General features: G+C 53.2%; 3 protein-coding genes across 10 annotated transcripts in view; all 3 read left to right on the top strand.

The window, feature by feature from the left end:
* HSPBP1 (HSPA (Hsp70) binding protein 1) overlaps positions 1-18,013 on the top strand; it is a 21,699-nt gene extending 3,686 nt beyond the window's left edge. For 6 of the 7 annotated variants that reach the window (XM_032263131.1, XM_032263133.1, XM_032263134.1 and 3 more), the window contains 6 exons: positions 858-1,062; positions 3,927-4,151; positions 13,641-13,796; positions 13,927-14,023; positions 14,502-14,613; positions 17,557-17,886. In XM_032263131.1, coding sequence (XP_032119022.1) covers positions 858-1,062; positions 3,927-4,151; positions 13,641-13,796; positions 13,927-14,023; positions 14,502-14,613; positions 17,557-17,631 — 870 coding nt within the window. In that variant the 3' untranslated portion in view covers positions 17,632-17,886. Of the gene's footprint in view, positions 1-857; positions 1,063-3,926; positions 4,152-13,640; positions 13,797-13,926; positions 14,024-14,501; positions 14,614-17,556 lie in introns of all 7 variants that reach the window. The other variant, XM_032263130.1, reaches the window with a different exon arrangement.
* Positions 18,014-22,582: 4,569 nt separating this feature from the next.
* Positions 22,583-53,192, top strand: PPP6R1 (protein phosphatase 6 regulatory subunit 1). Of its 2 annotated transcripts, XM_032263095.1 has the most exons (24): positions 22,583-23,153; positions 34,635-34,867; positions 37,309-37,495; positions 37,584-37,721; positions 37,801-37,866; positions 40,226-40,338; positions 40,447-40,560; positions 41,087-41,249; positions 41,332-41,484; positions 41,591-41,725; positions 42,253-42,317; positions 42,443-42,558; positions 42,645-42,730; positions 42,869-42,958; positions 43,048-43,145; positions 46,391-46,448; positions 46,540-46,718; positions 50,785-50,918; positions 51,010-51,190; positions 51,324-51,394; positions 51,502-51,583; positions 52,093-52,203; positions 52,288-52,359; positions 52,441-53,192. In XM_032263095.1, exons 2-24 carry the CDS (start codon positions 34,641-34,643, stop codon positions 52,442-52,444), a joined length of 2,643 nt encoding a protein of 880 aa, XP_032118986.1. In that variant the 5' UTR covers positions 22,583-23,153; positions 34,635-34,640; the 3' UTR covers positions 52,445-53,192. The 2 variants fall into 2 exon arrangements, with proteins under 2 accessions (XP_032118986.1, XP_032118988.1); XM_032263097.1 differs by lacking the exon at positions 52,288-52,359 and having other exon boundaries at positions 23,018-23,153.
* Positions 53,193-53,564: 372 nt separating this feature from the next.
* TMEM86B (transmembrane protein 86B) lies at positions 53,565-57,895 on the top strand. Its single transcript, XM_032263183.1, has 3 exons — positions 53,565-54,288; positions 54,471-54,717; positions 55,316-57,895. The coding sequence occupies exons 1-3, from the start codon at positions 54,238-54,240 to the stop codon at positions 55,696-55,698; spliced, it is 681 nt and encodes a 226-aa protein (XP_032119074.1). The 5' UTR covers positions 53,565-54,237; the 3' UTR covers positions 55,699-57,895.
* Positions 57,896-68,506: the final 10,611 nt, after the last annotated feature.

A 68,506-nucleotide genomic window follows, 5' to 3' on the forward strand; every position in this document is an offset into this window, starting at 1 on the left:
GCCTCCCTGGGACCCTCAGTGACCAACCCATTTTTTTTTTTTCTTTCAGAGACAAGGTCTTACTCACTGCAGCCTTAAACTCCTGGGCTCCAGCCTTCTCCGCACTCAGCTTTCTGAGTAACTGGGCCATCCTCCCCGCTCAGCTTTCTGGGACCACAGGCATGCACCACCACGCCCAGCTAATTTAAAACATTTTTTTGTGGAGATGGGATCTCTCTATGTTACCCAGGCTGCTCTTGAATTCTTGGGCTCAAGGGATCCCCCTGCCTCAGCCACCCAAAGGGCTGGGATTATAGGTGTGAGCTTATTTCCTTTATTGACTGCTCTTCAACCTGAATGTGAGCCCCACCCCCACCCCCAGAGCAGGAGTTTCTTTCTGGCCCGGGGCTGCCTCTAGTACCTAGAAAAGTGTCTGTGAATAAAATAGGTGTTCAGTAGATTATGTCTTTTTCTTTTTTAGACAGAGTCTTGCTCTGTTGTCCAGGCTGGAGTGCAGTGTTGTGATCTCGGCTCACTGCAACCTCCACCTCCCAGATTCAAGCAACTCTTATGCCTCAGCCTCCCAAGTAGCTGGGACTACAGGCTCAGACCACCATGCCTGGCTAAGTTTTTGTATTTTAGTAGAGTTGGGGTTTCACCATGTTGCCCAGGCTGGTCTCAAACTCCTGAGCTCAGGCACTCCGCCCACCTCTCCCTCCCAAAGTGCTAGGATTAAAGACATGAGCTACCATGCCTAGCTAATATTTATTGACCAAAGGAACATCAGCACTCAGTTGTTGGCTGTCTTTATGAATGGCTGTTACTTTTTAATTAATGACTGATAGATATCTCCTTTCCTCCTTCCCTTGGTCCCCCAGAGGCGTCAATGGCTTCAGGAGGCCATGTCGGCTGCCTTCCGAGGCCAGCGGGAGGAGGTAGAGCAGATGAAGAGCTGCCTCCGTGTACTGTCACAGCCCATGCCCCCTGCTGCTGGTGAGGCGGAGCAGGTGGCAGACCAGCAGGAGCGAGAGGGGGCCCTGGAGTTGCTGGCCGACCTGTGTGAGAACATGGACAATGCTGCAGGTATCCTGCTTCCCCTGCCAGGACGTCCTGCCCCTCTGCGCCTGTCCTGCTGCCACTCAGCTCTTGTCTCTACTCTTGGGGATCACACCATCAGCCTCCTTGCTGGCCTTCTGCCACCAGCCTCCTCACCTCCATTGCCATAGGGAGCAAGGCTCTTCCTCCCCACCATGGCAGGTCAGGTCCCCAACTTCCCTGATAAGCTCTGAGATGGCCATTTCTCTCCTAGTCCTCTGGGTGTCCACTGCCACTCCCCAAAGTGCAAGAGAGAAAGTGGCATGGGGTGATCTGAGCAGAGAAGGCCTCCCCAGGGCCAAGATTTGATCAGACCTGAAGTGAGGTGAGAGTTGTGGGATGGTCTCTGGGAAAAGTATTCTAGGCAGTGGGAACAGCCAGTGAGGCCAGAATGTGTCTGGTGTGTTCAGAAACAGCAGCCAGGCCCTTGAGGCAGAGCAGAGTGAGTGAGGGGCCAGGCACAGGAAACAACACTGGGGTGGGCAGGGCCTTGCAGTCCCAGGTAGAGGCTGTTTTTCTCCCAGCAGCAGAGCTGACAGAAGGTTTGAGAGCCCACTTCCATTTGCAGGGGTGGTGTGGTATAGCCATTGAGGGCGTGGATTTGTGGTGTCATTTCCTTGGTTCTTGGTTCAGGCTGTGCGGCTACATGGCAGTCTGGTTTGGGCAGTTCCTTGTTACTTCCTCTTGTACACAGGCTGGTGAGGATGGGCTGAGAGAAACCCCCAGGCCCGCATAGGTATAGAGTAAATGTAACGTGTCAGGCATGGGAGTCCAGGTGTCTTCATTTTGGACAGGGGCTGGATGGAGATTGGGAAACCCTCCTTTGTGAGTGCATTCAGCGCCCTGAGAAGACCCGCAGTGCAGCTGCCCCCTGACCCCCAGCTTACTTTTCCCCAGTGTTTCCCAGTCTTATCTGGACAGAGAACCCCGCTCCAATCCGCAGGATGGCTTTTAACGACTTTGCTCTTTCATTCAGTTTTCGCTTGTTCAGGAAATATCTGTTGAGCAGCTGCTGTGTGCTAAGCATGGTGCTGAGTGTCCAATCACAGCAGCAGCAATTTTATACCTTATTAGTAATCAAATGAGAAGGAAAGCCAAAGATACCATTTCCTCCCTGGCCTTGTGTGCTCTCTCTATATAAATATAAATATATATGTGGATCTTTTCTTTCTTAGTAAAGATGCCCAGTGATGGTGAAGATGGGCTGAGGGTAGCATCCTCCCACATGGCTGTTTATACCACTTACTGTCAATTCACAATGTTGTGCAACACCACCTCTATTTCCAGAACTTCTCCATCGCCCCCAAAGGACACCCAGCACCCATTAAGCAGGCCCTCCCCCGGCCCTCTGGCAACCACTCATCAATGTTTTGTCTCTGAATTCGCCTATTCTGGACATTTCATATAGACGCTTATAACATGTGACCTTTTGTGTCTGGCTGATTTCACTCAGCACAGTGTGTTAAAGGCTTGCCCAGATGGTGGCATGGCATGTGTCAGTGTTAGAGCTTTATATTCCCCCAACTCTTTTTTTTTTTTTTTTTTTGAGTCAGAATCTTGCTGTGTTGCCCAGGCTGCAGTGAAGTGGTGCAATCTCAGCTCACTGCAACCTCCACCTGCTGGACTTAAGCGATTGTCATACCTCAGCCCACAAACAGCACAGGTGCATACCACCAAGCCTGGCTAATTTTTTTTTTTTTAAGACAGGGTTTCACCATGTTGGTCAGGCTGGTCTTGAACTCCTGACCTTAGGTGATCCGCCTGTCTTGGCCTCCAAAGTGCTTGGATTACAGGCATGAGCCACCACACCCGGCCACTAAGCCTGGCTAATTTTTGTATTTTTAGTAGCAATGGGGTTTTGCTATGTTGCCCTGGCTGGTATCAAACTCCTGGCCTCAAGTGATTTACCCACCTCAGCCTCCCAAAGTGCTGGGATTATAGGCATGAGCCACCATGCTGGGCCACTTCATTCCTTTTTATGGCTAATACTTCATTGTATTAACCATAAACCAGACCAGTTCTTTTTATCCCTTTATCCTTTGAGGACATTTGGGTCATTTGTGAATGAGGCGGCCGTGAACTTGAGTGTGTAAGTATCTGAGTCCCTACTTTCGGTTCTGTTGGGTTTGTGCCTTGGTGTGGAATTGCTGGGTCACGGGGACTCTGTTTCAGTTTTTGAGGAACTGCCACGCTCTCCAATACCACTGTATTTACAAAAACAGGAGGTGGGCTGTGGTTTGCTGACCCTGGAGACATTCAGATTATCACAAAGACCAGGATCAGTCCTGGAATTTAGTAGTCTGGAGCCTGGGGCCCTAATGCCCCAAATGCCAACAGAATAGGGTTGCACTGGGCTTGGAGGGGCCTCTGGTTGGGTGTTTGGAGAGAGCCAGGTCCTTCTGGGAGCCAGCCTGCCTCTTCCAGCCTCAGCAGGTGTAGTGGCCAGCTTGGGGCCACCCTAGCCAGGCACCACAGACTACTGGCTTTAACAACAGAAGTTTATTTTCTCACAGTTCTGGAGGCTGGGAGTCTGAGAGCAAGGTGTGGGCAGGGCTACTTTCTCCTGAGCCCCTCTCCTTGGCTTGTGGAAGGCGCCTTCTGTGTCTTCCCTCCATGGCCGTCCCTCTGTGGGCGTCTGTGTCCTCATCTCCTCTTATCAGGATACCACTCAGATTGCATGAGGCCCCACCCTGAGGGCTTCATTTTACCTTAATTGTCTCTTTAAAGATCCCATCTCCAAAAACAGTCACATTCCAAAGTACTGGGGGTCAGAACATCCACCCATGCATTTTGGGGGGCCTGGTTCAGTTCCTAACATCTGGCCTCTTTCTGCTCCCCTCTCTGTGGCACAGACTTCTGCCAGCTGTCGGGCATGCACCTGCTGGTGGGCCGGTATCTGGAGGCAGGGGCTGCAGGGCTGCGGTGGCGGGCGGCACAGCTCATCGGCACGTGCAGCCAGAACGTGGCCGCCATCCAGGAGCAGGTGCTGGGCCTGGGTGCCCTGCGCAAGCTGCTGCGGCTGCTGGACCGTGACGCCTGTGACACGGTGCGCGTCAAGGCCCTCTTCGCCATCTCCTGTGAGTGTACGGGGGGGACTAGGGGCAGGGGTGCTGGGGGGTGCCAGGTGGGCCCCCTGGATCTACTGGGTCAGAGGGACAGGCATCTCCTTCACTTGTTTATTCCTGTGCTTGTTGGGCCTCTGTGCAGCTGAGTGCTGTGGGCAGAGTAAGTGGTGCACTCAGCCAAACCCCCTGCTAGCCAGGTAGCAAACAGGACCATCTCAAAGTCCTCGGTGTGAGCACTTGGCACACAGCAGTGTTTCAGCCAGGCACTGTTCACACTGGGGTTGGTCCACTCTCTTGGGGGCCATTCTGTGTACTACAGGATGTTGAGGCCGGGCACAGTGGCTCACGCCTGTAATCTCAGCACTTTGGGAGGATGAGGTGGGCGGATCACCTGAGGTCAGGCGTTCAAGACCAGCCTGGCCAATTTCATGAAACCCAATCTCTACTAAAAATATAAAAATCAGCTGGGTTTAGTGGTGGGTGCCTGTAATCCTAGCTACTCTGGAGGCTGAGGCATGAGAATTGCTTGAACCCAGGAGGCGGAGGTTCCAGTGAGCTAAGATTGCACCACTGTACTCCAGCCTGGGTGATAAGAGCGAAACTCCATCTCAAAACAAAAAGTAAAGGACATTGAGCAGCATCTAGTGGGTTGCCTCCATGCAATGGAGAGACACTGTCACCCCACCTACCACAGCACAAGTGCCCGCAGACGTCACAGAAAGCCCTTTGGTCAAGAACCCCTGCTGTATGTGAATTGTATTTTTGTTGCCCAGGCTAGTCTTGAACTCTTGGTCCCAAGGGATCCTCCTGCCTTGGCCCCTGAAAGTGTTGAGATTACAGCTGTGCTCCAACATGTCCAGCCACAAATTCTTTTTATCCTGATGGCCTGTGAAGTAGGGACCATTTGCATCCTCATTTGACAGGCGAAGAAACTGAGGCATGGGCAGAGGGACGTGGCCAGGGTTGTGCAGCTCCAATGGGGCAGAGCTGGCCAGGACTCCCTAGACACTGCCTCCTGGGACACAAGGGCTAGGTCGGGGTGGGGGATGGGACAAAACCGACATCTGTGGGACAGCTTCTCCATGCCAAGTGTTGACTTGCTGAATCCTTCTGCGCACCTGCCGAAGTTGGGCTGACTTTGTCTCCTCCACATAGGAGGGGGCAGGCCAGGGGGCCGGAGAGGACACACAGAGCCAGGGTCCGAGCCCAGCGGGTCTCCTCGTGTGTGCTGGATGCCTACCTGCTTGCCTGTGCTACACTGGCACCTCCATTGGACTGTTTCCTTTTTTTTTCCCTAACAGCTTTATTGAGATGTAATTCATAGGCCATACAATTCATCCTTTAAAAGTGTATAACTTAGTACTTTTGGTCAGGCATGGTGGCTCACCCTTGGAATCCTAACACTTTGGGAGGCCAAGGCAGGAGAACTTCTAGAGCCCAGGAGTAAGTTTGAGACCAGTCTGGGCAACACAGGGAGACCCCCGTCTCTAGAAAAATTAAAAAATTAGCTGGGTATGGTGGTGTGTGATTGTAGCTCCAGCTACCCAGGAGACTGAGGTGGGAGGATTGCTTGAGCCTGGGAAGTTGAGGCTGCAGTGAGCCGTGATCGAATCTCTAGCCTGGGTGACAGAGCAAGACCTGTCTGAAAACAAACAAAAAAACCACTTAGTATTTCTTAGTACCTTCACAATGTTGCGCAGCCATTATCCCGATCTAATTTTAGTTGAGATCAGGTGTGTTCGGGGTGGTATGGCCGTCGACAGTCACTGTCTAATTTCAGAACATTTTCTTTTTTTTTTTTTTTGAGACAGAGTCTCGCTCTTGTCACCCAGGCTGGAGTGCAGTGGCGCAATCTCGGCTCACTGCAACCTCCGCCTCCCAGGTTCAAGCAGTTCTCCTGCCTCAGCTTCCCAAGTAGCTGGGATTACACGTGCCTGCCACCACGTACGGTTAATTTTTGTATTTTTAGTAGAGATGGGGTTTTACCATGTTGGCCAGGCGGGTCTCAAACTCCTGACATCAGGTGATCCACCCTCCTCAGCCTCCCAAAATGCTGGGATTACAGGCGTGAGCCACCGCACCTGGCCAATTTCAGAACATTTTCTCCTCCTCTACAAGTAGAAACCCTGTACCTATCAAGTAGTCAGTCTGCAACTGCCTTGTCCCCAAGCCTCTGTAACGTGAAACTGCTTACCGTCTAAGGATTTCCCTCTGCAGGACATTTGTACAAATGGAACCCCACACTGTGTGGCCTTTTGTGCCTCACCCCTTTCGTGCCGTGTAAGGTCCCCGCGTAGTGGTGGGTGTCGGTGCTTCGCTCCTGTTTGCAGCTGAATGCGTCTGTTGTGTGGATCCACCATGCCCTGCCTGTCCCTGCACCTGTCTGCTGACAGACACCGCTTTCCTTCTACCTCTGGGCTCTCTCTCTTCTATCTCTATAAACATGGCTGCACAGGTCTTTTTGTGGACATTTCTTTTCCGTTCTCTTGGGTGTATACCTAGCGGTGGAGTTGCTGGGTCATATGGTAACTCTGCGTTCAATCTGTTCGAGGTTGCCTATTTTTTTTTTTTTTTGAGACAGAGTTTCACTCTTGTTGCCGAGGCTAGAGTACAATGGCATGATCTCCGCTCATCATAACCTCTGCCTCCCGGGTTCGAGCGATTCTCCTACCTCAGCTTCCCGAGTAGCTAGGATTACTGGCATGCACCACCATGCCTGGCTAATTTTTTATATTTTTAGTAGAGACAGGGTTTCTCTGTGTTGGTCAGGCTGGTCTCTAACTCCTGACTTCAGGTGATCTGCCGGCCTCGGCCTTCCAAAGTGCTGGGATTACAGGCATGAGCCACCGCACCCGGCCTTGAGGTTGGCAATTTTTAAACTCCAGCAGTCTGTGGTCGTTGAAATGGGGACTGCAAGTGGGTCCGGCACCTCCTTTCTCTCCCTTACTCCATGTATCCTGAGCCCTGGAATTGGAGTGTTATGTTCCCGGCAGATGGTGGCCCCAGCCATGCAGAGGCTGGGAGGAGAACAGGGAGGGTTTGGGTAGGAGGAGATTCCGGAAGAAGGAAGCATTCTGATGAGGCGAGGAAAGGAGCCTTGGAGAGGGTGGCACTTGGAAAGTCACAGCCAAAACGAGGGAGACAGAGGGACAGACAGACATAGGGTAGCTTGGCCACAAAGCGCAGAGAGAAGGCATGGTGTCCCTAAGGGCCAGAACAGGGTGTGGAGGGGCTGGCAGAGTTTTCTTCTAATAGCTTACATTAATAAAGAAGTTTTGCCTGGTGCGGTGGCTCATGCCTATAATCCCAGCACTTTTCGAGGCCAAGGTGGGCAGATCGTGAGGTCAGGAGTTCAAGACCAGCCTGAATAGGTGAAACCCCACCTCTACTAAAAATACAAAAATCAGCCGGGCATGGTGGCACATGCCTGTAGTTGAGCTACTTGGGAGGCTGAGACAGGAAAATCACTTGAATCCGGGAGCCGGAGGTTGCAGTGAGCTGAGATTGCACCACTGTGCTCCAGCCTGAGCGACAGAGCTAGACTTTGTCTCAAAAAAATAAATAAATAAAAATTAAATAAATTTAAAAATAAATAAAAAAGAAGTCTTTAGGCCATCTTGGTGGCTCATTCCTGGTCCCAGCTACCCAGGAGGCTGAGGAGGGAGGATTATCTGAGCCCGGGAGGTGGAAGCTGCAGTCAGCTGAGATCGTGCCACTGTACTCTCAGCCTAGGTGACAGAGCGAGACTGTCTCAAAAAAAATGTCTTTACATATTTTTAAAAATCTGTGAGACAATCACATCGTTTAATAGGTACAAAAGAGTATGTAGCAAAAGGTCCTTGTCCCCAAACCTGGTCCCCATTCCAGGGAAAACCACCGTTATACCAGTTTCTGCTTCCGGAGATTTTAATCTATAAGGACAAATGTGAGTGTGTGTGGTGTTGCAAGTGTGTGTGTGGTGTGGGTATGTGGTGCATGTGTAGGGTGTGTATGTGGGGTGTATGGTGTGTCGTATATGTGGAGTGTGTACCTGGGGTGTGTGGTACATAGGTGGAGGTGTGTGTGGTATGGGGATTGTGTTGTATATGTGTGGTGTGTGTGTTGCATGTGTATGTGTGTGGGATGTGTGTGCTGGGAGGTGTACGTATGTGTGTGTGGGGTGTGCAGTGTGTGTATGTGTGGTGCATATGTGTAGTGTGTGGATGTGCGTGGGGTGTGTGGGATGTGTGTTCGTGGTGTGCGTATGTGGGGTGTGCGGGTGTGGGGTATATGGTGTGTGGTATGTGTACACATAGACACACACAGATGCTTCTCTTTTCCTCGTATGTGCATGGCTGGGGCAGCCCATCCTGACTGTTGCGCACCTTGACCTGCCTGTGTCCTGTTAGGCAGCGGTAGCCATCATCTTTCCCCTTGTTGTGGGTCAGCAATGCAGGAGGCCCCCCCCACCCCCGCCAGGAGGGCCACTTTTGGCTTTGTGTCTTTGTGTGGCTGTGGTCAGCTGTCAGCCGGCCACTTTCCCTGAAGGTGTGATTGCACTGAGCCCTGTGCACTGCACCTTGTTAATGCCTCACAATCCCCCTCTGAGGGAGGGGTGCTAGAGATGGGCTTCTACTGTGGCTCCTGTGGGGCTGGCTGTTGGCCAGAAGCTCGGGCTGCTTGAGCGGCCTCACAACATGGTGGTCGGCTTCCCCAGCAAAAGCTGTCCACGATGCAGGGCAAGAGCTCTGGGAGCTTGGATGCCTGTTTTTTTGCTTGGGAGTAAAATTCACATGAAAATGTTAAAGTATACCATTCAATGGCATCTTCCTTTTTCTTGGTGGCTGTAGGGTATGCCATTGTGTGGCTGTCCAATGCAATTAGGTGAGTTCCGTGCTGGCAGCCATTTGCAGGGTATGCTCCTGCTGCCGGAGGCAGTGATGTCCCTGCATTCCCTGCCCTTCCCAGGAGCGGATGGATTCGCTCACCCTCTGTTGAGCCACTCCAGAGTGGTTCCTTGTTACTGCATCCCCCACTGTCCACCAGAGTGGCATGTTTATTACAATCGATGAACCTGCATGGGCACGTCATTGTCACCCAGAGTCCATAGGTGATACTGGGGCTCACTCTTGGTGCTGTGCATGCTGTGGGCTTGGATAGCTGCATGGTGACATGGATCCACCACTGTGGTATTACAGAGTCATTTCACTGCCCTACAAATCCTCTGTGCTCCAGCTAGTCATCCCACCCTGATCTTTTTACTGTCTCCATAGTTTTGCCTTTTCCAGAATTTCATATACTTGGAACCATGCAATCTGCAGCCTTTTCAGACTGGCTTCTTTGGCTTAGTAATATGCTTTTAGTGTTCCTCCATGTCTTTTCTTGGCTTGACAGCTCATTTCTTTTTAGCGCTGAATAAGCGTAACTTTTTTAAGGGAGATGTGTGGGCTGCAGTGATGACTTTGGCTTTCGCTCCAAAAATGACGGCAGCCATGCTGTGATCCCTGCCCCCAACTGCTACACTGAGAAGAGGGTGAATGCAGCGAGGGTGGGTGGAAGGTGGGCGGTGAGCTGGGGTTTTATGGTGATAACCTAGGCAAGAGATCAAGGTTGTGGTAGGGAGCAGTGGTTCTCAAACAGGGGCACTCGTGTTCTCCACAAGACATTTAGACACGTGTCTGGAGACATTTTTAGTTGTCACAGCTGGGAGGGAGGGACTATTGGCATCCACTGGGTAGAGTCCAGGCATGCTGTTCCACATCCTGCAACACACAGGATGGGCCTCCCAACCCAGAGTGATCTGGCCCCAGATACCAACCAGGTGGAGAAACCTTGGCCTAAAGGGGACAGGTCTCTCCGGGTACGTTTTGAAGGTAGAACTGACAAGCTGTACTGACAGATTGAATGAGGCGACTCTTCGTGTTTCTACTACTGGCATGCCTGTTCTTTTTTCTTTAATTAAATAACATTTGGCCGGACGCAGCGACTCACACCTGTAATCTCAGCATTTTGGGAGGCCAAGATGGGCAGATCCCTTGAGGCCAGGAGTTCAAGACCAGCCTGGCCAAATGGGAAACCCCGTCTCTATTAAAAATATTTTAGGCCGGGCACGGTGGCTGAAGCCTGTAATCCCAGTACTTTGGGAGGCCCAGGCGGGTGGATCACGAGGTCAAGAGATCGAGACCATCCTGGTCAACATGGTGAAACCCCGTCTCTACTAAAAATACAAAACATTAGCTGGGCCTGGTGGCGCGTGCCTGTAATCCCAACTACTCAGGAGGCTGGGGCAGGAGAATTGCCTGAACCTGGGAGGCGGAGGTTGCGATGAGCCGAGATTGCGCCATTGCACTCCAGCCTGGGTAACAAGAGCGAAACTCCGTCTCAAAAAAAGAAAAAAAAAAATTTTAAAAATTAGCCAGGTATGGTGGGGCACACCTGTCATCCCAGCTGCTTAGGAGACTGAGGCACAAAAATTGCTTGAACCTGGGAGGCAGACATTGCAGTGAGCCAACTGCTGCTGCACTCCAGCCTGGGCGACAGAGCGACACTCTGCCTCAAAAAATAAATAAATAACATTTGATTTAACCCAACATGTCCAAACTATTGTAATTTCAACATGTAATTAATATGAAATATTAATGAGATACTTTATATTTTTGTCATGCTAAGTCTTCAAAACCTAGTGTGTGCATTTTACAAATGAAGCACATCACAGCTCAGATGCTGAGTTTTCAGTGGGTGTGGAGTATACCAGAACAACAACGCTGTGCTTTTTTTTTAAGATGGAGTTTTGCTCCTTTTGCTCAGGCTGGAGTGCAATGGCATGATCTCGGCTCACTGCAACCTCTGCGTCCTGGGTTCAAGTGATTTTCCTGCCTCTGCCTCCCGAGTAGCTGGTATATGGGTACCCACCACCATGCTCGCCTAATTTTTTATTTTTAGTAGGGATGATAATTAATTTTTAATTTCAAAAATTAAAAATTTTTAAATTTTTTATTTTTCAGTTAGACAGCCTGACTGTTGGCCAGGCTGGTCTTGAACTCCTGACCTCAAGTGATCCACCCACTTTGGCCTCCCAAAGTGCTGGGAATATAGGCATGAGCCACCAGCCCAGGCAATGTTGTGTTTAATGGAAGATAGTTTACACTGCTTCAGTTTTTCACATTAAGTTTAAATGAATTGAACTTAAATGAAATGAATAACTCTTTTCCTCAGTCTCACTGGCCACATATCAGGTGTTCAGTGGCCAAAAGCTGCTAGTGGCTTCTGTTCTTGAGTAGCGCAGGCCTAGAGCCTACCCAGGAGTGGGCACATTACTGGAGGTGCACCCCAAAGGTCAGCTCTCATCCTGCTGGGAGGCCTTCCAGAGTTCTCATTGCCCTCTGGGTGAAGGTGACGCATGCATGGCTCTCTGGGCCTCCTCATCTGTAAAATGGAATTCTGAAAGCACATACCTCCAGGATAATTGTGAGGACTGAAAAGAGATGATGCCGGCCGGGCGTGGTGGCTCATGCCTGTAATCCCAGCACTTTGGGTGGCCAAGGTGGGTGGATCACGAGGTCTGGAGTTCAAGATCATCCTGGCCAAAATGGTGAAACCTCATCTCTACTCAAAATATGAAAATTAGCTGGATGTAGTGGTGCATGCCTGTAATCCCAGCTACTTAGGAGGCTGAGGCAGGAGAATGGCTTGAACCTGGGAAGCAGAGGTTGCAGTGAGCCAAGATGACGCCATTGCACTCCAGCCTGGGCAACAGAGTGAGACTCCGTCTGGTGGAGGGAAGTGTCCAGGCGTGGTGGCTCATTCTTGTAATCCCAGCACTTTGGGAGGTTGAGGTGGGTGGATCACGAGGTTAGGAGTTCGAGATCAGCCTGGCCAGCATGGTGAAACCCTGTTTTAGAAATACAAAAATTAGCCAGGCATGGTAGCATGTGTCTATAATCCCAGCTACTCAGGAGGCTGAGGCAGGAGAATCACTTGACCCCCAGGAGGTGGAGGTTGCAGTGAATTGAGATCACACCACTGCACTCCAGCCTGGGTGACAAAGCAAGTCCATCTCAAAAAAAAAAAAAAAAAGATGATGCAGCCAGGCACAGTGGCTTACATGTGTAATTGCATCACTTTGGGAGGCCCAGGCAGGTGGATCACTTTAGGCCAGGAGCTTGAGACCAACCTTGCCAACGTGGTGAAACCCCATCTCTACCATAAATACAAAATTTGGCTGAGTGTGGTGGCAGGTTACTGTAATGCAAGCTACTTGGGAGGCTGAGGCTGGAGAATAGCTTGAACCCGGGAGTGTAGGTTGCAGTGAGCCAAGACTGCTCCACTGAATACTCCAGCCTGGGCAACAGAACGAAACTCCATCTCAAAAAGAATGAATAAATAATAAGTAAATAAATAAAATAAAATAAGAGATGATGCCTCCATCACTGGAGGAATGGATAAAATGTATATGCATGCAATGGAATATTATTCAGCCATGTAAAGGAATGAAGTGCTGATACCACTTATAACATGAATGGACCCGGAAAACATCATGCTGAGTGAAAGCAGCCAGACACATAAGGTCACATATTTTATGAACATATGTGACATATGTTTGTCTGGGACAGGAAAATCCATAGAGGCAGAAAATATATCTGTGGTTGCAGGGGGCAGAGGGAGGGGAAATTGGGAATGACTGCTCGTAGGCATGGGGTTTTTATTTGGGGGGTCTGGAAAATTTCCTAGAGTTAGTGGTGATGGTTTTACAACCCTGTGAATATCTTGAAAAGGTTGAACTGTGTGGGTTGTGAATTATATCTCATAAACATACTTCAAAAAAATATAATGCTTGCATATACAGGCCCATGGCTAATGATGTTAGTGGTGGTGATGATTGATGATTTGTGTGTGTGTGTATTTTTAGTAGAGACGGTGTTTCACTTTGTTGGCCAGGATGGTCTTGATCTCTTGACCTCATGATCTGCCCTCCTCGGCCACCCAAAGTGCTGGGATTACAGGCATGAGCCACTGTGCCCGGCTGATTGATGATGATTATATTGTTAATGGTAGTGATGATGATGATGGCGATGGTGATGATAGTGATGATGGTGGTGGTGATGGTGGTGAGGTAATGATGGTCATGGTAATATTGGTGGTGACGGGGTGATGATGGTGATGGTGGTGATGGTGGTAATGGTGATGATAGTGATGATGGTGGTGATGGTAGTGGTGATGGTGATGATGATGATGGTGATGATGGTTATGGTGGTGATGGTGATGATGATGGTGGTGATGGTGATGATGGTTATGGTGGTGATGGTGATGATGATGGTGGTGGTGATGGTGGTGAGGATGGTGATGATGGTGATGATGATGGTGAGGATGGTGATGATGGTGATGATGATGGTGAGGATGGTGATGAGGATGGTGATGATGATGTGAGGATGGTGGTGATGATGATGATGGTGGTGGTAGTGGTTGTGATCATAGTGCTGGTGGTGGTAACTGCAAGCTCAGGACTCTCTCCCCCTCCCCCAGGTCTGGTCCGAGAGCAGGAGGCTGGGCTGCTGCAATTCCTCCGCCTGGACGGCTTCTCTGTGTTGATGCGGGCCATGCAGCAGCAGGTGCAGAAGCTCAAGGTCAAATCAGCATTCCTGCTACAGAACCTGCTGGTGGGCCACCCCGAACACAAAGGTGTGGCAGGTCTTGAGTGAGGGCAGGAGTGGGGGAGCAGATGCCCTGGGGTGGGTACAGGTGTGGGAGAGGGGGAGGGCATAGGAGGCGGATGGGGCTGCCTCTCTGACCCCTGCAGCCCTCCTCCCAGGGACCCTGTGCTCCATGGGGATGGTCCAGCAACTGGTGGCCCTGGTGCGGACAGAGCACAGCCCCTTCCACGAGCATGTGCTTGGAGCCCTGTGCAGGTACTTTGGCGCCTTGAGAGGATGGGGCCTGAGGTAGATGCCCCGGGGGTGGTGGCTCAGGAATCAGCCCATAGGGACCCAGGAGTCGGGACCTTCCCTGTGGAGAAGAAGGGTATGGGGCCAGAAACGAGAAGGAGTCAGGAAGCCTCAGTTTCCTCACCAGTAGGGCTGGCACGGAGGAAGAGGAAGAGAGCTTTTATACATGCCCTCATCAGTGGATTAGTGTTTAAACAGATGACTCTGGAGCTGTGAACAGCACACTGGAGTCGACACACATCAGGCCCCTCGCTGAGCCCCTCAGCACCCACCCTGGGCCAGAGGCAGCATGAGGCCTGTTCCGCAGATGGGGAAACAGAGGTCCCTTGTGGGACAGCGACTTGCCCAGGCTTCTGAGTGAGCCAGGGAACGGGGTGGGGGACGGGGGGTCAGTGATGCCTATAGAGTGTGGTCCTCAGGGCTGCTCTCATGTCCCCCACAGCCTGGTGACAGACTTCCCCCAGGGTGTGCGCGAGTGTCGGGAGCCAGAACTGGGCCTGGAGGAGCTCCTCCGCCACCGCTGTCAGCTGCTACAGCAGCATGAGGAGTACCAGGTAATGGGGAGGGGACGGGGTGCAAGGAGGACCAGGTGCATGGGGGGGGTGGGTGAGGATGATCAGGTGCCAGGGGAGGTGACAGGGGCTCCAGAAAGACCAGGTGAGTTGGGGAAGGGACAGGTTGTGAGGAGGACCAAGTGTGAGGGGGAGGGGCCTGGGGGGTGAGGAATTCCCCAGGTTAGACCAGGTATGGTAGTGGGGACCCTAGTAATAGGAAAGCCAGCCAGTCCTTGCCCTTGGGGGCTCTCGGGTCTGCTGGTTCAGGCTTTCATTTGTGTTCTCTTGCGTTTCACTCATCCTCCATTCGGCAGACGTTTATTTCAGGCCTAGCATGCGTCCCGTGCTGTGTCAGTGCAGGAGAGAGAGCAAGGAGACAAGACCTTGGAGATTCTTAAGGGGTTGACCAAGTCATTGAATTATTACCTAAATTACCTAATTTAGGTGTTTACAGTAGGTAATGTAAATTGAATATAATACCACTCAAATATCTCTATGATTATTTCATTAAATTGACAAGAAATAACAAATGACAAATAATAACCAATTATTTTAGGTAAGTAACAAGTGATAAATAAGAAGTCTTCAGATATTTAAATAGATAAGGGGCATATAAATGATAGCTCATTAGATAACTAGATAAGTAACAAATGCTAAATCACAGCTTATTAAATATTCAAATAGTCAACTGATTGTTAAGTCATGTATTAATTTGTTGAAGTGAATGAATCAATGTTGGTGCTTCAGCAAAGCCAAGCTTAGCAAACTCGCTCACCTCCCTGGGACATTCTATTCTATTGAGTTAATTCCTCTGTAGACACTGTCATGTGTCTGTACATATTGAAAGTGTAGGCCGGGCACGGTGGCTCAAGCCTGTAATCCCAGCACTTTGGGAGGCCGAGGCGGGTGGATCACGAGGTCAAGAGATCGAGACCATCCTGGTCAGCACGGTGAAACCCCGTCTCTACTAAAAATACAAAAAATTAGCTGGGCATGGTGGCGCGTGCCTGTAATCCCAGCTACTCAGGAGGCTGAGGCAGGAGAATTGCCTGAACCCAGGAGGCGGAGGAGGCGGCGGGCCGACAATGATCGACCATTCCACAACAGGGGTGACAAGAATGAGAAAACCTCCCTCCAAAAAAAAAAAAAAAAAAAAAAAAGAAAGTGTACTACATGAGAAGTGTTGACTTATGTATATATCCGCGGAAACATGCAAATTAGATTTTACTAATGCTTTCTGAATAGGTTCCATAGTCACATGGTTGAAAATACAAGACCCACAGGAGGGTAAACAGTGAAAAGTCTCTCTCCTGCCCTTCCCTCTAGCTATGCGGTTGCTCAGGTGTCCGTCCTAAGATATTAGGTGTATACAAGCAAAGGTGCATATGAATTCTTCTTTTTCTCTTATGTTATGCAAAATAAACCTGCCATGCTGTGATGGCTCTTCTGCCCTTTGCTTTGTGTGCATTGCATGTCTCATCAGTAGGTTTTTCATTTTACAGCTGTACAGTGTAGATGGCCTCTTTTTTTTTTGAGATGGAGTCTCACTCTGCTGCCCAGGCTGGTGTACAGTGGCACAATCTTGGCTCACTGCAATGTCCACCTCCCAGGTTCAAGCGACTCTCCTGCCTCAGCCTCCTGAGTAGCTGAGATTACAGGCACACACCACCATGCCCAGCTAATTTTTGTCTTTTAATAGAGACGGGGTTTCACCATGTTGGCCAGGCTGGTCTTGAACTTCTGACCTCGTGATCCACCCACCTCAGCCTCCTAAAGTGCTGGAATTACAGTGAGCCACCATGCCCAGCTAATTTTTCTATTTTTAGTAGACACAGGGTTTCACCATGTTGATCAGGCTGGTCTCCATCTCCTGACATCGTGATCCACCTGCCTTGGCCTCCCAAACTGCTGGGATTAAAGATGTGAGCCACCACGTCCGGCCAAGATGGCCTCTTTTGTAACACAGATATGCAGCTTGTTTCTACTATACTCTCGCTATGACAAACACTGCTGAAAGAATAACCTTTTTTATATGTTATTTCATATGTCTGTAGAACAATTTCTAGAAGGGAAATGGCTGGGCTCAGGTATGTCAAAGGCCAAGGATAAAGGGCGAAGGACCATTTCATTAGCTGTCACCAAGCTGCTCTCCATAGAAGTTCAACTATTGGCACTCCAGTCGTGAGGGCGGCCAGCTCCCCAAATCTTGGCCAGGACAAAGTGGCCACGAGAAACCATTTGATCTTCTTTTTTTCTTTTTTTTTTTTTGAGTAGTGAGTAGTGTAATGTTAACATCCAAGAAAGTAAAACTGTCACCTCTGATCTTTTTTTCAAGCCGATCGTTGAAGAGTAGTACTCCAGTGCAGTTTACATTTCTCCCATGCGTGAAATTTGGCATCCTTTCTCTTGCGAACTCTTCATTCTCATCCTTTTCCTATTTATCTATTTATAGGGTGATGGTTTTTGCAAATGATTTTTTAAGCTTTTAAAGTGTTAAGTATATTAGCCATTTGTGCTCTGAATCACAAATATTTTTCCCCCAACCTCGTTTTTTTTTCTTTTTTTTTTTTTTTTTGCCATGGAAGTATCTTTTATATTTACATAGTTTAACCTGTCAGTGCTTTCTTTCATGGTTTCTGGGGTTTGTGTCTGCAGAAAGTTTTGAGCAGTGGTCAATACCTGGGAGTTAGAGCCTAAGAGTGCTGATATAAGGCAGACAAATTTAGTGAGATGAGGGTGGGAGACCCTGGGTTTTGTTCAAGTAGTTCAGACACCAGTGTGAAGACAGTGAATCATGGATCTGAGCAGTGATTAGAGAAGCCTAACCTCTGGAGTGGGTGGGTGGTGGCCAGAAGAGGCGTCACCTCTGGGTGCCAAGAGTGTTGGAGGCAGGGTCCTCCCTCTGTACTCAGGTCCCTTGCTCCCTGCCCCTGCCCAATCCAGGAGGAGCTGGAGTTCTGTGAAAAGCTGTTACAGACGTGTTTCTCCAGCCCGACGGACGACAGCATGGATCGGTGAAACCAGGTGGCTTCTTGCCCCCTTCTCCGTGGGAACCCCAGGCCTCTTGCCTCCCTCCCCACCTACAAGGCCCTCTCCCAAGGGATCGCAGGACCTAGGTGCCTGGACCCGGGGCGTGCCAGCCCATGTCTGTATAGCCCCTACAAGGGGCGCTGAGAAAGGCACCAGGTTCTTGGACCCCACCTCCCATGCTCTCACTCTCATCCCCATTCTCTTGTCTACACAACTTTTCCAATAAAGGTGTTTCTCCTCCTCTCCCTCCTTCACTGCCACCTTTGTCACCTCCTCTGGAGGATGCATGGGGGACGGGAGGAGGGGCACGAGTTTAAGGGACTTGGGGAGCCACTAGAGGAATTAAAAAAGTGTTGCTGTTTATCATCTACAGAGCTGTTGTGTCCTTTAATCTTCGCTGCCTTTCTTGAGCAAGAGTGTGTGGAACATCTGTCCTTTCTCGGCCACCTGGCAAACCTAAATCTAGGTTTGAGGAATTCCCAAGGCTAGACATCTAAATCCTCCCTAGAGTAGCAGCCATTTCCCTTCCCAGCATCCTTCGCTGTAAGGGTAGTCAAGTGACTTTAGCTCCACCAGTCAGAACCCTCCACGGGAATCTGGTTTGTCCACCAATGAGAACCTGCTGGTGGCCTAGCTCCTCTACCAATCAGAGCTGCCGGTTGTCTGGACCCGGAGCTGGCGGTGGAGGGGCACCTGCCTAGGTTCCATTCTGGCTAGTGCAGGAACAGACACACCTAGCTTCTGGAGGAGGCTGGCAGACGATCTGGCGGGTGTGTCTGAACCAGGTGCCTGTGATGGAGGCTGCACTGTCTAAGGAGCAAGCCTGTGGCTGGGTGTGGGCTTCATTCCTGACTGCAAAGCACCAAGCGGATTCCGTAGCCTTCTCAGAGATGTGGGATTGGGGCGGGAGGTGGGGTGTCAGGAGGCTGCCTCATCTCTTTTAATTCCTTTTCTGTTTAGCCACAAGAAATGCTGTCAAGCAGGCAAGAACCTTGACTGCTGTTGTTTTTTAAGAGAGAAGGCAGAGCCCAGAGGAGGCCAAGCCGTGACCAAGTTCACAGCTAGGATTCAAACCTGAGCTAATTCCAGAGCCATCCTTCTCTGGTTCCCTAGGACAATTTGATGTCAGACTCACTACTTTTGTGTGGATTGTACTTGTGCATCTGGGATTTGATTAGTCTATTTGGGTTGGTTTTTTCTGTTTGTTTTTTGAGACGGAGTCTCACTCTGTCACCCAGGCTGGAGTGCCATGGTCTCGGCTCACTGCAACCTCTGCCTCCCGGGTTCAAGCATTCTTCTGCCTCAGGCTCCCAAGTAGCTGGGGTTACAGGTGCTGGCCACCATGCGTGGCTAATTTTTGTATTTTTAATGGAGATGGGGGTTTCACCATGTTGGTCAGGCTGGTCTCGAACTCTTGACCGCGTGATCCACCCGCCTCAGCCTCCCATAGTGCTGGGATTACAGGAGTGAACCACCACACCCAGCCTTGGGTAGGTTTTTATCACCCCTCTTCCCAAATCCAGGACAAATCGAGAGGTACCTGGAGGATCTGAGACCCTGTCTTAAAAAAAAAGTTCCAATTGTAGTCCCAGCTACTTGGGAGGCTGAGGTGAGAGAATCACTTGAACCCAGGAGTTCGAGGCTGCAGTGATCTGTGATTGTGCCATGCATTTCAGCCTGGGCAACAGAGCCAGACCCTGTCTCTTAAAAAGAAAGTTCCAATTCTAATGCAATCACAATTGTATATCTGTGAGGTCTGCTGGGTGGAAACCCAGACTTCAGCTCTTAAAGCCCTCACAGCTGCCCAGCTTCTATTTGAAGGGTAGGGACTATAGCCACCTCCCTACCCCTCGGTTCCTGACCTCTGTGTTAAAACAATGTGGCAATGATGCCATCATATTGTGGGGAAAACAAGGAAGCCAAATGCTGAGTAGAAGACAAAACATCCCTATAGATGAAAAGGAATGCCTCTCTGTGATGGTTCATTTCAGGAGTTGACTGGGCTAAGAGGTGTCCACATAGCTGGTGAAACATGGATGTATCTAGGAGAGTATTTATGGAAGAGACTAGCATTTGAATCAGCAGACTGAAGATCTTCCCTCACCAATGTGAGCGGGCATTGTTCAATCCATTGAGGGTCTGAACAGACAGAACAAAAAGGGCAAAGGAGGGGTGAATTTGCTTTTTTTTTTTTTTTGAGACAGAGTCTCCCTCTCACCCAGGTTGGAGTGTAATGGTGTGATCTCGGTCACTGCAACCTCTGCCTCCCGGGTTCAAGTTGTTCTCCTGCCTCAGCCTCTGGAGTAGCTGAGGCTACAGGTGCATGCCACCACACCTGGCTAATTTTTGTATTTTTAGTAGAGATGGGGTTTCACCATGTTGGCTAGGCTGGTCTCGAACTCCTGACCTCAAATGATCCTCTTGCCTTGGCCTCCCAAAGTGCCGGGTTTACAGGCATGAGCCACTGCACTTGGCCCATAAATCTTTTTTTATATAATGATGTATATCCTATTGGTTCTGTTTTTAAGCTGGGTCCCCTTTAAAACAAGATATCAAAGATGAAAACAAGCCAGGTGTGGTGGCTTATGCCTGTAATCTCAAGGCTTTGGAAGGCTGAGTTGGGAGGCTTGAGCCCAGGAGTTTGAGACCAGTCTGAGCAACATAGGAAGACCTCATCTCTACAAAAAATTAAAAACTTAGCTGGGCATGGTGGCATGCGCCTGTTGTCCCAGCTATTCGGGAGGCTGAGGTAGGAGGCTAACTTGGGCCCTGGTGGTTGAGGCTGCAGTGAATCATGACTGAACCAGTGCACTGCAGCCTGAGTGACAGAGCAAGACCCTGTCTTTAAAAAAAAAAAAAAAAAGATTGAAAAAAAGATTGGCAAACCTAAGGAGACAAATTGAGGACTGTGCTAAACTAGATTGCGCAGCAAATATTCCCTTCCTTCCACTCCACCTCCATGAGAGAAATACACTTTCTCACTCAGGGTTAGTAGAGAGTGCCCACCTGCCCCTTAAGGCTGGATTATGTGAAGTCTTCCTCTGTCATCCAGGCTGGAGTGCAGTGGCGCAATCTCAGCTCACTGCAACCTCTGCCTCTTGGGTTCAAGTGATTCTCCTGCCCTCGCCTCCTGAGTAGCTGTGATTACAGGTGCCCGCCAGTGTGCCCAGCTAATTTTTGTATTTTTAGTGGAGCTGGGTTTTCACCATGTTGGCCAGGTTGGTCTCGAACTCCTAACCTCATGATCCTCACTCGGCCTCCCAAAGTGCTGGAATTACAGGTGTGCACCACCGAGCCAGGGCGGATTATGTCTTTCTTTGATCAATGGATAGTGGTAGATGGGAGGCCACCAGAGACTTGAAATAGGCTAACACAGTTGGGTTTGATTGCTTGTGTACCTGCCTTTTATTATGAGATGGTACCCTAAGTTTTTAATTTTTGTGCATGAAAGATGAGAAGCAGAACCGGTCTTACCAACCTTCATACCTGCAGCTCCAAGCTGTGCACATGATACAAGCTACTGAGACTGTCATGCAGCAATAGCTAACACAGGGACCAAATAACACCGTATACAACACAAACAGCGGAAACAGCAGGAACCAGAAGAGACGGCTGAAAAACCAAACTGCCAAAACCTGTTCATCAGGGGATGCTGGTGAAGGCAACAAAGATTAAAGCAATTCTGGTCACGCGCAGTGGCTCACACCTGTAATCCCAGCACTTTGGAAGGCCGAGGAAGGCAGGTCACACGAGGTTAGGAGTTCGAGAGGATCCTGGCCAACATGGAGAAACCTGTCTCTTCTAAAAATACAAAAATTAGCTGGGTGTGGTGGTGCATGCCTGTAATCCCAACTACTCGGGAGGCTGAGTGAGGCAGGAGAATCACTTGAACCTGGGAGGCGGAGGTTGCAGCCAGCCGACATCGTACCACTGCTCTCCAGCCTGGGCAACCCAGTGAGACTCCGCCTCACACACACACAAAAAAAAAAAAAAAAAAAAAAGCAATTAAAGAGAAGCTAACAGATGTGAAGGACACAAATTCATGATTGGAATTCTTTTTTTTCCTCTTGGATAGCTGAGAACACAGGCGCAGGCCACCATGCCCAACCAATTAAAAAAAATTTTTTTTATAGATACTGGGGGAGGCTGGTCTCGAACTCCCGGACTCTAGCCATCCTCCCGCCTCGGAACTCCCAAAGTGCTGGGATTGCAGGTTTGAGCCACCGCGCCCAGCCAATTTGCAGTCTTAAAAAAACAAGTTCCTCGCACGCACACGATTGTAACAGTAGGCTTCTAATATGGGTAGTGAGGGGGGCTATTAAAGTTGGGGAAACTGAGGCTCAAAGCCAGATGGGACCTTCATCAATCTAGACACAAGGTTGTGTCTTTCAGTTGATGCTATTAGAGGCGGCTTTGGGCGGAACTGGCAACAATAACGACCCGGCCGGGACAGTCGTCTGCAGATGGAAAAGACTGGGGGCCCCTGAGGTTCCCTGGCGGCTTAATAAGAGAGGCGGACGTAGGCGCCTGGCTTTGGCTGGAGCGATAACCAGATCTGGATTCCGCAGGAGCCCGACCCTGGAGCCAAAGTTGGACTTGATTAGAGGAGGCGGAACAGCGAATCGATTTCCAAACGGAGAGAGTGCGAAGGCAAATCCTGGAGCGGAATATCCACTGGGCCTTGGAACGGAGCCGTAGAGTAATCTGCCCCTAGTGCACAGCAGCTCCGGCGCACTGAGCCTTCTGGGTTTATTCCGGGCCAGACCGTTGGCGCCAACGGGCGCAAGCGCGTCTGAGGCAGCGGTGTTCAAGAATGGGCGGGGTCGGCAGTGTCCCGGCGCACGCGCGTTGCGCCGCCCAAGTGTGCGGCCCCTCCCGCACCTGCGCAGCGAGACGGCCACGGGAGGGCGGGGCCTCCTGCGGCGTCCGGCGCTAGGGGGATTGTGGGATAGTGGCGGAGGGAGCCGGGCGTCGGAGGCCCTGAGAAGGGCCGCAGAGCTCGGAGACTGAGCGGTTTTGGGGAACGGGTGGTTAAGGAAGTAAGCCTCGGCTTCCGTCGATCGCTGCTCGGCTCTGCGGCCCCTTCGGACCGCGGAGGAGGACGTCTTCCCCTCCTGCCAGGCGCTGGGTCGGAGCGACTTCCCCCGTTTTCCCGGCTGAGGCGCCTGCGCGGGCCTCGCGACCCGGCTCGCCCGCAACCGGTCTTGGCCCGCGTGCCCACCTCGCCCGCGGACCCCGGAGGCGCCTACGCGGACTCGCGACTCCCCCCGCCCGCCGGCCACCCCACCCGTCGCTGACCCCCTTAACTCTGCGGGACCCGGCGCGCGAGGCCCCCACGACCCGCAGGCGCTTGCGCGGACCCCGCGAGCCCCAGCGCCTGCGCGAGCCCCCGACGCCGCCCCCGCCCCCACTTACCGGGCCCCGCAGCAGGGGCCGGAGCCGCCGGCGGCGGGGCGGGGGGGGCGCCCCGATGAGCCCCGAGTGCGAGGAGCCGCCGCCCCCCCTCGCAGGTGAGCGGCGCGTCGCCCGACCCTGCCTCCAGGGCCTGGCCCCACGTCTTTCCCTCTCCGCGTCCCCTCGGGCTTTTCCCCCTGGGGACCTCGGTCGGTCTCTTCCCCTTCGGATCCTTCTCCTCTTTCCTTCGGGTTCCCTCTCCACGGCCCCCCGCTTCTTCCCCCTCGTCCCTCCCAGGCTCTTTATCTCTTCCCCTCAGCTCCCCCGCCACCCCCGTCCCGGTCTCTTGCCCTCGGCCTTTCCCCACCCGCTCTCCTACCAGCTGCGCTTCTCAGTCCCTGAGCCTCATCTCCGCTCTCTTGTCCTTCTGGCCGGTTCCCCGGCCCCCCAGGAGTCTCCCCCTGGTTACCCTGGACTTTGCCCGCCTGCACCCTTCCTTTTCGCTCCGATGTCTGCCCCGCCACCCCTTGTGTGGCGCAGCCTCCGTAGCTCCGTAGCCTGTCACCCTGGGGCACAGGGCTGGAGGAACGGGGCTTGTTTCCACCTTGACCGAGCCTCTCCCGCCTCCGGCTTTTTGTGCAGAGGGACCTGGGAGCGGGACTTCTCTGGAGCAGCCACCATTCTGGCCTGCTAAAGTGACATGAAGCCTGCTGAGGGCAGGCAGGGCGCCTGGCGCTGGGCACTGAGGAGAGGGCATCAGCCCCAGGCCCTGCTGGAGGTGGGGCCGGTCCTTGGAGGGGGGACAAAGGGAGAGCGGGACAGTCACAAGTCCTGTGTGTTTTGATCGAGGTAACTTAGGGAGCTGCAGGGGGCCACAGAGCGGCAGGCACCGGTGAGACTGGCTGGACGGATGGCTTTTTCTGTCCAGGAAGGATGAGTAGGAGGTGACAGATGGAGAGTGGGAAGAAGGGCCTTCCGGGGGAAGGAGCAGCACGTGCGGATATGTCAGGGTGGGAACGCTGGAGCCTTGAGTGCAGATGTGTTGGGAGGGTGAGGGGCAGAGTAGCTCTGCCTGGGGTGCTTGTCCCGGCCAATGTGACCCCTGGTTGAGGTCTTTCTTACACACAGACATTACCCTAAACACCCGCCTGAAAGGCAAGATGTTTCAGGAAAGGAATCCGCTAGACTGTCAGGTGCAGTGCTGAGTTCACAGTTGTATAGAAACTGAGGTGGGATTTCATCCAGCCCAAGGGCCAGTGTCTAACCATGAGCGTGCACTGGACTTGAGATTGCCTGAAAAACACATGATGAGTACTTGGTGTGCCTACATGCACAGTACACATGGAAATGCTTGCAGCGCCCGGCCACATGTGCTTACTAGTGGTAGAATGGCTGTTGGAGCTGCTTGTGCTGTTTAAAATCTTACGCTTTTTCTTTAACTTTTGCCCAACTTATTTTGCTTAGGGTACATGAAACCACCTAACTCTAGTTCTGGGATTGGGATCATGACAAGGCCGTACAGCTCATTGTTAGAGGACCTTTTGTCAGACAGACCTAGGCCAAGTCTGGCTTTTGCCTTTCCCAGTGATGAGACCCTGGACAAGACCTGCCCTCCTCTGAGGGTGGTTCTAGGGTTTCAGTGCAAGGTTTGTGGAAGCCTGTGGCAGAATGCAAGGCACAGTAAGCACTCTGCAATTGGTAGCTCTGTGGATGATGATGATGATTTTGAGACTGGGTTTTGCTCTTTCACCCAGGCTGGAGTGCAATGGTATAATAATTGCTCATTGCAGCCTTGAACTCCTGGACTTAAGTGAGCCTCCCACCTTAGCGTCCTGAGTAGCTAGAACTATAGGCATGTGCCGCTATGCTTGGTCAATTTTTGTATTTTTTGTACTATGCCTGGCTAATGTTTGTATTTTTTGTAAAGTCTGGGTCTTGCTATGGTGCCCTCCTGTGGTGCCCAGGCTGATTTTGAACTCGTAGGCTCAAGCAATCCTCCTGCCTAGCCTCCCAAAGTGCTGGGATTATAGGCGTGGGCCACCACACCTGGCCGTTCTTTTGATTATTATTTCATTGAGAGTGTCTATTGCAGTGGTTCTCAACTGGGGGTGATTGTGTCCCCTGCGGGACGTTTGGTGATATCTGGAGGTGTTTTTGGTTGTTACAGCTGGAGGGAATGCTGCCAGTATCTGGTGAGTGGAGGTGAAGGCCAGGGATGTTGCCATGTGTCCTCCAATGCATGGGACAGTCCCAACACCAAAAAGAACTGTCCTGCCCAAATGTTAGCAGCGCAGAGGAGAACTTTGCTCCATCGCTGGGATATTGTGTGCCGTTGTGGCTTATTTATTCCATTGTGACTCATGAGCTGTGTGTTGTTGTATTGTGATGTTAGTGTGATGTTGTGATGTTACTACCGTCTCTGTGGCTGTTAGCTTTTGTTAGATCATCTGCTGTTTCCGTTAGAGGAGGACTTGCTTGTCTGGTCCCCCTCCCCAGTTTTTTTTTTTTTTTTTTCCTGGGATGTGTGGTCCAGTGACCTTAGCAGAGCACCTTTCTTTGGCTTCAGTTTTCATTAGTTCAGCAAGTAGCTTTAGTTGGGCCTGGCCTTATGCTAGATCTTGGGAAGCCGACATCTTTCAGGGGAAGGCAGATGGCTGGACAGGCACATCCTGTCACAGAGCTGAGGCTCACATGCTGTCCTAGGGTGACTGCGGGATGCTGTGGAAGCAGCATGGAGCAGGCCCCTAATGTGGATGCAGCTGGGGAGGCTCCCTGGAGGAAGTGGTGTCTGTGTGGAGGCCTAAAGGACCCAGGAGGAGCTAGTCAGGCTCGTAGGGCTCAGGGAAGGTAGAGGGAGTGGCCCAGCCCTGCGGAGGGCAGTCAGGTGTGGCACCCACACAGGAGGTAGCAAGAGATGAGGCGAGAGAGGCCTGGGAGCTTTGGTGAGAGTGAGGGGCCTTTCCAGAGTAGGAATCACTGGGCAACTGCCTTGGTGGGAGCTGACCTGCCTTTCTATGCCAAACTGTGGTTTTCCCTTTGCATACCAGTTTTGTGGGTCTTTTTCCAGAGAGTGCTGCCTTGCAGGAACCCCATCTGTGAGGTATTTCCTGGATGAGGAAACTGAGGCTCTGTGGGGTGAGATCCTTGGTTTAGGCCACAGAGATTTCAGTTTGGGGGATGTAAAATGTGAACGCAAGCCTTTCTGATTTCGGATCACACTAATATTCACTCTGCCCCATTCTGTTTTCCCAAGAGCTTTTTCAGATGAGATCGGGTGCGTTCAGGGTGGTATGGCCGTAGACTAAGAGCTTTTTCATTTTTTTTTTTTTTTTTTTTTTTTTGAACGGGGTTTCCCTCTTTTTTCCCAGGCTGGAGTGCAATGGCGCGATCTCGGCTCACCGCAACCTCCGCCTCCTGGGTTCAGGCTATTCTCCTGCCTCAGCCTCCTGCGTAGCTGGGATTACAGGCGCGCGCCACCATGCCCAGCTGATTTTTTGTATTTTTAGTAGAGACGGGGTTTCACCATGTTGACCAGGATGGTCTCGATCTCCTGACCTCGTGATCCACCCGCCTCAGCCTCCCAAAGTGCTGGGATTACAGGCTTGAGCCACCGCACCCGGCTTAGACTAAGAGCTTTTTCAAAATCTGTTCCTTGATCTTTTCCTTTTTTTCTTTAAACCTGTGGCCATTTCAGGAGACGAGTTCTGAATGTGGGCGGTAAGTCCCCATCCCAGTCCTTGGCCAGTGTTTCTAGAGTCTTCTGTTTCCTAATTATTCCATCCCTTGATGTTGGACCAGGGCTGCCAGCTCCCCTGGGAGGGTGTGGTTTTGGGGTCAGAGAGGGAGAGGCACTGAGGGTCCTCTTTAACTGGGGACCCTCCCCAAGGCTTTCCCAAGCCACAGGAAAGCCCTAGCTCATCATCTTGTTGGGCCTTGGACAGGTCCCCCTTCTTCTCTGGCCCCAGTGGCCCCTTCTGCCAAATTGGTGTTGCTGATTCCTCCTTGCTGGGTGGTGCTGGGTTCTTCAGCTGGTACACACCATAGGGCCTGCTCAGAGGTGGTGGGGTTGCTGTTGCCATGACTGTTACTGTGTCCCTAGAATTGGGTGTTCCCAGCCCTCTTTCAGGTTTGGCTGAGAGCTGACGGAGGCTTGGGGGACGTTAGAGGGAGACGGTCATGCTGTCCTCTGGGACTCCGGACCCTTTAAGGAGCTGGGTGCTGGCCAGCCTGCTGCTAGTAGCGGGCTCTCTCCCTTCCTAGGGCAGCGGCCAGGTGGCCAGGTGTTGGAGCTTCTGCTGAGCCTTGAGGCAGCTCAGGTGGCTGTCTCTGGAGGCCCCAGAGACCCCCGTGCCCTTGACCTTCATTTCTGGGTGCTTGTGGGTCAGTGTAGGTTAGGAAGGGGTGACAGATGAAGCCTGGGCCCACCAGTTCCCTGGCAGCACGGCTGCGTTTGGACAAATGCTGGCAGCAGTGGGGGACAGCTCTGTGGGAGCTGCAGTTAGTGGCCATCCAACTCGGGGAAGGAAGGGGCTGGCAGGCTTCTGAGGGGTGGCTGGTGTTGAAGGCCCTAGAACACCACAGCAAAACAAGAAACCAGAGGCGATAGTGCAGAGCTGCCGGAGGCAGAGCGGCAGAGCTAGTTTTCGTTTTTAATGGCTTCCTTTCTCATTTACAATTTCCCCTTCTTCCGTTTGCAGCCAGCCTCATGGTTTTCAAACGGTAGCTTAAAACTAGTGGTAGTCACTTCCGCTTTCTTGAAGTTGCTAAAAGTTGCTAAGAATGGGGGTGGCGGGGTACATGGCGCCTGCCATAGTATCTGAGTGGTCTGAGGAAAAGTACTTGAGTCACTTAGGCAGATGGGCAGTGTCTTTCTCCTGCTTTTCTGCGTTTAGCACCGTCACCTTTGGGGTAGTCATGGTCCCCTACCTGTTCTGCCAGAAAGTGTCTGGACATGGCCTCGGGTGGACTGGAAGGGACTTGTACCTGCCAGGCTCCTGCGGTGTGGGGGCCTCCTGCTTTAGCTCAGTGCCTTTTCACAGCAGCCTGCCCTGGGGGGCTGTGTCCCCTTTGCGTGGATAAGGAGAGGAGACTCAGAAAGTCAAGTGCCTGGTCCAGGTTTACCTAGTTAGAGAATGAGAATGAAACCCACCTCTCCTGTCTGATTCCTAGGGATTCTAGCAGGTTTCATTACATGGGAAGAGGGGACTGAGAAGCAGGGCTTCAGGCCATAGTGCATTCAGAGTTTGTGGTGGGGGAAAGTTTTTCTCTTTTTTCTTTTCTTCTCATCTTACATCTTTGCATCTTAATTCTGTTTAGAGCCTGACAATTGATGTTTGTAGAGTGTTGACCACTCACTTGCATTTGAGCCTTTCAGCCTGCTCTGATTTTCAGAGGAGCCACTTGAGGTTGAGAGTTCAAGGGGCTGCCTGGGTTCTCAGGGCTGTGGGTCTTGGATGCCATCATGCACCAGCAAGTACCCTCATGTCTCCTTCTGGCAGCCCCTGCCGCAGTTCTCTGGGAAGCTGGGTTTGGGGAAGCCTGACCTATTCCCCGAAGCAGATGGTTAGGCTGTAGCAGGGGTAGGGGCTTGGGGGCCGAGTGCACTCTTTAATCAGGTATCTTAGAAGTGAGCGATGGGCCTCAGTATTAGAATTTCCACCTCTTGTTTAGAGACCAGGGCACACTGGAACAGACAGAATCCTGACTGCTACTTGGTAGCCCTGTGGCCCTGCCCCTCTGGGCCCCTTTTCCACAGGAGTCTCTGTTGGAATAATAAGAATTCTTCACTTGGTCTCGACGTGGAGACGAGACAAGCACCTGAAAGTGCGGGTACAAGGGTTTTCTGCAGATACTGGCTTGGTGCTCCTCCTATCCTGCCCCCACTGCGGCTGGGGCTCACTTGGCTTAGGACTGTTGGTGGTGAGGGATGGGAAAGGGGTAACCTGGGTGAGTGCCCCAGGCAAGAGCCTTGGCAGCTTCAGCTCTGCCAGGCCGGCCGTCATCTCATCAGCTTTGGGGACGCTGGGACATCCATGCAAGGCCTGAGCCCGGCCCTGGCTCTGGCCCTGCCATGGGCGATGATGGCTTGAGGCAGGGTTTTTTTTTTTTTTTTTTCCAACAGCTTTTATTGAGATATTCCATATATTTCATCCATTTAGAGTGTACAGCCGGGCACGGTGGTTCATGCCTATAGTCCCAGCGCTTTGGGAGGCCGAGGCAGGCATATCGCTAGAGATCAGGTGTTCAAGACCAGCCTGGCCAACATGGTGAAACCTCCTCTCTACTAAAAAAATACAAAAATTAGCCAAGCACGGTGGTGCACGCCTGTAGTCCCCACTACTCCAGAGGCTGAGGCAGGAGAATTGCTTGAACTGGGAGCTGGAGATTGCAGTGAGCCCAGATTGTGCCACTGCACTCTAGCCTGGGCTACAGAGCGAGACTGTCTCAACAAAAAATAATAATAATGAATAAGGCGTACAGTTCAGTGGTTCTTAGTATAATCACAACGTTGTGGAAACATCACCACAATTGATTTTGGAACATTTTTTAAAATCACCCTTTCTTTTCAGGAACTTCCCCTAATGCCCCCCAGCTTCTGGAAGCCTATGGTCTCCTTTCTGTCTCTGAATTTGTCTGTTCTGGACGCTTCACATAGGTGAAAGCCTGCAGCATGTGCTTCCTTGGAACTGGCTTTGCTGGCATGGCGCGGGCAGCCTGTTGGCCTGCCTGGTTTCTCATTGAGAAAGAGGCTGTGTGTCTGTGCTTGCCACGTCTCGGTGTTTTGCTCACTACAGCCTTAGGCCGGAAATTGGCAGAGTCATGATTAATTTGGCGGTTGCCCCTTGAGATTATTCTGGTCCCAGGTACACCCAGATCAGGAAATCCATGCCCCCTCCCCCTGCTGTCTGCATGCTGGTGAGTCACCTTTGCTGAGCCTGAGTTTTCTCATGTGTGACATGGGCACTTGGTGGTCGGCCCGTTGCATTCCTTGTCGAGCAGAATGGAAAGTAGGGGACAGTCCCTCTGGAAGGTCTAGCATCTGGGCAGAAGTGGAGAGATGAGGTACCACTGTGCACACGGAGGTTCCCAGAACAAGGAGGGGACACAGTTCTGTTTCCTCATGAAGTGGTGGTGCCTTCGTCACTCTAGACATATGGGAAAACACACACCCACCGCCTGCCTGGGTCAGCCCCCAGGGCCAGCCCGAGCCTCCCCAGCCTGTCCTGGGTGACATTGCACTTTCCCCCACCTCCTGATTTAGGGAGCCCATAGGAGTGGCTGGGAAGGGCTGAGGTGGGAGTGATTTCACTTTGCCCATGCCCTGACAGGTACGGCAGCCTCCTGCCTGGGAGGAGCTGGGGCCTTGTGAAATAAGGTTTGCTTTGCAGCTAATATTTATGAACCCGCCAGGGCCAGGTTCCATGCTAGCTGCCACCCTCAGGTGCTCATGGTAACCTAGGGGGAAGGTTCTAGAGGAAGCGTTGTAGGACCACGAGTGTGTACCTCCAGCACTTCATTGCTGTGTCCCAGAGATGGTTCCAGGTGGCAGGTCAGAGTGCACAGCTCAGGGAGACAGTGGTGGACAAAGGCGGGGCTGGGGGCTGCTTGAGCCAGGCAGGCCAGGGAAGGCCCTTCTGAGAGGTGAACGCTTGGCAAGAGATCCGAGGATGAGAAGAAGTGAGTTATTAGGACAGAGTCGCCGAGGTGTATCCAAGCTTGGTGTGTTCTGGAAACAGACAGAAGGCCAGCGTGGCTGGGGTGAGTAGGCAGCAGGAGGCTATTGAGGGTCCCAGGTGCTGACCCAGTGAGTGAGTGGGTCTCATTTTCCCTTCAGCTGGTTCTGCATGGCTGCAGGGAGGGGTGAGGTGCAGGGAGTGTGGGGGGACCTGTAGTTGGGTGGTGGTCATGCAGGCAGAAGAGGTGGGTTCTGGTTATGTTTGGGGAGGTCAGCAGTGCCTGGGTCGGGAAGGGAGGCCTGAGAAGTCCCTAAATTTCTGGTGGTGACAGGCTGGGAGTGGGCTGTGCTGTCACAGCTGGGTCAGGAGGGACCTGAGGATCGCAGCCCTCCACCCCGAATCCATAGGTGTCTGCTGAGTAAGCACTAGGTGCTGGGGACAAGGCGGACTGGGAGCTTACCATCCAGACAGGTCTGTGCAGGGTGGGCCTGGAAATGACAAGCTCCTCCTTGAGGTGAGAGTCAGGGTCGCTCTGGCCAGGGCTGGTCCCTCAGGCAGAGTGAGTGTGGGAGCCAGCCCGGCCAGAACTTGCTCGTTCATCCCATAAGTGTCCACTACACAGGCCCTGTGCTGGGGACAAGGACAAACCCCGAGAATTCAACTTCTGAAGACTGAGAGTGCCTGCTTTGCTGCCCACCAACCCCTAGATCGGGGCATGGGCAGTTACTTTGGTGTGCCTCAGTTTCCTCTCCTGTAAAATGGGGCCATTCCCTGGAGGGTGGTTGTGAGAGGTGGTAGAGGTAATGGCTGTGAAGTTATGAAGTCCTAAGAAGAGCAGTCAGCACAGCGCAGGTGCCGGAGCCCAGCAGCCGATACCATCTACATCATTGCCTGGAGTGCTTGGAATGCCCCCATCCACCCAGACCTGTAGGGCCTTCGGGATGTCTGTCCAACACTGCCTTAGGCAGCCATAGGCTGTGCAGGAGACACCTGAAGTGGCAGTCCCAGGAGCACTGCCGAGGTGGCATGGGGCACTGCCTCCCTGGGGCACTCGGTCAGAGGGGGCATGGATGTCAGTGAGCTGGCTGGGCAGGGGCACTAGAGCCTGGATGTGGGCTTGGTGGAGTGCACATCACTGAGCAGATAGAGGTACCCATGTTTGTGCTTTAGAAGGATTTTTTTTTTCCTTCCCCAAGATGGAGTCTTGCTCTGTCACCTGGGCTGGAGTGCAGTGGCGTGATCTTGGCTCACTGCAACCTTCGTTCCCAGGTTCAGGTGATTCCCCACCCCAGCCTCCCGAGTAGCTGGGACTACAGGCACACACCATCATGCCTAACTAATTTTTTGTATTTTTAGTAGAGACGGGGTTTCACCGTGGTGGCCAGGCTGATCTCAACCTCCTGACCTCAGGTGCTCTGCCTGCCTGGGCCTCCCAAAGTGTTGGGATTATAGGTGTGAACACCTACACTGGCCTTAGAAGGATTATTGGGAGTCTGGGTGTGGTGGCTCACACCCGTAATCCCAACATTTTGGGAGGCCCAGGCAGGCGGATCACTGAGGTCAGGAGTTCAAGACCAGCCTGACCAACATGGTAAAACCCCATCTCTACTAAAATACAAAAATTAGTCGGGTGTGGTAACAGGTGCCTATAGTGATAGCCACTTGGGAGGCTGAGGCAGGAGAACCGCCTGAACCTAGGAGGCGGAGTTGTGGTGAATCTGGATTGCACCATTGCACTCCACCCTGGGCGACAGAGCGAGACTCTATCTCAAAAAAAGGAAAAAGGGATTATTGGGAAAGGTGGACTGGTGGAGGGTAAGGGCTGGGTCACTGGGTGCTGTGGACTGGGACCTGGCAGCCCCCAGAGGAACAGGGGTTCAAATGCCTGGAGTCTGCTGCTGCCTCCCCTAGTCCCCCACCTGCCGCCATGACTGTTTTTGGTCACAGAACTCTTTCCTCTGCTTCACCTTCACCTGTCATTGGCCAAGTTTAGGGACCCATAGTAACATACCAGGATTGTTGCCAGTCTAGACTCACCAAGGCAGACGGGCAGCCTGGGAGTGAGGTCTGGACCACAACCCCCCAAGCTGAGCCCAGCCTTAGGGTGGTCACCGAGGCAGTCATAGGTGGACAGGCGAGGAGATCCTTGCCCTAGGGTGGCCTAGCTTCAAGCGATGGGGGAAGGAGAGGAAGGGAGGCCCAGGAGGCGGTTGACCTGCCTGAGGCCATGTGTGGGGCTCTGTCTTGTCTGTTGTCAGCACAGGCTGCTCCCCTAAGTGCCGGTGAAGTCTCTTCCCTGGGCCTGGTGCTCCATGTGTCCCTGTCTCTTCCCTGGGGCCTGGAGCTGAGTCAGGCCTGGGGGTTGGTGGGCACTGAGGTGATAGGTTAGAGGGGCTCGAGGAGATAGGAGGCCTGTGCAGAGGGGGTGACTGAACCTGAAGAAGGTTCAGAAGGCGTTGTCGGAGAGGGACTAGCTTCTGGCCTGGGAGCGACAGCAATGAGGGGCTGCGGGAGAGGCACCCTGGCCTCCTGTGCCGGTTCTGCTCTGTTCTCAGCATCCTCTATGGTGACTTGGGGGTAGCAGTGGCCTCTGCCTTAGCTGACGATGCGATTGTCAGGAGGCAGGTGACGAGTGTGAGCTCTGGTCAGTGCCTTAACTGTGGTGAGAGCTCCACAAAGGCTATCTTTTGGGACCAGATGGCCTTTGAGGTTCCAGGATGCTGCTTGACTTATGTGGGCTTCGGTTGCCCCTTGTCCTGTGTGGCTGGCTGATGACACCGAAGGACTGCCTGTGAGCTTGGACATCATGTGCACAGCACACATGCAGAGCCAGGACCATCATCGTCAGGTGCTGAGAGCACAGGTCACAGGTCCGATCTGCAGTGGAAGGCCTGCGTGGAGGCTTTGTAGTTCTGCGGAGCATGGCGTAGTGCAGGGCAGGGGCTCAGGACAGTGTTGCCTGACATCTAGTTAATGCTCTCTGTGTGTTTCCTTATTGCCAGTGAGTTACCTGCGCAGGAGTGTTTGGGGGCTGGAACCAGGCACTGTCCTCCCAAGGGCAGGAGCCAGCTCCAGATAGGGGCAGGGTCAGGGCCGGGTGTTGCCAGCTCACTTTGTTCTTCCTCCGCAGAGCCTGTCTGTCGCATCCTGGGTTCCTTCGGGCCCTGGTCAGTGACTATTCTGGGAGCCCCTCCCTTCCAGCTTTTCCTCTTCCTTGTCCCAGCCTAGGTGCTGGGTGAGAGGATGGTTGGGGTGTGTTTGTGTGTGAGTGGTGTCCAGGCAACAGACACAGCCTGGAGACACACAGACTTCCTCTTTTCCCCCTGCCACCACCCCATGCCTCCCACGCAGCCTTGGATGATTTGCTGGGCCAAGCAGCAACTCTGCGCTGGAAGTCATTGGACATTTGAGTTTGCTCAACAAATATAGGTTGAAGCAAATTTGAAGCCAGAGGATCAGGCCCCACCCTGTAGTGCCCCGCCCAAAAGTAGGGATATGGGACGCAGACCTTCATGGGGGGATAGGGCCCAAGGCCCCTCAGTGCACAGTTTCCAGCCCCTCCTCACAGGCCCTGCACACGGTCCACACCTAAGGACTTTAAAGCCTTAGGCCTCGGGTGTGAAGTGACCCCCTGGACCTCAGGCGAGGCGGCCTGGAGGCTGTAGATGGGGGAAGAGGGGCGGGCTAGAGGGCACCTGCAGGGCTCCGGTGCTTGTTGAGAGCCTTGAGCATGAGTGGTGGAGGCTGACCCTGCAGGCATCTCTGGGGCGGGGCCAGGCTCAGTGTGAGGGAGAGGGCCGGGTCTTGGGGAGAGGCTGTGCTCAAGGTAGGCATTCAGCCCCTGTGGTCAGTGTCTCATCAGTCTCCACAGGGACTCCCCTGGGGCGTCTGACCCGGCGCTGGTTGTGTCCATGCCTCCAGGGCGCCATGTTTTGGAAGTTTGACCTGCACACAAGCTCGCACCTGGACACGCTGCTGGAGCGGGAGGACCTGAGCCTGCCTGAGCTGCTGGACGAGGAAGACGTGCTGCAGGAGTGCAAGGTCGTCAACCGCAAGCTGCTGGACTTCCTGCTGCAGCCGTCCCACCTGCAGGCCATGGTGGCCTGGGTCACCCAGGAGCCGCCAGCTAGCGGCGAGGAGCGGCTGCGCTACAAGTGAGTTCCCCAGCTCCTGGGCCAGCCGGTGCCATATCAGCATCACACCCACCTTCACTACATAAGCCTCATAGCTGCCCTGAAATGCATCAGTATCAGTAAACTCCAGCTTGGGTTTGAGGAAAGCAAGGCAGGGCGCAGCCAGTTCCCTGCACAAGGCCACATAGCTCACTGGGTACAGACCAATCCTGGGCTCTGGAGGGCAGTGGCACAGTCACGGGTCATGGAAGGAACAAATGCCTGAGCCCCAGCGATCTCCCCCGCCTCAGTCTCCCTAGTAGCTGGGACCACATTCGTTTGACAACATGCCCAGCTGTTTTCTCTTTATTTGATGCTTTTTCTTTTTTCTAATTTTTTATTAACATTAAAATATTTGGCTGGGTGACGTGGCTCATGCCTGTAATCCCAGCACTTTGGGAGGCTGAGACGGGCAGATCATGAGGTCAAGAGATCAAGACCATCTTGGCCAACGTGGTGAAAACCCATTTCTACTAAAAAATACAAAAATCAGCTGGATGTGGTGGCACGCTCCTGTAGTCTCAGCTACTTGGGAGGCTGAGACAGGAGGATTGGTTGAACCTGGGAGGTGGAGGTTGCAGTGAGCCAAGATTGCGCCACTGCATTCCAGCCTGGAGACAGAGCGAGACTCTGTTTCAAAAACAAGCAAAAACCAAAAAACAACAACAAAATTTTTTTTTGGGTGTGAAACACTTGTCTGCTATTGAAGACACTTTAAAATTACTTTTTTTTTTCTCGAGACGGAGTTTCGCTCTTGTTGCCCAGGCTGGAGTGCAATGGTGGGATCTTGGCTCGCTGCAACCTCTGCCTTCCGGGTTCAAGCGATCCTCCTGCCTCAGCCTCCTGAGTAGCTGGGATTACAGGCATGTGACACCACACCTGGCTAATTTTGTATTTTTAGTAGAGATTGGGTTTCTCCATGTTGGCCAGGCTGGTCTCGAACTCCCAACCTCAGGAGATCTGCCTGCCTCGGCCTCCCAAAATGCTGGGATTACAGGCGTGAGCCACCATGCTCGGCAAAAATTACTTACTTTTTAATCCAAGTGAGACTCAAAAGACTGTGTTTTTTTGCTTCTTTTGTTTTGTACTTTGAGACAGTCTTGCTCTGTCACCAGGCTGGAGTGCAGTGGCATGATCTTGGCTCACTGCAACCTCCGCCTCCTGGGTTCAAGCAGTTCTCCTGCCTCAGCCTCCTGACAGCTGGGACTATAGGCACACCCCACCATGCCCAGCTAATTTTTTTTTTTTTTTGAGACGGAGTTTCGCTCTTGTTGCCCAGGCTGGAGTGCAGTGGTGCGATCTCGGCTCACCGCAACCTCCGCCTCCTGGGTTCAGGCAATTCTCCTGCCTCAGCCTCCTGAGTAGCTGGGATTACAGGCATGCGCCACCATGCCCAGCTGATTTTTTGTATTTTTAGTAGAGATGGGGTTTCACTGTGTTGACCAGGATGGTCTCGATCTCTTGACCTCGTGATCCACCCGCCTGGGCCTTCCAAAGTGCTGGGATTACAGGCGTGAGCCACTGCGCCCGGCCAGCTAATTTTTATATTTTTAGTAGAGATGGTGTTTCACTGTGTTGGCCAGGATGGTCTCAATCTCTTAACCCTGTGATCTGCCTGCCTCAGCCTCCCAACGTGGTGGGATTACAGGTGTGAGCCACCACGCCTGGCCTGTTATATTTTTTGAGACAGAGTCTTTCTCTGTTGCCTAGGCTGGAGTGCAGCGGCACAATCTTGGCTTACTGCAACCTCCGCCTCCCAGGTTCAAGCCATTCTCCTGCTTCAGTCTCCAAGTAGCTGGGATTACAGGTGCTTGCCACCATGCCTGGCTAATTTCTGTATTTTAGTAGAGGTGGGGTTTTGCCATGTTGGCCGGGCTGGTCTCGAACTCCTGACCTCAAGTGATCTCTCTGCCCCGGCCTCCCAAGGGGTACCTTCCCACAGTTGACAGGTCAGACCTGGAGCAGGACCTTGAGTGGCATGCTGGTGGGGCAGCTCTTGTCCTGGAGCTGTCGGGTACCGGGTGAGAGTTTGGAGAAGGGAGGCAGGAGGTGAGGCTGGAAGTTCAGCAAGGTCCCAGGAGTCAGCTGGAGGTGGGGCAGTGTACGGGTCTGCAAGTGGAGCCGCTGAGAGGCAGAAGGGATAAGCATTGCAGTTGGGGGACCAGAAAGCTCCAGAGCTTCAGAACCAGGCTTGTCTTGGGGTGGTGAGGAGCCCAGGATGAGACGGCCAGGTGTTAGCAGTGGGAGGAGGCCAGCTGTGGGCTCTTGGTTTCTGTGTTGACCCTGTCCTCTGCCCCCTCATGCCTTTTCTCATTCCCGGACTGGGGTCTCTGTGGCTCCAGGAACCCAATGCCTGGTGCAGAGAAGAGGGTGGAGCCTTGGTCCCCGACCCGAGCCACCACCCGCCTGTGCTTGCCTCCCAGATACCCCAGTGTGGCCTGCGAGATTCTGACCTCAGATGTGCCCCAGATCAATGACGCCCTGGGTGCTGACGAGTCCCTCCTGAACCGGCTCTACGGTTTCCTGCAGAGTAGCGGCAGCCTCAACCCGCTGCTGGCCAGCTTCTTCAGCAAGGTCATGGGCATCCTCATCAACCGCAAGACAGACCAGGTGCCCTGGACCCCACCTGGGTCCCACCGTGGGGCGGGGTTGGTGGCTGGGCCAGGTCGCATGTGTGACGCAGCCCATGTACCTTCAGCTCGTGTCATTTTTGCGGAAGAAGGACGACTTCGTGGACCTGCTGCTGCAGCACATCGGCACCTCGGCCATCATGGACCTTCTGCTGCGCCTGCTCACCTGTGTGGAGCGGCCCCAGCTGAGGCAGGACGTTGTCAACGTGAGCAGGGCCAGCTCCTCTGTGGGTGGAGGGCTGGACCCGGTGGACGGTGATGCAGCCCTTGCCTTCTCTCCCTCAGTGGCTCAACGAGGAGAAGATCGTCCAGCGGCTGATTGAGCAGATCCACCCGTCGAAGGATGAGAATGTGAGTGTTGCGGTGCCCCTGCAGCTTCCCCTTAGAGTCTGTTCCCCGTGGCATCTCCCTGCTTTTAAAAAAGGAATTGGGGCTGGATGTATTGGCTCATGCCTGTAATTCCAGCACTTTGGAAGGCCATAGTGGGAGGATTGCTTGAGCCCATGAGTTCGAGACCAGCTTGGACAACATAGTAACATCCTGTCTCTACAAAAATTTAGCTGAGTGTGGTGGTGCACACCTGTAGTCCCAGCTACTTGGGAAGCTCAGGTAGGAGGATTGCTTGAGCCGGGAGGTCAAGGATACAGTGAGTCATGATCACACCACTGTACTCCAGCCTGGGTGACAGAGTGAGACCCGGTCTCAGACAAAAAAATGAAAGGGTGAGAAAAGAGAGCAATGAGAACCAGGTATATCCATGCCCTTTGAGAAAAGGAAGATTTCCCTTTGAGAAAAGGAAAGACACTTGGCTCAAGTGATTCTCCCACCTCAGCCTCTGAAAGTGCTGGAAAGATTTTTTGCATGAACCAGGAACTTGGCACATAATGGCTTGCAGGGAGGGTCCTCCTCATTGACTGTACCAGGCCTCGGCCCCGGCCCCGGCCCCACATGCTTCCCTTCCCACCCTGGCCTGTGCTGGCTGCTGGGCCTGGCAGCTTTTTCCCTGTCTCCCGCCTAATTGAAACTCTGTCATTCCAAGAGTCCGTCTAGTGGTCTTGCTTTCAAGGGCCCTCTCTCCCTCCCCTTTGGCTCTGGGAGCCCCACATCTGTGTGTTTCTCCAGCTTAGGTCTCCATCTCTGCCGTGGTGCCCAGCACAGGGCCAAGTGTAGAGTGGGTGTTAAGAGCCTCAGATCCTTGAGGCCACTGAGAGTAACAGGTCCCAGTGCTAGCTTCTGCCTCTGAGAGTGCACAGGCTTGCAGAGCAGAGACATGGCTCTGGGCTTACCCAGGCTGGGGCCTGTCCCCATGAGGGCCCTAAGACATAGCCCAGGGGCCACACAGCCAAGCCCTGGCAGCTGCCGGTTGGGTTAGACCCAGCTCTGCTTGTACTTCTCTCTTTTTTCTCTTTTGTAGCATGTTTACTGAGATATAAATTACACAGCATACGACTCACCCACTGAAGCTTACAATTCAGTGCTTTTAGTGTATTCACAGCGTTGTTTAACTGTTATCATGTCAAATTTAGATTATTTTTCATCGCTCCAGAAAACAAGTCCTGCCTGTAATCCCAACACTTTGGCAGGCTGAGGCTGGAGGATAACTTGAGCCCAGGAGTTTGAGGCCAACCATGGGCAACATAGCAAGACATTGCTTCTACAAAAAAATTTAAAAATTAGCTGGTATTGGTGGTGCATACCTGTAGTCCTAGCTACTCAGGCTGAGGTGGAAGGATCGCTTGGGTCCAGGAGTTAAAGGCTGCAGTAAGCTATGATTGCACCACTGCACTCCAGCCTGGGGTGAGGTAGAAAGGCTGTATCTTTTTTTTTTTGAGGCAGGGTCTTGCTCTGTTGCCCAGGCTGGAGTGCAGTGGCGCAATCTTGGCTCACTGCAGCCTCAACCCCCTGGGCTCAAGCTATCCACTCCGCCTCCTGAGTAGCTGGGACTACAGAAACGCACACCTACTCTTGGCTAATTTTTTTGTGTGTTTGTAGAGATGGAGTTTTGCCATGTTGCCCAGGCTGGTCTCAAACTCCTGGGCTGAAGTTATCCTCACACCTTGGCCTTCCAAAGTGTTGGGATTATAGGTATCTCCTATTGCACCCAGCCGAGACCATTTCTCCAGAAAAAAGAAAAAAAGATACCCTGTGTTTATTAGCAGCCCCTCCCAGTTTTCCTCTTTCCCCTCTCAGCCTCTGGCAAGCACCAGACTACTCTGCTCTCTGAATTTGTTTTTGGACATTTTATATAAATGGGATCGTGCACTACATGATCTGTGTCTGGTTTCTTTCTCTAGCATGATGTTTTTGCAGCCCATTCATGTGGTTGCATATATCAGCTTCACTCCTTTTCCTAGCTGAGTGATATTCCCCTGTGTGGACAGACTAGGTTGGGCATATTCGCTACCCGGTTGCAGCCATCTGGGTCATTGTGGGTGGTGCTGCCGGCCCCGTATGTGGGTGTGCGGGGCTTGTGTGGATGTCTCCTGTTCTGGGAAGCCTTCCTGGGTTCCCATTCTCTCCACCATCTTTCCTTTAGCAGTTGGTGCCTCCGTGCACCCTCCTTTGTGATACGTGTCCCTGTGTCTGGGTGACCGATTTTCCCTGTCCGGGCTGGGGCTGGATGGTCAGCTCGTGGAAGGGGCTCCTGGCATCAGGCTGCAGAGAGCCCGGTGCCTGACCAGGATGCTCACTTGTCTCTCCTCGTTCCCAGCAACATTCCAACGCATCTCAGTCCCTGTGTGACATCATCCGCCTGAGCCGGGAGCAGATGATCCAAGTCCAGGATAGCCCAGAGCCTGACCAGCTGCTGGCCACCCTGGAGAAGTGGGTGTGCGGGCGAGGCTAAGGCCGGGGGGAGCTTACTTGGGGAAGCCCTGGGCCCCTGGACTCTCAATCTGACCCCCACCATCACCCCCACCCCTGCCTCCACAGGCAGGAGACAATCGAGCAGCTCTTAAGCAATATGTTTGAGGGGGAGCAGAGCCAGTCCGTCATCGTCAGCGGGATCCAGGTGCTGCTGACCCTGCTCGAGCCCAAGAGGCCCAGGTGAGGGGTGTAGGCCACAGACCGTGCATGATGCCCTTCTGCAGGGGCTCTGTGACCCCTCAGGGGCGGATCTCAGTGTCACCAAGTGAAACCCCCGCCCATGGCGCCTCGCTCTGTGGTGGCTGCTTGTGCTCCCCATGGACAGCAGGGTGCCGAGAGAGGAGTCTTCCTGTCTGGTTTGGCAAGCAAGGGCGCTGAGGCTGAGGCCACTGCCACAACTTGTGCTGGGAGGTACCCCAGGCCACCCTGCCCCACCCTTACCACACAGGCCACTACCTTGTTGGGCTGTGCCTTCCCGACCCCACCCTGCACCTGTGCCTGTGCCCCATGGTGGGCTGCCAGTGCTGTGGCCTGACCAGCTCCTCACCCAAGCCAGGCCTCGTCTGAAGGGCCTCAAAAGAGAGTAGTGCTAGGGGAACGTGGCTCCTCATTTTCCTCCAGATGCAGACTCGGTCCTGGTGCTTGCTCTTCTGTGGGCGTGCAGGCCACCTAGGCTCACTCTGCCTTCAACCCCGCCCTGCTGCAGGTCCGAGTCCATGACCGTGAACAACTTCTTCAGCAGTGTGGATGGGCAGCTGGAGCTCCTGGCCCAGGGGGCCCTGGAAAGCTCTGTGTCCAGTGTGGGCGCCCTGCATGCCCTGCGCCCACGGCTCACCTGCTTCCACCAGCTCCTACTGGAGCCTCCCAAGGTCAGGGGTGGGTGTTGTCCTCAGGGAGCCGAGGGAAGCAGGAAGGGCAGCCCTCGGGAACCAGGCCTCCCTGTACCTGCAGCTGGAACCGCTACAGATGACGTGGGGCACCCTGTCTCCGCCTCTGGGCAACACGCGGCTGCACGTGGTCAAGCTCCTGGCCAGCGCCCTGAGCGCCAATGATGCGGCCCTGACGCAGGAGCTCCTGGCACTGGACGTGCCCAACACCATGCTGGTGCGGGGACTGGACTGGGCTAGGGACTCAGGGGCTGGGGTTTGGGGTCTGGGGGCTTGGGGGCTAGGGCGGGTCCTTTCTGGTACCAACCCGTGTCCTCCCATAGGACCTCTTCTTCCACTATGTCTTCAACAACTTCCTGCATGCCCAAGTGGAGGGATGTGTGAGCACCATGCTGAGCTTGGGGCCACCTCCCGACAGCAGCCCCGAGATGCCCACCCAAAACCCTGTTGTGAAACATGTGAGCTGGGGCTGCCTGATCCCCTCCTTCTGGGCCTGTCCCCTGTGGGCACACCCTTCCCAGAGGCCTACCCCTCATTCCTTCCGCCTACAAGTGTTGGGTAGGGTCAGGTGCCAGCGCCCAGACAGGGTGTGGGAGGCATGGCCAGGGAGAAATGGGATGAAACATACAGGTGCAGGGAAGCAGTGGACCCACAACTTGAGCCAAAGAGTGAGGGGTGGGCGGGGGCAGGTCTGCCAGCAGCTGAGTGTGTGGGCATGTGTATGTGAGCATGTATGCATGTCTGTGAGTGTGCATGCATGAGTGTGTGTGAGCATGTATGCGTGAGTGTGTATGCACCACATATTCTTTGTAGAAAGACTGGAGAGACTTGGGTGAATGGCGGAGTTCCAAGCCCCAGCTTCCATCCCTCTTTCCCACCCCTGTTTTTGGATGAGTTGGGGTCTGAGGAAGGGCCCCCTGCCACAGTGCAGAGCTCCTTACATGTGTACCGATCCCCGAGGCCATCCTCTCCTGCTCTCCCACAGCTGCTGCAGCAGTGCCGCCTGGTGGAGCGGATCCTGACCTCCTGGGAGGAGAACGACCGTGTACAGTGAGCACCTGCTGGCTGCCCTTCGTGTCTCCAGGGGCTGGGGCTGCCTGGGTTGGGGGCTGGGCCGGGCCTGGGCATCCCTGGTGTCTGGTCCTGGCTTCGATCCTGGCCTTCACTCTTGCCAGGTCTGCAGGGGGCCCTCGGAAAGGCTACATGGGCCACCTGACGAGAGTGGCCAACGCCCTGGTGCAGAACATGGAGAAGGGGCCCAATGTGGAGCAGCTGGGGCAGCTGCTGAAGGGTGAGGGTCCCCAGGCCAGCCTGAGGGGTACATGGGGGGCTTGAGGCCAGGGGGTGCTTCACATCTTCACCCCCTTACCTAAGCAGAGCTGCCCAGTGAGCAGCAGGAGCAGTGGGAAGCCTTTGTATCGGGACCCCTGGCGGAGACCAACAAGAAGAACATGGTGGACCTGGTGAGGCCCGGCTTCTCCTCCTGCACTCCTCCTGCTGTTCTCTCTCTTGGTCCATTCTTAGCCTCCCCTCCACCATAGCTGCCTGCCCACGCTCGTCTGGGGGCTTGAGCAGGCCCTGATGCCCCCTCCTCTCCCCAGGTGAACACCCACCACCTACACTCCTCCAGCGATGATGAGGATGACCGGCTCAAGGAGTTCAACTTCCCTGAGGAGGCTGTGCTCCAGCAGGTGGGCCTGGGGTGGTGTGGGATGTGCTGGGCTATGCTGGAGTGGGATCCTCCTTGCTCTCTCCAGCTCTGACCTCTGCACCCCAACAGGCCTTCATGGACTTCCAGATGCAGCGCATGACCTCCGCCTTCATTGACCACTTTGGCTTCAATGATGAGGAGTTTGGGGAGCAGGAGGAGAGTGTGAAGTGAGTGTCCTGTGCAGGGTCAGAGCTCTGTCCTGCCTCTGCAGCATCAGCGGGCGCACCTACATGCATCTGTCCCCCATGCCCACCTACTTGTCCTGCAGGGCCCAGCCTGCAGCTACAGCCCCTCCTGGGCACGTGCTGGCCGTGGCCTTTTGTGTTTGTCTGCAGCCTTGTGTGTCTGTCTCCTCTTCCATGAGTTTCGGCTCTGCAGTCTGTCCTCTCCAAGGGGCAGGCAGCACAAACATCTGTGCTGGGGTTGCAGAGCAGGTCCCTCCCACCTCTGGAGCTCAGCCTTAGGGGTCCCAGGCGAGAGGGGCTCAGGGTAGTGGGGGCCAGCAGGTCCTGGCACAGGGACTGTGAGGCAGAGCTGCGCCTCCATGGATGTCCTCTGGGTCAGGAGTCTGCCGAACACAGGGGTCCAGTTCTCTCCTCCACAGGACTCGGGGTGACAAAAGATATTTTTTCCAATTACCAGTTCTGCTTGTTTTGATTTGTGGCAATGACATCTTAACATCAGTTACCTCTGGGTGTTGTGATCATGAACATTTCTGAGTTTCTTGTCGCAAGCATCTGTTGTCTAGAGTCAGAAAAAAGTGGCCAGGTATGGTGGCTCATGCCTGTAATCTCAGCACTTTGGGAGGTCGAGGTGGGCAGATCACCTGAGGTCAGGAGTTCAAGACCAGCCTGGCCAACTTTGCAAAAAACCCCATCTCTACTAAAAATACAAAAATTAGCCGGGCATGGAGGTGGGCACCTGTAGTCCCAGCTACTTGAGAGGCTGAGGCAGGACAATCACTTGAACCTGGAAGGTGGATGTTGCAGTGAACCAAGATTGCGCCACTGCACTCCAGCCTGGGCAGCAGCAAGATCCATCTCAAAGATTGGGTTGGGAGGTGGGAGTAGAGCAGGCTGGGTGGTCACCTTGTGGAAGGCGGGGCTCACCACAGAGATGGCAGACAGTGGCTACTGTGCCTTTGTCACCAGCTACCCCTGACGGGCAGGGTATGGCTGTGGATTCCTGGGAGTAATGGCGGGCCAGCCTTCTATTCCAGAGATAGAGTTCCAGACCCTGCACTGTTGAAGCTGGGCATGGCTGGGGCCCTGAGGCCGCTGAGGGAGATTCTCACTGAACAGGGCCGGGGGTGATGTCTCAGTGAAGGAGACAACTTGGGAAGAGTAAGTCTGTGGTGTCCTTAGGGGGAAGGAGAGGAATACTGCCATGGCACGGCAGGACGCAGAGACTTCCTGCAGTTGGACCGGGCGGGAGCAGGGGCCACTGGCATGGGCGGCCATAGCGAGGCCAGGGACAGGGAGCATGGAGCCCCTGCCCCAGCCACTCTGGATGCCTCTTGGATATCATCCCATCGAGTGCCCATGACCACTCTTGGCTGCAGGGCTCCTGAGCTCATTTATAGCCAGGGAGACTGAGGCCCCAGGACATATCCAGTTAGTGTGTGGGAGCTGGATCGCTGCCCATGGCTGCCCTGGGGCGCCTGTACAGCACAGCATGAGGGGCACCACAATAGGGAATAGTCAGCTGTGCCTCACTTAGTCCACAGCTGGACATAGGTGCTGTCAGATGCAGACATGAGATGTCATGTTTGCTGCTTCCGTGTCCAGCACAGAGACTTGAAGAGCATTGGTCTTTGTGGGTCAGAGGCCTGTGCTGAGAGCCCTGGAGAAGATGCTCAGGTGAAAACTGGGTTGGGCACAGTGGCTTACATCTTAATCCCAGCAGTTTGGGAGGCGAGGCATGAGAATCTCTTGAGCTTAGGAGTTTTGAGCCCAGCCTTGCCAACGTTGTGACACTGTCTCTGGTTTTTTAAATTTAAAAAAAAAAAAAAAAAAAATTACTGTACCCCATCCTGCTAGGACAGTGAAGGGACTGACTGGTAGAAGGCATTGGGATCACCAGCTGCCGTTTTGGGATGAAACTGTGTTAGCTCTTCCTCTACCAAGAACATTCCAGAAGGATTAAAAACTTAAGCAAACAAAACTACACCCAAAGGAGTTCTGGAATGGAAAGTGGATGACTGGTTTGATAATCTCAGGCTGAAGATGCTGCCCTGCAGAGCTCCTGTCGCAGGAGAAGACAGGTCAGCTGAGGCAGCCAGTGCTGTGGGGACATTGGAAGCCCTGCCCTTGACCCGCTGTGTGCCTAGCATGGTCTCTGCTCTGCTGTTTGTTAATGTCTAGGAAGGAGCTAAGGATACTTGCCTTGTAAGGTGGTTGTGAAAGTGAAGTGCATGAGTAATGTGTGTCACGTACTTAGTGTCTTTTTTTTTTTTTTTTTTTGAGACAGAGTTTCGCTCTTGCTACCCAGGCTGGAGTGCAATGGCACGATCTCGGCTCACCGCAACCTCCGCCTCCTGGGTTCAGGCAATTCTCCTGCCTCAGCCTCCTGAGTCGCTGGGATTACAGGCATGCGCCACCATGCCCAGCCAATTTTTTGTATTTTTAGTAGAGACGGGGTTTTCACCATGTTGACCAGGATGGTCTTGATCTCTTGACCTCGTGATCCACCCGCCTCGGCCTCCCACAGTGCTGGGATTACAGGCTTGAGCCACCGCGCCCGGCTAGTGTCCTTTATTAACTGTCCTTTATCCATTGATTTTTGTGGCAGAATTTTTCATGAATTTGAGACAAATGATGTCTTGAAGTTTCTCTAACACGTGGGACAGAATGTGGACCCTTATCATTAGACCCTCATGTTGAGGGAGGTGGGGCCCTGGCAGGTGCAGTTTTAAGTTCTGATGGTGATTCTTTTGCCCATAATTTAGAATTTCAGCCACAGACTGGAGACATCTTGAGGTTAGGGGATGTGCTTTATTAGGCTGTAGCCTCATTCTGCTTGTACCTGGCTCGTGTACGTGTCAGCCTCCTACACATGCCCAAAGGATGGGGACAAGGGCATGGGTCTGAACTCTCTCTGGCACCTGTCCTTGGAAAAGGCTGAGGAGAGTCACTTAACATTTCCGAGCCCCATTTTCTCACCTCCAGAGCCAAGGAAACAATCTACCTCAGTGAGTGGTTTTAAGGATTTCAAATCATCATCTACGTGAGATGTTGATATTCATGTATACATTGTCCCTTAGGACCAGTCATTCAGGTTGTGGATGAATTTGCAGATACTGAATCTGCAAGTAATGAGGGTCAGCTCTGTTGGGTGAAGAGAGGAATGTGGCCTTGTCGTGTGCTGCCCTACCTCCAGGTATACTCTCACCACGCCTTGCCTTCTCTCATAGTGCGCCTTTTGACAAGACAGCCAACATCACCTTCTCCCTCAATGCCGATGATGAGAACGTGAGTACTGTCCTGTCCCCTGGTTGTGGGGGCTAGAGGGGCGTAGGGCTGTGGGCATTGTGGCCTGTCCTCCCACTTCTGTGCCCTGCAGCCCAACGCCAACCTGCTTGAGATATGCTACAAGGATCGCATCCAGCAGTTTGATGATGATGAAGAAGAGGAGGATGAGGAAGAGGGCCACGGCTCAGGGGAGTCTGATGGAGAAGATGGCGCATGGCAGGGCAGCCAGCTGGCCAGGGGTGCCCGTTTGGGCCAGCCACCAGGTGTCCGGTGAGTCCCCCTCCCGTTTCCCTTCTCCAACCTTCCACCACATGGCAGGGCCAAAGGGTCTCCCAACACATTTGGACTGAGGCTGAAGTGAATGAAAAAAATGAGGAAGCTGCATTGGTGTGTGTGTTAGTTGGGGCACTTTCACTTTTGAGTGATAGAAATCTAATTCAGGGCCAGGCATGGTGGGCTCATGTAATCCCTGAGTGCCTGTAATCCCAGCACTTTGGGAGGCCAGGGCAGATGGACTCCTTGAGCTCAGGAGTTTGAGACCAGCCCTAGGCAACATAGGGAGATCCTGTCTCTACAAAAATAACAAAAATTAGACGGGCCTGGTGGCATGCACCTGTAGTCCTGGCTATTCGGTAGGTTGAGGTGGGAGGATGGCTTGAGCCAGAAAGGCAGACGTTGCAGCGAACCGAGATCATATCAATGCACTCTGGTCTGGGCAACAGAGCCAGACCTGTCTCAAAAAAAATGTTAGATGATGCATTAAGAAGTAAACAAATTGGCCTGGCACAGTGACTGAAGCCTGTAATCCCAGCACTTTGGGAGGAGGTCAAGGTGGGTGGATTGCTTGAGCTCAGGAGTTTGGGACCTAGCCTGGGCAACATAGCAAAACCCTGTCTCTACAAAAAAATTAAAAAATTACCTGGGTGTGGTGGTATGCAGTTGTACAGTCCCAGCTACCTGGGAGGCTGAGGTGGAAGATTGCTTTAGCCTTGGGGGCAGAGGTTACAGTGAGTTGAGATCACACCACTGCACTCCAGCCTGGGTGAAAGAGTGAGACCCTGTAAAAAAAAAAAAAAAAAAAAATCAAAAAATAAAAAAGAAATCTAGTTCAAATGAGTTAAGTTATAAAACAGAAAGGGATAATCTCTGTGGCCGAAAAAATAGGCAGGTCCTTGAGGTATGGCTTGGTCTGTGTGCATCTCTCTCTCCCTGCCTACCCCTCTCCTTCCTTCATCCCTCAGCTTTACTTCCTCTTTCCTTTAATTCCAGTAAAATGAGGGATGATGATATCCCTCTCCAGTATAAGACTGTGATCAGCTTTTAGTATAAATGTTACATTGTTTTTTTTCTGTAGTACTGGCCGGGGGGGCCCCAGAATCGCTGGGTTCGTGCCATTTAGATTTGCCAGCATGAACACTAAGTCACCATTTGCAACTCTGAGCTTTTGCCTCATGACTTTCTGGTCTGGAAATTAGGCTGTTTTAACTTTTTATTGACATGTAACATGCATATAGACAAGTGTACAGATCCTAAGTGTGTGGCCTATGGACATCCTTCCTCGGAGCCCAGACCCAGGAGCAGGACCTTCCCAGTACCTACGTCCCCCCTGCTAGCCAGTATCCTCCCTCCTGACGGTAAAGTCCTTGCTTCTAACCTGATAGATGAGTTTTGTCTGTTTTCACTTAATATAGCATACAGCATCTCCTTTTGTGTCTAACCTCTCTTGCTCATCACTCCACTTGTGAGCTCCTTCCCTATTGGTTGGTGTGTTTAGGTGCTTCTCATTCTCATGCAGTGGGGCAGCTGTGCCATGTGTGATGAGCCTCAGTTGAATTGCTTGTTCTGCAGTTGACAGGCCTTTGGGCAGGCTCCTGTTGCTCGCTGCTGGGAGTGCAGCTGCTACCAATACCCTTGTACGTGTTGTTGGTGCACAAGTGTGTCATTGCCAAATCCAGCATATTGACTTAGCCCTTTGTTTTCATCTAAGAGTTTTGTATCATTCGTTTTATGGTTATTTGTTCATTTTGAGCTAAATTTTGTATTTGGTGTGAGGTGGGGGTCCAGCTTCACCCCTTTACGTGTAGATGACCAGTTTTCCCTGCACCAGTTGTTGAAGACCCTGTCCTTTCTCCACTGAATCATCTTGGCACCTGTGTAAAAAAGAAATCATTTGACCAAATTCATGAGAGTTTGTTTCTTCCCTCTGTGTTCTGGTCCATCAGTCTCTGTGTTTGTCTTTATCCAGTACCACACTGGTCTGGTTGCTGTTGCTTTACAGTAAGTTTTGAAAATTGAAGTTTTGCTAGGCGTGGTGGCTCTTGCCTGTAGTCCCAGCACTTTGGGAGGCCAGGGCGGGTGGATCACCTGAGGTCAGGAGTTCGAGACCAGCCTGACCAACATGTCGAAACCCCGTCTCTACTAAAAATATAAAAATTAGCTGGGTATGTTGTTGGGCACCTGTAATGCCAGCTACTTGGGAGGCTGACGCAGGAGAATTGCTTGAACCTGGGAGGAAGAGGTTGCAGTGAGCTGAGATTGTGCCATTGCACACCATCCTGAGCAACAAGAACAAAATTTTGTCTCTAAATAAACTAAATGGGAGGTTTGAGCTTTCCAACCACGTTCTTCTTTTTCAAGATTGTTTTGAATATTTGGGATTTCTTGAGATTCCATGTGAATTTTAGGATCAGCTTGTCAATTTCATCCAAGAAGCCAGTTAAGGTTCTTAAAGGGATTGTGTCTTCTAATCTGTGAACATGGGATATCTTTTTATTTAGGTCTTAAATTTGTTTCAGCAATGTTTTGTGGATTTTAGAGCATGAAGTTTGTATTTTTTTGTTAAATTTATTAAGTGTTTTCTTTTTTCTGATACTGTTGTAAGTGGAATTTTCTAGAAATTGTTTCAGGTTGTTACAAGTGTATGAAAATACAAGAGATTTTTGTATGTTAATCTTGTATTCTGCAACCTTGCTGAACTGATTTATGAATTCTAATAGTTTTAGTAGAATCTTTAGGATTTTTTATGTACGGAATCATGTCATATGAATAGAGATCATTTTTCTTCTTTTCAGATATGGGTGCTTTTAATTTCCTTTTCTTGCCTGGTTGCTCTGGCTAGCCCTCAGTACAGTGTTGAACAGAAGTGGCAAGAGCCGGGATTTCCAGCTCTCTGCTGGAATCCCCTCCCACGTAGTGGGGGCTAAAAAAAAAAAAAAAAAAAAGTGGCAAGAGAAGACATCTTTGTTTTGTTTCTGGTCTTAGGGGGAACCACTTGGCCTTTTGCCATGGAAGTGTGCTGTTAGTTGTGGGGTTTTGTATATCCCTTAGGTTGAGGGGCTTCCCTTATATTCCTTGGTTGTTGAATATTTTAGTTTACTTTTAACTATATACAGATATATTACTTTCCAGTTAGAGTAGTCAGTTAAGTAGTCAGTATTTTTAGACAAAATACATAGTTCTACACTGCATCTTTGGGTCAATGATGGACCAGTGGTCCCATAAGATTATAATACAGTTTTTTTGCTGTATATTTTCCTGTGTTTAGATACATATAGTTACTTATAGTATTCAGTACTGTAACATGCTGTACAGGTCTGGAGCCGAGCAGCAGTAGGCTGTACCATAGAGCTGGGGTGTGTAGTAGGTGCTACCATCTAGGTGTGTCTAAGTGCAGTCTAGAATGTTCACACAATGGTGAGATCACCTAATGATGCATTTTTCAGAATGTACCCTCATTGTTAAAGCCTAATTTTAATGTTACTTTGCTTACCCCTTCCCCATTTGATCAACACATTGATTGCTTGGGTTTTCTTCATGGTCACAAGGTGTGTGTTAGTCAACATTTAGCCAGTATTTTTGGAGGAGCTATGAGTGCCTGGTGGTGTTCTCAGGGCTAGGAATAGCAAAAGTCAGCGATCTCTGCCTTCCTGGAGTTTCTATTTGGAGGGAGAGAGTAGTGTGAAGCCTTCTGTCCAGAGGGTGGGTCTGCTGGTGGGAAGGCCTGTCACTCTGGTGACAGTGGGAGGTGATGGCTAGGAGGTGACGTGAGAGCAGCTGAGCGGATCTGTCTGCTCAGCCCACTTCCCCAGGGCCTACCCTGTGTGGATGATTTGGGGACAAATCTCTCCTTACAGCTGCATTCAGTCCCTGCGCACTCGTGTTCTCGCTGTTGGCTCAGAACTCCCTCTCCCAGCCTCTCCTGGTGTCGTCACGCCCGAGGCTCCCTGCTGGTCACTCCAGCCCACTCTCCTTGGGCTGATCCTGGGCTGCAGGGAACCAGATGGTTGTTGGCTGGTCTGTCCCACACAGCTAACTGACGAGGTGGTTTCTGGGGCAGGAGTGGAGGCAGCACAGACAGTGAGGACGAAGAGGAGGAGGAGGAGGAGGAGGAAGACGAGGAGGGCATTGGCTGTGCAGCCCGTGGAGGGGCCACCCCGCTGTCCTACCCCAGCCCCGGTCCTCAGCCTCCAGGTAAATGAACAGGCGGTGTGGTCAGGTGTCCACAGGGTGTCAGCCTGCTGCCAAGCTCACCCTCTCTTCTGCCCCCCCACTTCTACCCCAGGCCCCGGCTGGACGGCCACCTTTGACCCAGTGCCTATGGATGCCCTGACCAGCCCCCGAGTCTCCGGGGAGGAAGAGCTGCACACTGGGCCTCCAGCCCCACAGGGACCCCTCATTGTGCCCCAGGGCTTCCCCACCCAGAGCCTGGCCAGCCCTCCAGCTCATGATGCCCTGCAGCTCAGGTGAGAACCAGATGGGACGGGCTGGATGGTGCTGGTATCAGGAGGCCAGGAGGTGGTCATGGCATCCCAGTGCTCTTGTAGGCCTGAGCGCTGACTCTAGCTGCCCCCTTGGGCTGCCTCTCTCGCCTGCCAGGTCTCAGGACCCCACAAACCCCTCAGCACCTCAGGAAGCCATGGACGGCAGCAAAGTCGTGGAGCCTTCAGGTAAGCCCCTCTTTGCCCTGCTCTCCTGTGGCCCTGGGCAGAGAGAGCAGCCTGGCCAGCTCTGAGCTTGCTGGGAGGCTGCGGCTGAGAACTCTCATCCCCCACAGCCCCCTGCCAGGCCTTGGTCAGCGTCGGGGACCTCCAGGCTACCTTCCACGGGATCCGTTCTGCCCCCAACTCCTCGGACAGGTGAGCAATGAGGTGGGGCTTGCTGTGGGGAGGGGCTGCTATCAGAAGTCTTTTCTCCTCCTCAGTGAGGTGGGCTTGGGTTTGTCTTGTCCCTGAGCTGTTCCAGGTCATCCTTGCAGGACCCCAGGCCCAGCCTCACGTTGTGCCCCAGCCCCCTGCACTCTGCAGGCTGGTTCTTCTCTTAGTAGCCTGGGATGCTTAGGGCCCCCAGGGTTGGGAAAGGCTCCCTGGAGGGTGTGAAGGATTGGGAAGGTGAGAGCATGCAGGAGGCCCCTTGGGGCTGTCTCAGCCGGCCTTGACTGCCTCTTCCACAGGGACAGGAACATGAAGGGAGGTGCTTGTCCTCTTGCCCAGGGCTGTGCAGTCCCTCCACGCTGAGCCAGCTGCTTCCTCGGGAGGCCCCTTCTGGTGGGGCAGGTGGCAGACACCCAGTGAGCCAACTGAAATTGGCACGGGTGTGAGGGTGTCGGCAGGTGACGCTGACAGCCTCACCTGCTTCTCACCCACAGTGCAACCAGAGACCCCTCTACCTCTGTCCCAGCCTCCGGGGCCCACCAGCCCACAAAGACCACAGATGGGGAGAAGAGCCCAGAGCCCTTGGGGCTTCCCGAAAGCCAGAGGTGAGTACCAGGGCAGCAGGGCGGGGCAGGGCAAGGCTGGCGGGCAGGAAGTGACCTCTGCACATCTCCTCCCTCCCGTGACAGTGCCCAGGCCCTCACGCCTCCTCCAGTGCCCAATGGCTCTGCCCCGGAAGGGCCTGCATCACCGGGCTCCCAGTGAGTGTGGCTGCAGCCTGGGGCTGGGCAGGTGGGGCTGGGCCTGCTGGACCCTCACACGACATCTCTCTCTGTTTGCAGGTAGCTGCCTGGTGTGGCAGCAGCTGCCAAATCTTCCGTCCTCCCGTGGATCTCCCAGGGTGGGGGCAGGGCGGGTCCCATGATGGCCCCCATTGCCCTCATCACCCTGACCCCCCCACATTCTCTCCTTTGGACCCCCAGGAGGCCGGTGCCAGGGAGACAGGCCCAACCCACCCCCATTTGCACTGAGAAGAGAAGTTTTGGAGCATTGCCTCCTAGAATAAAGATAAAGAGAGTCAAATAGAGAGAATGGAGAGAGAGAAATGTCTATTATATATTATATATAGAGAGAGGGAGGAGAGCGAGAGAAGGTGAGAACACCAAGCTGAGCTGGCGGCTCCCGAAGCACAGCTTGCTGTCCTGTCCCAGCGGGGGCTGGTGGTAGGGGTCCAAGGTTGCCGCCCATGTGCCCAGCCGTCCTATGCTCAGGCACAGATGGCCATGCCCACACCCGGCCTTTCAGCTCAGGTCCACCATGGGGGACGGCCCAGCGAGGGTGGGGGTGCCAGAGGGTCCCAAGTGGGGGCCGTGCCTTTGCCCAGACCCTGCACTTTCAACCAGGCCAGTCCAGCTCTGGGGAGCAGGGACCTCCCCGGCAACACCCCCAGAGAACCTGAGGGTCTGGAGTCCCAGCCCTGTTGCCAAGTGGCCTTGTCCAAGCTCCTTCCTCCCAGGCTGGTGTGAGTGTGTGTGCGTTCGTGCCGAGCTTCTATTTCATATTGCAAATATAAATAAAGGAAGACAGTTTACGATTCTGCTGGTCAGACCGTACATTCTGGGATGCGGGGTGGACAGCCTGTGTTATCCCTGTACCCCAGCGGCTAGTATTCCTAACTCAGTCTGCCCCCACACCGTGTCCTGCCAGAGGGAGCCCTGTGGCTGCAGAGGCCACAGGCTGGGCCAGGCACTGGCTGTGATGGTTCCTGCCAAGCCTACCCCACTTGTGGGCAGGGCCGTGGGCGGAGGATAGAAGCCGTCATTGGCGTCTCAAATCCCTGCTCCTACCCCCCTTTGGTAACCAAGCCCAGCATTGAGGCTGGGCACTGGCGCCCAGTAGGTCTGAGTCTTTGAGGCAGAAGGTGAAAGTGTAGGCCGGTGCACAGCGATTGGCACAGGGGAGCGGTGCCAGGAGGGCTCTGTCTCGGCTACACTGGACCATGTGGGCTGGGTCATGAGGACAGTGTCCTCACTTGGGTGGCAGCTGATTTGGAGGTCACCTAGGGCTGTCTCAGCTACCAGGAGAGGGTGCTTATTCCCTGCATTCTTGGGGCCCCCTCCTTGTGGTCCACTGAGGAAGTGTTTGTGGTGGAGCCCCTGAGGGCCTGGTGGGGTTGAGCAGAATGAGGGAAGGTTTCATGGAGCAGGGAGGGGTCCACTAGGCCAGTAAGTGAAGGAGGGACTCGCCTTCCCATCTGCCCAGGGGTGTTCCTACCAGCCAGCCCCCTCCCCTGCTTCCCCATGAAGGGGTGGCTGTTGGAATTCTGCACTCCATCTCTTGTGATGGTCTGGGCCCAGGACAATGGGATGGGTGTTTGGGGACCTCACCCCTCAGCAGACAGGAGGAGGAAGCCATGTCCCAGCAGGCTAGGATAAGGGACCCCCTATGCCAACAGTGCCTTATCAACAGGTGCCAGGCAAGGCCATCCCCGGGGTGAGGGCGACATCTCCCCGGGCCCTGTTATCAGTTGCAGAGTCCACAGGACGCTCACTGGGTTAACGTGTAACCATGAGCCCTCCCCTCCACCCCCTGGAGCCACCCGCTTTCAGATTAGGTCACTCTGAGGGTATCAGGCCAGCATGGATGCTGGCAAAGTGGGGCCGACCCTGAAGACTCACTGCTCAGCCCAGGTGAGAGCCTTTGGAGCCATGCCTGGGGCTGGGGGATAGGGCCCCAGAACCCCAGCAGCTAGGGGCTCTGGGAGGTGCTGCCCTTGAATTGGCTGGGGTCCTGGGAAGCTGGGTTCTGGCAGCCTGGTCCCTGAACGGGGGCTAGGCTGGGTTTCAGCTCAGCAGCTCCCTGCTTCCCAAAGTGCCTAGATGTCTGCAGGTGGCTGATTCCCTTCACCCTTTCCTGCTGTGTGTACTTCTGCCTCTGGATTCCTGAGGACCAGCCGTCCTGGGTCGCTGCCCTGGTCAAGTGCCTGCCCATCTTCTGCCTGGCTGGGTTCCTGTGGGTTGTGTCCCCAGGCAGGGGCTACACCCGGCTCCTCCAGGGAGCCCTCCTGTGCTCGGCTGTGGGGGACGCCTGCCTCGTCTGGCCTGAAGCCTTCCTCCATGGTGAGTGGAAGCTGCCATGACGCCTTTCAGATGCCCATGTCGGGGAGGCCCAGCATTTGGATGGGAGCCTGGAGTGCAGAGGGCTCTGGTGGGCACTTTGGTGGGAGTTCCGGTGGTCAGAGGCATTGGGGGCGCAGCTGTGGCTCACGTTCCAGCGAGGGCTGGTGGGCAGGTGGTATTAAGGCAGTAGCTGAGGGTGGCGTGGAGGACAGTGAGGACCCTGGGCTGGAGGTGCTGCAGTTTGAAGCAGGGTTGCTGAGGAAGGCTTCACTGAGTAAGTCACGTTTGGGCAGACCTGAAGAAGGTGCCATGTGTCTTTGTGAGGGCCAAGGGCAAGTGCAGAGGCTCCAGGGCAGGGGGCATGCTAGGTGCTTGTGGCCAAACAGGCCAGGGTGGCTGGTGGGCCGGAGGGCATGGGGCCTTCCGGCAATTCAGAGCAAAGCAAGTACACGACACTGCATTTAGGGAGGCTTGCAAGGAGGCTCAGCCAGGGTGGAGCTGGTGCTTTGGGCTGATCCTTCCCCCTAGGTCCTGAGGGGTGACCTCGGGGCGATACCAGAATGAGCCTTCCTCACCGACACCCCACCCCTCTCCCCAGGTATGGCTGCCTTCGCTACAGCCCACCTCCTCTACCTCTGTGCCTTTGGGCTCTCTCCCCTGCAGCCGGGCCTGCTGCTGCTCATCTTCCTGGCCTCTGGCCCCTACCTCATCCTCGTGCTGCTGCACCTCGAGCCGGATATGGTCCTGCCCGTGGCAGCCTACGGGTTGATCCTGATGGCCATGCTGTGGCGTGGCCTGGCCTGGGGCGGGAGTGCCGGCTGGGGCGCGCTGCTCTTCACACTCTCTGATGGTGTGCTGGCCTGGGACGCCTTCGCCCATCCCCTGCCTCACGCCCACTTGGTGACTATGACCACCTACTACACTGCCCAGCTCCTCATCACACTGTCGGCCCTCAGGAGCCTGGGGCCCAAGACAGACTGACTAGGCAGCTTGAAGGGCTGGCTTCCAGGCCCTCTCCTCCCGCAAGGACTCGGTCCTCCCAGACCAACCCAGCCTGAGAAACATCCTCCGCGGCGAAGCTTGCGAAGCTTCCTCACGCCTGTCTGCAGGCGCAGGCACCGCCGCCGCTGCTCCCAGCTGAAGACGTTTAAGGACCATTCACGGAGTTCCGAGTCCACTGCTGGTTTCCAGCTGCCTTCCCCTAGTTCTGACTCCAGATCCCTGGCTCCTCAGCCAGGCCCACATGCGGCCCTCCCAGCCACCAGCCCGCCTCCAAGTTCGTTGTGGGCCCCACGGTCCGCCGGCCCCTCCCTGCTGCTCTGAGTCGTTTTCGTTGTTTAGTAGAGAGCATGGTAGTGTAGATGCTGCTGTTACTGTGGGAGAGGCATGCGGACGATGATCGTGGTGATGAACCATCTTGGCTCATGGCAGCGGATGTCTCTTGGTCACTCCCCATGAACCAGGCCTGGTGCCCAGTGGGACCCTCCCTGGCTCTCTGGTGGGGGGCATTCAAGGGGATAAAGGTGAGGATTGTGCAGAACCGAGCCAAGAGGACTGTTGAGCCTCTGCGTTTGTTTCCTGGGGCTGCCGTCACAAATTACCCCAAACCAGATGCCTTGAAATGACGAATGGGCTCTACTGCAGTTCTGGAGACCCAAAGTCCAAGATCAGGGTGTTTTCCGGCCCTTGCTCCCTCCTGAGGCTCTGGGGAAGAATCCGTCCTTGCCCTCTCAGCTTCCGGAAGCTCCCAGGAATCGCTGGCTTCTCTCGGCCTGTGGCGGCTGTGTCTCTCCCGTCTTCATATGACTGTCTTTACCTGGCAGCCTCCTCTGTGTCTGCGTCCTTCTAGGGACATGGGGCACTGGATTTAGGGCCCACCCCAAACCCAGGTGATTCCATCTTGAGATATTTAACTATGTCTGCAGAGACCCTGTTTCTAAGTACTGTCACCTATATAGGCACCTGGGCTTAGGACTTGGATATATCTGTTTAGGGGACACAACCCACTAAAGTCACATGCGTATCAGGGGAGAAGGGTAGGAGGCTTGAGGATGAGGGGCCTTGGAGGAGGGGAGGGTGACAAGGGGGAGGAATCAAATAGGAAGGAGGAACCCAGGTGTGTTCCTTGCCTTGGCTATGTGACCTTGGCAAGCTGCCGTCCCTCTCTGGTCTTTAGATTCTGCATCTGAGGACTTGACAGGGTCCAAGATGCTCTCCAAGACCCTACTTGACTTCTACATCCATGATGTGCCTTTAGTGACTCATATAGCAGGGAGGTGACTTATCCATCCATGGCTAGCATTAGGGACTCTTACAGCAGAGAGGCGACTTCTCCATCCATGGCCAGCATTAGGGACTCTTACAGCAGAGAGACAACTTCTCCATCCATGGCCAGCATTTAGGGACTCTTACAGCAGAGACACGAGTTCTCCATCCATGACCTGCATTTAGGGACTCTCGGATGTAAGGGTACAGAGGTGGGAAGGGAAGGTGGGGAGCCTGGAGGACGGGGACCAGGAAGGAAAGTGAGGATGGGAATCCAGTTGGAGTGGGGAGATCCGGAAGCTGAGGAGAGATTTCCCTGAGGAAGGGTCAGGCAGGAGGAGGATGTGAAGGATTGGACTCAGGCTTGAAACTTCTGCTTCCTTGTCATCTCCTCCCCTCTTCCCCTCCTCCCCTCCTCCCCACTCAGACCTAATGAAAGGCAGGGAAAGAGGAAGTTCTGCAGCAAAGTGCAGCAGGAGGGACTGGGTCTGGGTGTGCAGATTCCAGGGCTGCGTGGCGCCTGCAGACATGAGGAGTCCTGGGGTGCCTGGTGCTGTTAATGATTGTGGATGCCAGAGAGACTGGGGACTGGGACTGAAATCCTGAGTCTGGGAGAAGGGAGCTGGCAACTCAGACCCCTGGGTCCCAGGGAGGAGGGGCTGGGGTCTGGATTCCTGGGTCTGAAGGAGGAGGGGCTGGGGGTCTGGACTCCTGGGTCTGAGGGAGGAGGGGCTGGGCCTATAATCCCTGATGTTTTGGGGAACATTCTGGCTTTCGGTCCCTGTGCTCTATGGGGTCAGCTGTCCAGAGTGATGGGGTGCTGCTCTCCTGTGGGGTCCCAGCATCCTGTCCGCCCTCCGTGATTCTGGCCCCCATGTCCTGTCTGCCTTTTCAAAGGTCTGCTTTCTCATGATCTATCATTTGCGTTTCTCAAAAGCAGAACTCCCTGAGCTACTGCGCACAACCCTCTCAGGGTCCTTCCAGCCCTGCCAGGACCAAGACCTAGGAAAGCGGCAAAACGCCAGGTCCCTCTTCCCTTGCAGACTGGGGTGGCTGGTAGGGATGAGGCGGGGTGGGACTCAGCAGCCTTCATCCTGATTCTGCAGGTTAGACCATCCCTGAGTCTGATTCCCTGTCTGATCCCTCCCCAGGCCCTCTGGATCACAGCAGAGGCCACAACAGCAGGTTAGTGACCCCATCATCCTCCATCCTGCACGTCCAGAAAGACCTGTGGGATTCCCTTCCCTGCACACCGCAGAGTCTTCTCCCCATGTCTTGGCCCCCAAGGCAGACAGAATCCTGAGTGTGGAGGCTCCAGCTCCATCACCCTGAGCTGGACAGCCCCGAGGGCCCAGACCTACAGACCTCCATTCACTGGGTCCAGTGCCATGGGGCAGGCATGGCCAGCAGGAACACAAGCACGTCAGCCTGCTGGCTAGTGGTGGAGGGGCTTCAGCCTGGGGCCTTCTATACCTGTGTGTGGGCCGAGAAGAATAGGTGGCCCCAGGGACACCTTGAGCATGTCTACAGGTAAAAGGGGCCACCTGTCCACTGCCCAGTAACGTTTATGGGCGTGTGTGTGTGTGTCTGTGTGTGTGTGCACATTTGCAGAAAGTACCAGGCTGTGCACTTTAGTCTCATTATAAGAACTACAAACAAACTTCATCAAAAGACTCTCCATATTCCTAACCCAGTCCCTAGCCTGGTCGTGCAGGCTCAGACCACCAGCTCCCTCACCCTGAGGCCCCTGCAGGCCCAGACCCCAAGACCTGCACCTCCTGGCTCTGCTGGCCAGTGACTCCTCAGATGCCAGGGTGCCCATGGAGAGTCTGGCTGCAGGGACCCAGTACCGCACCATGTGGGCCCAGAAGCACGAGGCCAGCAGCCCCAGCCAGATGCTCACAGAGGCCATGGGCGAGGGGTGACAGCACCCCAGCCTTAGGGAGTAGGAGGCCTCTGGCTTCTGGGCCCCACTGATAGGGTGTATTCCTCCGCAGCAAGCAGGGCTGTGGGGAGGAGGGGTGCTTCCCTTTGCTCTGGAGGCTCACGGACTGTGGGGTGTGGTCTGTGAAGCAGGTTCACCGTGCACTAGTTAGTAACTTGCTGGAGTCCAGTGAGACGGAGCACCACACACAAAAAGTTACACGAAGTGGGCTTGTTACTCACAGATGGGAAGCAAGGGACAGCAGAAGCCCAGGGTCCATTGTGAGCTGGTCCCCCAAGGCTTAGGAGAGTGACCTAGGGAGGATAGGGTCGCAACTGTGTGTGCCTCACTTGTATGGCAGCCTAGGACCTCCAAAATTATCCAATCCTGGGCTTTATACTCTGGGTGAAACATGAGTCACTGGGCTCGAGCATTGAAGGGCATCCTGCTTCTAGGGCAGGTGGGAACGGAGCCCAGGCTGCCTGGCCAGTCCTTCTTATGCATTCCCAGCACATCCTACAGTTATTCTTGAAAACTGCAAGTGAGAGCAGACTGAGTCAGTTTACGGCTACTCAGAGAACCATCCTGCAGGAACCCTGACCCCTTCCCTTCCTTTCCTTGCCTAGCCGGGTAATGGATCTGCGGATACGGGCTCTGACCCTGAGTTCTGTCACGCTAAGGTGTACATTTCCCTGGGCCCAGACCCCCACACCTACTGGGTCCAGTGGGCAGGGACTATGGGACCAGAAATGTGGCAGAGGTGGGGGTCGTTGTGGAGGCCCTCTCAAATCTGGGACCTCATAAACCTTCATCGTGTGGGCTGAAAGGAATAGTGCTGGAGGTGACAGCTGGACCCTTTGTATGTCCGTGGGTAAGACAGGGCATTGTCTAGCCTGGTTGTGTGTTCTGCCCAGGTCTCCTAGCCAGCTTGAGCTGTGCTCTTGAGGCTCAAACTGACTTGAAACGTCTCTTTGACTGCTCTACTCTTGCTACGGGCATACCTCCCTAGCAGCAACTTTCAGTGGTGCCTAGAGGGCTCACGTACTATGTAGAGAACCTGAAATAGATGCCCCCATTCTGACTTGTATTTTATTTTTTTCTGAGATGGAGTCTTACTCTGTTGCCCAGGCTGGAGTGCAGTGGCGCCATCTCAGCTCACGGCAACCTCCGCCTCCTGGGTTCAAGACTTTCTCCTGCCTCAGCCTCTTGAGTCGCTGGGACTCCAAGCACACACCACCATGCCTGGCTCATTTTTGTATTTTCAGTAGAGATGGGGCTTCACCATGTTGGCCAGGCTGGTCTTGAGCTCCTGACCTCAAGTGATCTGGCCGCTTCAGCCTCCCAAAGTGCTGGGATTACAGGCGTGAGCCACTGTGCACGGCCCATTCTGACTTCTAGTCTCTAATCTGGAGATGGTCACTTGGACTGCCAGCTCCATCACCCTGAAGGGGACAGTGCCCCAGGGCCAGGACCCTCAAGTCCAAACCTACTTTGTGCTACAGGCCCGGGCGGGCATCCTGGAGAACAGCAAGAGCATGCAGGACACCAAAATCACCACTGAGAGGCTGAAAGCCAAGCCCTGCTCCACCTTCTCTGTGTGGGCCGGGTGTGACAGTGCTGACACTCTGTGCACAGGTGAGCTGAGGCTGAGTATGGTGGGAGGTGAGTGGGAGGTGGAGTCAGCATCCCCGTCTCACTCTTCCGGTCTCAGGCATCTAGGGAATAGCGTTTTTTGGGGGGATCCGCTGCTCAAGATGTTGAAAGGCTAATTCTATGCCTTCAGTTCCCAACAAAGTCACAGGTCTGCAGAGCAAAGCTCGTACAAACAGCTCCATCACCCTGAGGTGGAAGGCTGCAAGGGGCTGGGATTTATCACCCTCCACGGCTGGCTTTGGTCATCCAGGGGTGGACACCCCCAAGAGTGCCCACACCAGCACATGAGCGGGACCAGTGTTTCAAAGACAAAGGAAACTCACTATGTGGTGGACAAACTCCACCCTGGCACCTGGTGCCTCTTCAGTGTATGGGCAGAGAGACAGGCAGTAGACAGTTCCCCACAGAGCCTCCGGATGTCCACAGGCAAGCTGGGTCATGAGCCAACGTGCTGGACTTGGGTCAAGGTCGGATGTGGAGTTCAGAGCCAGTTGAACTACAAATCCCATCAGTCTGTGGGGCAGGGCCTCCATGAATTATAGCCACATGGGGTCCTCATGCTCATGGGAGTTGTAAGAATTTTTTTTTCTTCCCCCGGAGACAAAGAGTCTCACTCTGTCCTCAGGCTGGGGTGCAGAAAAGCAATCATGGCTCACTGCAGCCTCAGACTCCCGGGCTCCAGTGATCTTCCTGCCTCAGCTTTTCAGGTAGCTGGGACTACACATGCCTACCACCATGGCCTGCTACTTAATTTTTTTTGTAGACGTGGGGTCTCACTGTGTTGACTAGGCTGGCCTCGAAGTTGTGAACTGAAGTGTTCTACCCACTTTGGCCTCCCAAAATGTTGGGGTTACAGGTGTGAGCCACCACGCCTGACTGAGAAACCTGTTTTTGTTTTTTTAGGAGGGGGTTGGTAATGGGGAGAGGGAGGAAGGAGAGAAGGGAGAAAACATCCAAGTGGTGGAGAGGAACATGGCTCTCAGTAGCATCTGACTCAAGGTCCTCCTCCCAAGGAAGAAGGGCAAGGGATACTGAAGAGTGATGTGCTAATGCCCTGGTAGGTGGTGTGTCTGCTCATCTTCCACCCTTTAGACCCGTTCTACAATCACTTATCTAAAACTACAGCTCCCATGAGCCTTGGCCACACACTGTTGATGTAATTAATACGTATGGTATGACCCCATGGCATGTTGGGACTTTTAGTCCAAGTGGCTCTTGCTCAACTCCAAGTCCGACTTAAACCCAGAACACAGAGGTATTTGGAAAACCCTGCTGGCCATGATGTTGGAGGGCAGAGAAGCTGGTGCCAGTCCCCACGTCCAAGCATTGGGTGCACCTGAAGAGGTCCTAACCCACTTCTGATGCCCGCCTGTGACTCAGACACATCCACTGTCCTTTGACCTTAAGAGAGACTCCCTTGTCCTTATCTTTATTTTATTTAAAAAAAAAAAAAAAATTTTTTTTTGAGACACAGTCTTGCTCTGTCACCAGGTGTCAGGCTGGAGTTCAGTGGCGCGATCTCGGCTCACTACAACCTCTGCCTCCCAGGTTCAAGCAATTCTTCTGCCTCAGCCTCCCAAGTAGTTGGGACTATAGGCGCCTGCCACCACACCCAGCTAATTTTTGTGTTTTAGTAGAGATGGGGTTTCACTATGTTGGCCAGGATGGTCTCAATCTCTTGACCTCGTGATCCACCTGCCTTGGCCTCCCAAAGTGCTGGGATTACAGGCGTGAGCCACCATGCCCGGCAAGCTTTTATTTCTTGAGAAGAAGCCTTACTCTGTTGCCCAGGCTGGAGTGCAGTGGCATGATCTCGGCTCATTGCAGCCTCTGCTTCCTTGGCTCAAGTGATTCTCATGCCTCTGCCTCCTGAATAGCTGGGATTACAGGCACACGCCAACATGTCCAGTTAATTTTTGTATTTTTTTTAAAGTAGAGATGGGCTTTCTCCATGTTGGCCAGGCTGGTCTCGAACTCCTGGTCACAAACGGTTTGTCCACCTCAGCCTCCCAAAACGCTGGGATTACAGGTGTGAGCCACCGCACCCAGCCCCTTGTCTTTTAAAATGCTCCTTTTTTTTTTTTTTTTTTTTTTTTTAAATAAAGCCTCACTGTCACCCAAGCTGTAGTGCAGCGGCACCATCTCCACTTGCTGCGGCCTCCACCTCCTGGGTTCAAGAGATTCTCTTGCCTCAGCCTCCCCAGTAGCTGGGATTACAGTGCACACCACCATGCCCAGCTAATTTTTGTATTTTGAGTAGAGATGGAGTTTCACCACATTGGCCGGGCTGGGCTCAAACTCTTGACTGCAGGTGATCTGCCCACCTTGGCCTGCCAAAGTGCTGGGATTACAGGTGTGAGCCACCGCACCTGGCCCAATGAAATAGTTTTTGTATATACATAATGCAATCAATGTATAGAATATTTTCTGCATCTTAGCAAGCTCTCTTGTCTCCCCTCCAGTTTGTACTCCCCTGCCCCGAGAATGACCACTCTCCTGAACTTTATCACCATAAATTAGTTAGTCTGTTCTTGAACCGTCTCTAAGTGGAACTATACAGTTATGTAGTTGTTTGAGTCTGGCTTTCTTCACCCAACATTGTGGATAAAATGTGGATCCATGTTGTGTGTTTTTATTTCATTTTTATCTTATTTTTTTTGAGACGGAGTCTTGCTCTGTCACCCAGGCTGGAGTGCAGTAGCACAATCTCGGCTCACGGCATCCTCTGCCACCCAGGTTCAAGCGATTCCCCTGCCTCAGCCTCCTGAGTAGCTGGGATTATAGGCGCATGCTACTGCGCCAGGTTAATTTTTTTGTATTTTTAGTAGAGACGGGGTTTCACCTTGTTGGCCAGGATGGTCTCAATTTCCTGACCTTGTGATCTGCCTGCCTCAGCCTCCCAAAGTGCTGGAATTACAGGCATGAGTCACCGTGCCCAGCCATGTGTTTTTCTTTTTATTGCTGTGTAGTATTTATCCTGTGAATATATTACCATGTGGTGTTTCATACCTCCTTTCATGAACATTTCATTGTTTCTAGTTTGGGGCTGTTATGAATACAGGTACCATCAACATGTCTTTGGTAGTTACTGACAAAGCATTTCTCAAAGCAGCTTACCAATTTACCGTCCTGCCAGGAAGCTTCATTTGCCCCATATTCTTGCAAATAGTTGGTTGTTTGTCGTTTTCGTTTTAGTTCTTCTGCTGCGGTGTTCTGGTACTTCCTTGTGGTTTTAATTTCCATAATGACTAATGAAGTTGAACACCTTCCCATTTGTGTGTGGGGTGTGTGTGTGTGTGTGTGTGGCCATATTGATATTCTTCTTGGTAAAGTGTCTCTTCAAGTCCATTGCCCATTAAAACAAATTGGGTCTTCTGCTTCCTTAGTTGGTTTGTAGGAGGTCTTTGAAAATATAAAGGGTACAGCTCTTTTGTGAGATGTTTGTCACCAAGTATCATTGCCTAGTTGTTTTTTGTTTTCTTTGTTTTTGTTTTTTAGACAGAGTCTTGCTCTGCCACCCAGGCTAGAGTGCAGTGGCATGATCTCAGCTCACTGCAACCTCTGCCTCCTGGGTTCAAGCTATTCTCCTGCCTCAGCCTCCCAAGTAGCTGGGATTGCAGCACCTGCCACCATGCCAAGCTAATTTTTGTATTTTTAGTAGAGATGGAGTTTCACTGTGTTGGCCAGGCTGGTCTTGAACTCCTGATCTCGTGAGCCACCTGCCTTGGCCTCCCAAACTGCTGGGATTACAAGCCTGAGCCATCACACCCAGCCCATGGCCTAGTTTTAATTCAGGGATCTGCTAAACCGCATGGGATCGCGGGTATAGAAGGGTTTGCTTTCTGAGAGGACTGCAGAGATTTCCCCCACTCACTTGCTCCAGCCTTCCCTTCTCTCATAGAACCAAACGTAGAGAATCTCTCTGTTTGTTTTCCTGCAGAGTGCAGAGTTACTGGAGGACTGAGAAGGGCTGTGCCATGGTCTCTCCTCAGTGTCGAGAGAAACTGGGTTTTCCCTGACAATGACAAACTTGTCCAGTGCGCCCCTAACAAATGCGGATTCAGCACCGAGGACAGCAATCCCGGGTGCTGACAGAACCTAGAGGCACAGAAAGGGCTGCAAAGGGGTAGAACCAAAGCTGTCTGTTCACCTCTCCCTCTGTGATCAGTGGTCAAGCCTTCCTTGCTTTCTGCTGTGGTTTCACCCCTCAGTTCAGACTGTAACAACAGAAGATCAGTAAATACATAAAATGGAGACTTGATCAAGGAGGGGAGTGGGGGGGACATGCGTGTGTGAGTTCTGGAAATCTTTTAGGACAGCCTCATCCCTCACCTGGATGCCTTGATGAGCCCCACAGTCTGCCTTCCTCACCATCCTACACTTCCTTATTCCACAACACTGGCAAAAATGACATGGCCCAGCATGCCTCCCAGAGCTGGCCTCTGTAGGATGCTTCCTGCCTGCGACGTGACTAAGAGCTATGATTCCTGGTCTTTTTGCCTCCTTGCTTCTGACCATGAATGCAGGAAGGTCGCTAGGATCCTGGATCACCCTTGGGTCCTGGAAGGGTGAAAGGCAGGAACTCCATGGTCCTTTTCCCTGAGCTACCAAAGCATTCTTCCCCTGCCCCACATTAGCATGCTCTGGGGAATGGAACTGAGAAAACTTACTCTGCATGTGGAAGAAGGAGTCTGCCAAACCCAGTGCTCCCTGGGTTCTGAGCAGTGGGGGTGGGGGTGGGACTGTGTTATAGTTGTTTTTGTTTTTTTTTTTGAGACGGAGTTTCTCTCACGTTACCCAGGCTGGAGTGCAATGGTGTGATCTCGGCTCACCGCAACCTCCGCCTCCTGGGTTCAGGCAATTCTCCTGCCTCAGCCTCCTGAGTAGCTGGGATTACAGGCACGCACCACCATGCCCAGCTAATTTTTTGTATTTTTGGTAGAGACGGGGTTTCACCATGTTGACCAGGATGGTCTCGATCTGTTGACCTCGTGATCCACCCGCCTCGGCCTCCCAAAGTGCTGGGATTACAGGCTTGAGCCACCGCACCCGGCCTGTGTTATAGTTTTGAATCAAGGCTTTGAAAGCACTTTAGGAGGCCAGGGCCGGTGGATCACTTAAGGTCAGGAGTTCAACACCAGCCTGGTCAGTATGTCAAAACCCCATCTCTACTGAAAATACAAAAATTAGCTTGGCGTGGTGGTGGATGCCGGTAATCCCAGCTACTCGGGAGGCTGAGGCAGGAGAATCACTTGAACCCAGGAGGTGGAGGTTGCAGTGAGCTGAGATCATGCCACTGCACTCCAGCCTGGGTGACAGTGAGACTTTGTCTCAAAAAAAAAGTAAGAAGGAGCAGATGAATCCACCTGGGGAAATAGATCTTTTTCAGGGGCGTAAAACTCATTCCTGCTATTATGAACTGAATTTCATCCTCCTTCAAAAATTTGTAAGTTGGAGTCGTAGCCTCCAGTACCTCAGAGTGTGATTGTATTTGGAGACAGAGTGTTTGAAGAAGTGACTAAGTTAAAATGAGGCGGATGGATCGCTTGAACCCAGGAGTTTGAAATCTACCTGAGCAACATGGTGAGACCCCATCTCCAGTTTTTTTTTTTTTTTTTTTTTTTTTAATTAGCAAGGCTGGGTGCGGTGGCTCACAGCTGTAATCCCAGCACTTTGGGAGGTCAAGGCAGGATCACTTGAGGTCAGGAGTTCAAGATCAGCCTCGCCAAAATGCTTAAACCCAGTCTCTACTTAAAAATACAAAAATTAGGCCAGGCTCGGTGGCTCATGCCTGTAATCCCAGCACTTTGGGAGGCTGAGCAGGGTGAATCACCTGAAGTCAGGAGTTCAAGACCAGCCTGGCCAACATGGTGAAACCCCAACTTAACTAAAAATACAAAAAAATTAGCTGAGTGTGGTGGTGGGCACCTGTAATCCTAGCTACTTCAGGAGGCAGAGGCAGGAGAATTGCTTGAACCGGGGAGGCAGAGGTTTCAGTGAGCTGAGATCGTGCCATTGCACTCCAGCCTGGGCAACAGAGCAAAATTCTGTCTCAAAAAAAAAAAAAAAAAAAAAAAAAGCCAGGCATGGTGGTAGGTTCCTGTAATCTCAGCTACTCAGAAGGCTGAGGCAGGAGAATTGCTTGAATTTGGGAGGTGGAAGTTGCAGTGAGCCAAGATTGCACCATAGCACTCCAGCCTGGGCAGCAGAGCAAGAGTATGTCTCAAAAAAAAAAAAAAAAAGAAAAGCCAGACATGGAGGTATGCCACTGTAGTCCCAGCTACTCAGGAGGTTGGGGTGGGAGGATCACTTGAGCCCAGGAGGCCGAGGCTGCAGTGAGCTGTGTTCATGCTACTGCACTCTAGCCACTAGGGTGGGCCACAATCCAACCTGACTCGTGTCCTTATCAGAACAAGAGATTAGGACACATATACATGGAGAACAGGGGAGAAGACGGGCATCTGCAAGCCCAGGAGAGAAGCCTCGGGAGGAACCAACCCTGCCCACATCTTCATCTTGGACCCCCAGCCTCCAGAGTGGTGAGAAAACAAACCTTTGTTGTTTGGGTCACCTGGTCTATGCTATTTGTTGTAGTAGCCCCAGCAAACAAATATACCAGTTTTTTTGGAAAACCCCACAGAGCCCAGATTTCTGGATTCTGAACAACTGGGGGATGGAATTTTCTCATAGTTTAATTTTTTTTTTTGAGACAGAATCTTGCTCTGTCACCAAGGCTGGAGTGCAGTGGCACGATCTAGGCTCACTGCAACCTCTACCTTCCAGATTCAAGTGATTCTCCTGCCTCAGCCTCTCAAGTAGCTGGGATTACAGGCGCGTGCCTCCATACCTGGCTAATTTTTGTGTTTTTAGTAGAGACAAGGTTTCACAATGTTGGCCAGGCTAGCCTCGAACCCCCGACCTCAAGTGATCCACCAACCTCAGCCTCCCAGTGCTGCGATTACAGGTGTGAGTTACTGCGCCCGGCCCATAGTTATTTTCTCAAGACTCAAAAAAGCTGTCGATGATCCCATCTGGAGGAAATGTTTTTTTCCATGGGGCGCTGAGGACATCCTGCCTTCCCCATCCCCCACGGTCACTTTTCTGTTTATTCCCACCACGAGTGCTGCTCTGGGGTGCAGGGCGCTTTGGCCCTGGGTTGGCAAGATTCGCGAAAGACGCGTGTTGTACTCTCTCCTGAGTCTGTGCCTTTTGGGGTTGGTGGGGCTTCCCCCCCCCGCCCCCCCCCCCCCACCAGCACTTCCAGAACCGCGTCAGCACCAAGGACAGAGCCGGGGAGCCTTGGCCGCAGGGACGGAGCCCCAGACGGGGCTGAGAAAAAGAGGCAGGGTCGTCTTGCCCCGGAGCCTGCGGCCGCCACACCCTTGTTCCAGTTTCAGCCTTTAACCCCCCACACAGACACCCAGTGAGCGCTATGTGCCACACGCAGGACTGAGAGGTGAAGGGTGGGAGGCCATGTGTGTCAGCGCAGGGCCCGTGGAGGTGTTGATTCAGAGGCAGTAGCCCCAGTCAGGTCCTGACTGGCCCCACCCAAGACCTCACTCTGCGACCTCAGGGCGCTGTCCAGTCTCTTCCTATTCACTTGTGTGCGTGACATCCCCCACAATACAAGTGAAAATCACCACTCCCCGCTTGCCTGGTGTTGACAGCCCACCCCCAGGAGGCTCCCTTCCCTGACTCCTCATTTCTTGCCTCATTGTGATGAGGGAGCTAGAGAAGAACCCCAGCTCTCCTGCAAGATGATGAGTCAGACCTCTGTCACTTCCTGGATCTTTCAATCCTGGCTCCCTGCAAGGCCAGGAATAGGAAAAATACGGGCTGGATTTAGTGGAAACGGGCAACACAGGACACAGGGTGAGGACCGTGCAAGCTGGAAAACCCGGGTGGGGATATGGACTGGTTCACCTGCAGTGAGATCACAGATCTAAT

This window comes from Sapajus apella, unplaced genomic scaffold (assembly GCF_009761245.1).
Source record: "Sapajus apella isolate SASKATOON/1434 unplaced genomic scaffold, GSC_monkey_1.0 scaffold135, whole genome shotgun sequence".
Classification (NCBI taxonomy): Eukaryota; Metazoa; Chordata; class Mammalia; order Primates; family Cebidae; genus Sapajus; species Sapajus apella.

Excerpts from the sequence above, each read along its gene's own strand:
- PPP6R1 (XM_032263095.1), top strand. The coding sequence starts at position 34,641 with ATGTTTTGGAAGTTTGACCTGCACACAAGCTCGCACCTGGACACGCTG. Across the intron at positions 34,868-37,308 it reads GAGGAGCGGCTGCGCTACAA|ATACCCCAGTGTGGCCTGCG; the intron begins GTGAGTTCCCCA and ends CTTGCCTCCCAG. Across the intron at positions 37,722-37,800 it reads TGAGGCAGGACGTTGTCAAC|TGGCTCAACGAGGAGAAGAT; the intron begins GTGAGCAGGGCC and ends TCTCTCCCTCAG.
- TMEM86B (XM_032263183.1), top strand. The coding sequence starts at position 54,238 with ATGGATGCTGGCAAAGTGGGGCCGACCCTGAAGACTCACTGCTCAGCC. Across the intron at positions 54,289-54,470 it reads AGACTCACTGCTCAGCCCAG|TGCCTAGATGTCTGCAGGTG; the intron begins GTGAGAGCCTTT and ends TGCTTCCCAAAG. Across the intron at positions 54,718-55,315 it reads GCCTGAAGCCTTCCTCCATG|GTATGGCTGCCTTCGCTACA; the intron begins GTGAGTGGAAGC and ends CCCTCTCCCCAG.